Consider the following 59,481-nt stretch of genomic DNA (forward strand, 5'->3'; position numbering starts at 1 on the left):
ATGGTATGGTATGGTATGGTATGGTATGGTATGGTATGGTATGGTATAGTGTAGTATAGTATAGTGTAGTTTGTATAAAGCCTCAGTATCAAATGCTAGGTACTTCTCATCGTGGTAGGCATCATTAACTTCTTTGACCTTCCCTTCTCCCACCCTACCCATGCACTCAATAGAATAAATTACCCAATAACAATCTCTAATCTTTGGATTTATGCTGCAGATTATAGTCATCACTTGGACTTTCATTTAAGTTTTTAAAAGAAAAAAAATCATATAAAATCTTTAATATCCTTCTAGGAAGATTTTTTTGGGTTAGAAATGTTTTTAACCAAAATGAGTCAGTGTTCTCTGAGGTAACAATTATATTTACCTTTGGCACTTCCACCTCCCTCCTCTTGCCTATACACAGACATACACAGATGCACACACAGACACAGAAACACACAGAGATACAGACACACACAGACACAGAAACACACAGAGATACAGACACACACACAACATAAAGGCTCAGACACGCAGACACACACAGACACACACACACCAACTAATATTCTTGTCTTTTACTTTCCCTGGCTGTACCTGTCAGTTGGAAACCAAGTTGATGACTAATTCTTTTTAGAGTGGTAATGACTATAAGATTACCTCCTTCAGGGATACTTGTATTTTTTTTTTTTTACAACTGAAGAAAAGGCAAAAGATAACATGAATCCCTAAAGGCAGAATTCAGTCAGGACTCCCATCATTCTTTAATCTTTTTTCCAATCAGTTTCACTCTCTAGATTTGACTGTACCATCAGCCTGACCCATCATGAAAAATGCATCGCTAGGAGTTCATCATCATGAACACCATGCATAAGTTTTGGTACTCAAACTTCATCAGAAACCTCAGTAGCCTCAACCTCTTTAATTATAGGACTAGAGGGTGGAGCAAAAATCTCTCAAAGTCCCCATGGTAACAGAGCTCAGAAGTCCAGTGAAACAGCCACACTCTCTCAATTCTACTCCATCATCATCATCATCATGACTGAAGGACCTCTCTCCTCCTCTCTTAGCCTTTTTAGGTTCCTTTCAGCATGCTATCTTTCCCACTTAGAATGTAAATTTCTTAAGGGCATGCATTTTCTTTCCTTTTCTTAATTATATCTCAGCCCTTAGTATAGTACCTGGCATATAGTAGACACTTGTTCTTGAGAACAGACTACAATATGAAAAATAGTTTCAGAAAGAAATTTATTAGGTTACTTAGTAGAAAGAGAGTGAGCTGAAAAGCAAGTGTGGCTTTCTCTTATCTAGGCTCTGGAAGATTTACATTATATAGGATTTAGGCAAGGGTGCTAGCACAGAAACCACAACTGTAAATATTCAATAGAATTTGGGTGGAGCCAACAGATTGATCAAAAGTCCTAGTTGTGGTAACTAAAAACTAAGCATGCTTTGGGTGGATCCAAGACCTCGAGGAACCTAAATACCCCATAACCACCTCCAGTATTCCAGGAGAGTTACTTGCATCAGGTGATTTTCTAGGTATTGACTATTTTAATCACATAGGGTTGTATTTAAACAGAATAATATTTTTTCCGGAACAAAATAATATGTAATTTCCCCTACAAATTCCTCTTTTTGGACTTTCCCAAGCTCAACATTCTCATACTAGGGAAAGCATAATTACAGAAGCAAAAATCTGAGTTACACTATCAAAAGGAGTTCATTAAAACTATCTGAATCAATGGAATTGTTCTCCATATTATCCATCTTCTCTAAAGCTTGATAAAATTTATTTAAGGAGGGATAGGAATCATGACACAATGACACAATTCCTCCAACATCTCATAGCAAGAATGATCAATTTGAGTACATATCAGGGATTGTAAGTCAGGGAACTTAAATTTGCAACAGCAAATAAGTATGCTGTGGCCATGAATATCACAAAAATCATAATCTTATATTTCTTCATGTCATAAGAGTTGAATTTATTTAGTTAAAAAGAATCATAGTCATATATTCCTTAAGGAGACAAATCTTGTTAAGCACACTCTATAATTAAGTCAAGTTATAGATTAACTACATTTAGAGAGTTTAAAATGGACTGATTTAAGAGGGGAGATTTATACATCACCAAGGCAACTAAGAAAACTCAGCGTATGGGAAATTTTCCTGTAGTTAACTAGAGTAATAACTAAGTCATTTTGAACTTCAAACTTCCCTTTAGATTCTACCTGAGGAATGTCATTGTTGAAAACATAACATTATTAGTCTGTAAGTCAAGTTTTGGTAAAGTGAGGTTAATATAAACAAATAAATACACTTTTGGCTGACCAAAAGTTGTAGGAGGAATGGCCCTGATTATCAAACAATAAATAAAAGGATTTTAGACATACTTCTCTTCAGGAAAACCTAAATACCATGAAACAAATACAAAGCCTAAGTAACATAAAAATTTTCTTCAATATTAAATGTTATCAAATGTTCTTGTTCCTGGTAATCCATTCTCAAAGTCCATTGAATCAGCACATTTTGTCTTTAGACCCTGATATCCTGTCTAGTTGTCTGCTCCCTGGAAGCATCTTCCTTTGAAAATTCTGGAATAGACCTCATTCTCAGGGTGGCTTTGCAGGGACCTCCTCCTAACAGTCTGTTTCTCTGCTCCCACATCTCTCACTGAGATTCCCTATATAATGTTGCTAAAATCTGCCAATAGCAAGGCTCAGTACAATTTAATACAACCTCCTAATTTTGGTTTTCCAATAACTAGTTCATGTGGTAAAAACCAGCTCGGACATTATGGGTTTAATCCTAGTAATGACAGAGATACAAGAAGAGCAGCAAATGAGTAATCTATAATTCACCTCAAAGTTTAGAGACTTTCAGGTTTTACTTATCACTTGCTCTTTCTATTTTTACCTGAACCCTGCACTTGGCATAGATAATACCATCAATAGATTGAAAGTAGAATATTTAAAAAAAAATGGATGAGTGCCTTACTTGCAATATTACCCCTTCTGTCTCTTAAAATTATCAGAGACTTCAAAATAAGAAAAAAAAAGATGATTTTAATATTTATAATTATTTATGCAATTTTATATGTAAAATCTTTAATTCAGTTTTGAAAACATTACTAAAACATACTCAAAGTTTGTATTTCTCAGAAATATTTGGAAGTCCATCATATGTAGGTATATCTCTATATTTATATATACTGTTCAGTTGTTTCCAACTTTTCATGACCCCATTTGAGGTTTTCTTGGAAAAGATACTGAAGTAGTTTTCTGTTTCCTTCTCCAGCTCATTTTACAGATGAGGAACTGAGGCAAAGAGTGTTAAGTAACTTGCATATTTATATCTATATCTATAACTAGATATATAGATATATGTCCTACTTCTGGGTAAAAAGGCCAACGTTATCAACTATATCCCAGGCAATCACCAGGTGTATTAACTTTTGTCTTGTCATTGGACTTTGATGGCTCTATAGAAGAGAGTGAGGCTGACAATTTATTCATGTCTGCTTCAATTCCAATTCATGAACAAGTTAAGACATAACCTTGGTGATGTCATTGGTTCTCTTTGAGAACAAAGGACAGAGAAATAGTCTGATCTTGCTGTTTTCTCAAAGTTTACTACTTCATTAAAATTTAAAAATGTTTACATCTTTATCTTCTCTTTTGAGTATATATGTCATCCTCACATATTGAAAGAATGAAATACTTTAAGGGCCTAACTTTATGCACACTTACATAGATACACACATATAGATACATACATATATACACATATGAATACATATATGCATACATGCATACATACATATATTAGCAAGGGGTTAAGCATGTCTAAGAACTTATTTTACTTAGTTGATTAAGATTCATATTTATTCCAATTCATGTAACAAAGTAAGATCTTTCATACTATAGTAGTTTTTGTATTAATCTAAACAGAGATTTTTTTTATCAATCTAATAATAGATTTAATAATGCAACAACAAAATCTCCAATTCACATGCCCTAATTATAGAGATTTGCTATGAAAGGCAAAAGGAAGGCCATGATTATAATAATATGAAGACTGCCCATTCAAGGGTACAGATTAACCTGACACAAACTTTAACAGGGGAAAACAAACAAGCAAACATCAAAACCTCCCTTATCTCTGTTTCATTCCATGTAAGAGTCATAGTTAACAGACAATCATTCAGAAAAGTTCCATGTTATTCACAGGGTTTCATAGCGAGGATCAGAATTAAGCAGATAGAAAAATTTCTTGTTCAGAAAGGAAATAGCACAATGAGGAAGCTGGGTCAGGAGACTCTTATCTTTGCTTATACATGGTCATCTCATCAAGTTTTCTAGGTAGAGACATCTGTCCAGATGTCTGTAAGATTTTCTTATATAATCTCTAAGATTTCCTTACATGATACGAATTAACTGTTAAACTTTTACTTAAGTCATAGTCTCTTTCAAATTAGTGGACTTCACTCCTAGTTTACCTAAACAATTAAATTTTGTTGAATCATTTCAAACTAGCTTCAGTTGTTTTTTCCCTAGTTGATGAAATCATCTACTATTAGAACAGAATGCATCTATCACTCCTAGAAAGAGGAGGGAGGCATATGCTATTTGCACTTAATCTTAAGTCTAGCTAGCTACCAAAAACCCACTAAAATTTTTAGCAGTTACCAAAATCTTTAAATCATTATTTGGAAATTTAAAGATATCATATTTTCAGTTAACATTTTTAATTAGTTTATAATTCTATAAATTTCTACAAATGGGGAAAAAGGTGTCTTTCCTTTTCTTGTCTGTCTTTGTTTCTGCAATCTTCAACTGTCCAGAGTTATGAAAGCAGAGAGAAAAAATTAATCTTTCAGATTTCCCCATTCATCTTCCAGTAAAAGTCTAATTAAAAAAGTCAGTGAAAGTAAGTTCTTCTTTAATATTATAGATAGTAGGAGAGTTGTTTTGAGACTTCCCTAGTCTCTTCCACTTGTCTATAACCTCTCTTCCACAGCAATTTTTTTTTATGGATGATGAAGTGTTTCCCTCTAAAGTATACAAGATCTTGTGTGCACTAGAGAACTTCAAAAATGAAAGCCTCCATTAAGCACCACCTCACTGCCTAATACATCTTTCTTTTACTAACCAATTGTCATCCTACCTGAATTAATGTAGAATTAATGCCTATGTTCACCAGGATATCTGTGTGGGTACCAGCCAGTCACAGACCAGGTGTCTAGGGAGAGTTAAGGAGAAAGTAAGTGAAAGAAAAAGAGAAAGAGAAGCTCTACCAAAGTATTAGTGCTGGGTGAATAGTTCTTAAAATATTAAAACACCTAGGAATGAGTATTTCTTTCTTTGATGGAGATTATAATTCCATAATTCCTTTATGATTTAGAAGATTGTGTTCAAGAATTACTAGACCAAAAAAATTTCACCCCACAGTCAACCTAGTGACAAATTGCTTTCAATTTAACTAGGTTGGTCTTCAGATGACTGGAGTACTGCATGTCATCAGGCCAACACTTGAAGTTTTTTCTTTCTTGGATGAACACAGAATTATATAACTCTGCTAGAAAACTCTCTTTCCCCCTCCCTCCCCTTTCCCCCTCTCTCTGTCTTTCTCCTATGAAAAGTTCACATGTCCCAAATTAAAAGCCCCTGATAAAGACCAAAAAAGAAGTTCCCTTCTTACTCTCCCTTAAGAAAACCTCAGGAACCACCAATGGCTAATTGTAATGAAACAGATGATAATCCAATAAAGGAGATTCAAAAGGGGAGGTAAAAAGAAAAGAAAAGAAAGAGAATAGAGCACTGTAATGAATCACATTGAAGAGAGAGTATTCTGGGTTAAAGGTTGATAAGCAATTTCAAAAGCTGCAGAGAGTTCAAGAAGGATGAAGACTGAGAAGAAATTATTTGGTTTTGTCAGTTATAAGATTATTGGTGACTTTGGAAGCCAAATGGCTGACAGTTTGAAAGAGAGTGAAAAGAGAAGTATAGGCAATGAATGTAGATTACTGTGATTTTCTCATTACTCTTTTAACTTTCTTGAAAGTTGATTACTTCAGAATCCCCAAAATTACAGCATCCTTGGAATACAACTCTTTAATGGAACATTTCTTATTTGGATATATAAATTTTGACATTTGTTTGAAAGCCAATTATCTTTTTTTACATATCAATTTCATTAAAGTTCTATTACAGTAAGAAAAAACAAAGTTATTATAGAACTTACCTCAGTGTGTATTCATCCTGCTTAGAAGGAACTAGTATGAATGCATTGATAAATATTAATATACTATGTATACTTTTACTGGCTGTGTATACATATCATATTTTCTGTGATAAGAAATATCTGAACTGTTTAGAATTGTATAGAAGATGTTCCAGAAAAACATCTACTCCTGCTTCATTGGCTACACTAAAGGCTTTGAGTGCATCACAACAAAATGATACATCTTCAAAGAGATGGGAGTACCAAATCATCTTCCTTGTATCCTGAGAAACCAGTATGCAGGCCAAGCAGGAACAATTAGCAATGAATATGAAACCACTGATTGGTTTAAAATTGGAAAAGGAACACAACAAGGCTGTATATAGTCACCTTATTTATTTATTTAACTTACCTGCAAAGTACCTCATACAAAATGCCATGCTGGATGACTCAGAAGCCAGAATTAAAGTTTCTGAGAGAAATATCAACAATCTCAGGTGTGCAGATGATACCACTCTGATGGCAAAAAGTGAAGAGGAATTAAGAAGACTCTTGATGAAGGTGAAAAAGGAGAGTGTAATAAAAGCTGATATGAGACAACATCCAAAAAAAGTAAGATCTTGGCAACTGGTTCCATCACTTCCTGGTAAACAGAAGGAGAAGAAATGGAAGCAGTATCAGACTTTGTATTCTTAGGTTCAAAGATCACTGCAGACTGTGACAGTAGTCATGAAATTAAGCAGTGCTTGCTTCTTGGAAGGAAAGCTATGGCAAATCTGGAGAGCATTCAAAAATGCTGAGATAGTACCTTGCCAACAATAGTCTGCTTAGTCAAAGCAATGGTTTTTCCAGTAGCAATGTAAGGTTGTGAGAGTTGGACTATAAGGGATGCTGAGCACTGCAGAATCCATGCTTTCAAATTGTGGTGCTGGAGAAGACTTTTGAGAGTTACTCAGACACAAAGGAGATCAAATTCATCAATAATTCAGAACTTAACTCAGACTGTTCACTAGAAGGTCAAATAGCTGAAGTTGAAATACTTTGGCCATATAATGAGAAGACAGAACTTATTGGAAAAGACTTTGATGTTGGAAAACATTGAAAGCAAAGTAAAAAGGCATGACAGGATGAAATGGATAGATATTGACATCGAACCAACAAACATGAGCTTGGACAGACTCTGGGAGATGGTGGAGGATAACAGGGCCTGGCATGCTATGGTTAATGGGATTATGAAGAGTAGGATGTGATTGAACAACTCAACACAACCAAAATGTTTTGATATACCTTTTCCTTTTTTTAAGCTCAGATATAATAAAGTTTATAAGTGCTTTAAAAAAGGAAAATTGATTCCTTTAGGCTTTTAAAACAGTAATTTCCTATGAAGATCTTTTCTTTATATACTTGTTCTGGTCTTTCTATCAGTAAGTATTTATTAAGTACCTACATGTATTTCCTCATTTTACTTTCTTAAGTTCCTTTTTGATTTCTTCATTCACATAGATATTCATATACTACCAGGAATTAAGGTTTTGCCACCGTTTTACAATTTTTCCAGTCATGACCCCATTTGGAGTTTTCTTGACCAAGATATTGGAGTAAATTGCCATTTTCTTCTTCAGCTCATTTTACAGATGAGGAACTGAGGTAAATACAGTTAAGTGACTTAGGTCAAATAGCTAGCAAGTGTTTGAAGTCAGATTTGAATTCAGGAAGACGAGTCTTCCTCACTTCCAACCCAGCACTCTATCCATGCTGCCACTTAGCTGTCCCACAATGAAGGTACTAGAGTTCAAATTTGATGCTTCAGCTATTTGAGATGATCACAAGACTTTATTTGCAGAAATATTAGGAGATTTGTTCTATATTTAGTCTGCTATTTTTGCTTCTCAGTTTTATCTTGGGATGATCAGATTCAGATGGGTCTCCTACCATGATTTCTGTGGAATTTGTTTCACCTTTCACCACATTTTGCTATTTTTATGAAATAATGTTGCTTATGCTTTTACACTTGTTTTTCTCAGCAATGTTTCACAAATAAATTTGTGTCCTAAACTAGTGTCTCCATTGGCTACCATATTACTCTATGTGGTTAACAAGGGATATAGTCTTAACATATTTACTTAACTAACATATATTAAGCACCTACTATGAATCAGGTATTGTATTAGGTATTGGTGATGCATAGGAAAAAAAAAGAAATAATCTCTGCTTTCTAGTTATATGCATTCTACTGGAGAAAAACAATATACACACTAAGCTAAATACTACATAAAATATATACACACATACACACAAGCCTGAGTGTGCCCCCTCCACCCCCAAGTATATGCAGAATAGCTGCTGGGACTAAGATATTAATGTATAGAGGTGATGGCAACCAGGAGAGATTTCTTAATGGAGATGTTACTTCACATAATAATGAAATTAGGAGATGGTATAGAATTCAGTGGCCACCCAATCTAATGCAAATACAAAAAGAATTTCCACTATAAGCTGAAAAGCTATGTAACCTCTGCCTAAAAATGTCCAAGAAGAGGGAACACACCATCTCTCAAATTACCCCAGTCCAAATTTGTGTTGTTGAGATTATAAGGCTATTTCTTTCCTCGACATCAAGCCACAATATGTCTCTTGAACTGAGATTTAAAGGAAGATGGATATTCTGTAAGGTAGAGGTAGAGGTGTCATGCATTCTAGGCATGGGGAACAGACTTGCAGAGGCACAGAAACAGCTGGAGTCCATCTTAGTTTTAATGTAGAATGTGTCAAGGAAAATAAGGTAGCTACAAAGGCAGACTGGGATGACATTTTGAAAAGCTTTAAGAATATACATTAAATGGAGGAGTTTTTTTAGGAAGCTAGAGGAAACAATTGAAATTTCTTAAACAGGAGAGTTACGTGGTCAGACTCGTGCTTTAGGAGTTCACATTGGTGGTTATGTGGAGAATGAATTGGATATGGGAAAGTCTTGAAGCAGAAACTCTATTTCAATAGCCTAGGTGAAAGTTATGAGAGCCTGTAAAGCCAAGCACAAGCAGCTCTCCTGAGGACTGCTGCTATGAATAGCTTTAAGGTTCTGATCAAATAGTATAGTGAATTCTCTATTTATTCAGCAATAAACTGAAGCAAACATTCACAGAAACCAAAGTACAACATTCACAGCAATATGACATAACAACTTATTACCAAAGTGTCCCCATATTCTTAAACAAAACATATCATTCAATCTGAATCAATCAATATGAAGGACCCATTTAAATTCTTCTTTCATCTTGATTGGAAACTGGCTTCCAATCATCCTTAACTCAGTCATCCTTAAGAAGCAATGATCCTTAAGGAGTACAAAGTAAAAAGGCCTGCTACTACTAGGTCATAGTCTTAATCTTGTCAGTCAGCACTAAGTATCCAAGTAGAGGTCCTTTCATCTTGACTTGAGGCTCACTCTCAAACTCCATGGTTCCTCTTTTATGCTCCCAGCTCTTGCCTGAATTCACCCAATTGTCACCTGAATTCAAGGTAGACAGCTCCCAGATCCTGGTCCAGCTCCCAGTCCAGTTTCACATGTCAAGTTTAGTAGAGCAATACTCACACACATTACAGGCAGTGGCTTCAATTGACTTTCTGCCTGTGAAATCAACACAGATCAACATACAGGGACTCTGTCTGAGAAATTAACAGAAATCATCAGTAATATCCCAGAACCTCTGAAAACATCAGTAAAACCCTCCTTCAGGTCTTCTGTAAACAGATAGCAGGAAAGCTGTCTTTCAGGGCTTCTGAACCAGCAGTAAGGTCCCAGGGCTTCTGTAAAAACAGCAATGTCCTCTGCCAGCAGACAGGTCTGACAAAGTAACATCAACACAGAGAGATAATGTGCTGGCACCAGCCATCCTTCCTCACAGTGCTCCTTAGACCCAGCTGTGCTCGAATTTTTATATCATCAGCTTCTTCCTGTTCCACCCTCCTCTGATGTCCTTCCTGTTCCTGTCTTTGGCAAGTTCCTCCCACTGTGTGTTTAAAATTAAAGGGTTTTGTTTTTAACAAAGATTTGATATAATCACAGGTGAGGTTCAAAGGCACTCTAAGAGCTGAAACAAGGAGCTAAGTACTTAAACAAGGAGCTGATTGCTTGCCATTACAGACACTGACCTAGGATGGTACTTTTATGAGTCCAGAAAGGGGAATGGATGCAAGATATATTGTAGAATGGAACTTACAAGTCTTAGGAATCAATTGGATAGGCAGGGTGAGGAAGAGTGAGAAGTCTAGCATGATGTCAAAGTTAAGAATCTGGGTTATTAGAAAGATGATTGTATCTTCAACACGGGAGTTTAGAGTTAGAGATGGAAGGGACCATTGAGGTCATGTGATCCAACCCCTTCATTTCACAAATAAGAGAACTGAATTTTCAGGAGGTGAGGTGACTTGCCCAAGGTCACATAGGTAGAATTAGTCAGAATTTGAATCAAATTCCTCTGATGATCCTCTGATAAAGTGCTCTTATTACTATACCATCTTACTTCTGAAAGATATAGGGAGTTTAGTAAGTGGAGAGACTTTAGAGAAAAATGTAATGCGTTCTGGGGATAAAATGGGTTCCTATTTCCCAAAAAGCTTTTTATTCTATTGTGGTAAATAATATAAAAATGAACAAGATATATACATATACAGGGTAAATGCAATATGACTTAGGGGGCATGGCAGTAACTTGAGGGATAAGGAAAGATTGTAATCCTTAAGTTGAGGTTTGAAGAGACTTAGAGATTCTGGGAAGTAGCAGTGAGGGTGCAAAGAATTCCCTACATAGGGATCAGCCTATGCAAAGTCATATAACTGGGAGATAGAATATTAAATACTGGAAATAGCAAAGAGTCGGGTATGGCTAGACCATAACATGTTTAAAACAGAGTAATATGCTATCACCTTAAAAGGGAAGATTGAAGCCACCAATGAAGGGCTTTGCCAAAGAAAAAAAGTTTGTATTTGATTTTTGAGACAAAGTGGATCTGCTAAAGCTTTCTGAGTGGTTGGTGAAATGTTAAGGCAGAGCAAAACTGTGATGGTGATTAGTAGGTAGTATACTAGACTTCCTGGGAAAAAGGTGTTGTCCTCCAATAAACTAGGAATGTTTGAAAGAAAGGTAGGTTTGGAGGCAGAATTTGGAAAAAAAAATCACACACACACAGATACATACACATATAGACAGAGGCAGAACTGGAGAGAAATTTTATACACACATATGTACATATGTGCACATATGTGTACGTGTGTATAATTTGAATAATGAAAATAAATTTTCAAATGGAAGGAGCTGATGAGATCACTTAGAGCAGGGTTTCTTGACCTTTTTGTGTGTAATAGACTCCTTTTGGGAGTCTGGTGGAGCCCGTGATACTCTTCTCAAAAATATTTTTAAATGGGTGAAATCATATATATAATATCTAAAAGGGAACTGATTATGTTGAAATAAAAATGTATTTTTTCCCATTCAGGCTTATAAACCCTGTAATTCTATCTGTGTAGCCCTTGGGAGTTAATGGCCACCAGGTTAACAGATGTTGAATCCTTGAGAGGCTGTTAAAAGAGAATGAATCCAGGGCTGAAACTCGGGGCACATTCACATTTGTATTGGGAGGAACATAGATGATTATCTAGTAAAGGAAACTTAGAAGTAACATCAAGATAGGGAGGAAGAAAATGAAGAAGAATTGTAATGGAAATTCAGAGAGTAAAAAGTATCCTAAAGCAGAAGCTGCTAAATAGTATCATTAAAGGTCCATAGCATTTTTTCTCCTGCTTGAAGACTGTGACTTCTTCAAAGAAAGCAGTACACATGAAGTGGCTGCATAGAGGGCCATAGGGTAAAAAGGAAAAGACTCTAGTTTCATGGACCATGGCTGATAGCATAAGAATGATAGATTTTTTGAAGAGAATGCAGCACATCTTATGAAGGTTTGAAATAACATGTTTGGTAGTAGATTTGCCAACCTGATAAAGAGTACTTTAAGCCAAAATTGAGGGGTAAAGAACAAAATTACCAGTTATTGAATTAGTGCTAGGGAAGACAACATATATAACACAGAAATAAGAGCAGAACAAGTAATTTTTGCCACAAAAAAGTTGAGAACAGAACATGAGTAATAAACAAAATAAATTTTCAATCTTAATAGAAGTAGATAAAAATTATTTCATGGGTATTTTTATCTTTCTCCTAAATATTCAATCTCTCTCTATCTATTGGATGATTCCCTGTTATCTACAGTCATACCCAAATCTATACCATAATTAAAAACAATCACTAGACTCCATCTTCTTCTTAAGTTATTCTTCTGTATCTCTTCTCTTTTTATAAAAAACTACCAACTAATTAAAGTGTACTATCCACCTCTGGGGGGAGAGGAAAGTCTATATTCCTTGCCAAAATTCATCTTTTCTCAAGCCTCATTTTTTAAGCTTTCTGCAGCATTTGAAACTCGACCCCTCTTCCCCCTCTTCCTCCCTGGATACCATCTACTTTCTGGGTTTTTAAGACTCTTCTCTCTCTTGATTCTACTCTTTTTAAACAAACATACATAATATGTATAAAATTATCTAGCCCCTAGTCACTCCATGAATTCTAGTCCTGCAGCATTAAATCCTTATTAGACATGGACATCTCAAAGTAAACCTGAGCATGAAAGAATTCATTACTTTGCCCCCAAACCTACTCTTCCCCTGATTTTCCTTATTTTTGTCAAGGTTTGTATCATTCTTTCGGTAATCCAGCTTTATAACCTTGATGTTATCCATTGCCTTTCACTCTCATTCACTTCACACATCAGGATGTCAAATTGTGTTTTATCAGCCTCCACGACATCCCTTGTATTTGTCTCTTTCTCACTAGTAACACAGACACAGCATTAATTCAAGCCTTCATCACCTTTCTTCTAAACCATCTCAATGACTTCTTATCTGACTTCCAGGCATTAAGTCTCTCCTCACTCCTATTCTCCACACAGGGAAAATGTGTGCATACTTAAGGCAAGGAGACTGAGAGAGAGAGAGAGAGAGAGAGAGAGAGAGAGAGAGAGAGAGAGAGAGAGAGAGAGAGAGAGAGAGAGAGAGGATAATGAGAGTGTCTGCTAAAAAATCAGGGGGGATAGAATTAAAGGCATAGGTATAGGGGTCAGTCTTGTCAAGGACAAGTTGGTTACCCAGGTAGGGATGAAGGAGAAAATAATTGGGAAATACGAGCAATGACAAGGAAGAACCTCATTTTTTTTTCCTTTGAATTATGAGTCAAGTTCCTAAATTAAATGGGGTGGGGTGAGAAGTTGTTCTCTGGAAAGCTAGAGGAGGAATGAAAAGGTTTGGAACAGCTACTGTGATGAGTGAGAGATGGAAGGAATCCCTGTGACTGAGTTTAGCACCACTGTTACTACTGACTGACACTGTCCCAGTGGTGGGGGGAAGGGGTAGGATGGAGAGATGAGACCCATGGGAAGACACTTAACTATTCCTGATTCCCAAGAATCACAGCAGTGGAAAAAACAAACAAAAACAAAAATTCCTGCCTTCTGCCTCCTACCTCAATCTACTTCTCTCCTGCTGAGCTTATTTCACATTCCTGAAGTCTTTAAAAGGTTTGCTTTCTGTTTTTCTGAGACTTGATTTTGAGGAAGCCCGGTTCTTCAGGTTAATGGGTTTGCTCATTGCTTTTGTGACCTTGAGGGGATTAAAAGTGGTAGACTGCTAGGCTAATGGAAAGCAGAAGAATTTAAAGCTGCAGCATGCATTTTCACTGTTGTTGTTGCTGTGGTTATTTAATAGATCAGTCATGTCTGACTCTTATGACCCAGTGGTCCAATTGTCCATGGGGTTTTCTTGGAAAAGATACTGGAGTGGCTTGCCTTTTCCTTCTCCAGTGGATTTGTTGAAGTTTGGTGTTTAGGGGTGCTAAAGACCCCAAAATATCAACACGCCGGGTCCTGCTGAATGAATTAGACTCAAGCATTCTCTCAGCCAAAGTAAAACAAACTTTATTAAACATTTTCCATAATCGGTAGACTCTTAAGGAGCTTAAGTATGTATTGACAAGTGGGCCAGAACAATCTGACACAGACTGAGTCTGAGCTAGAGTGAATCTGAGCACCTTCATGGAGGCAATATGGATCTTATATACAGAAAGACTGTGGGAAAAAAATACTTGAGACAATAAATAAATTTGGCAAAGTTGCAGGATATAAAATAAACCCACATAAATCCTCAGCATTCCTATATATTTCCAATGAAATTCAACAGCAAGAGATAGAAAGAGAAATCCCATTTACAGTTACTGTAGACATTATAAAATATTTGGGAATCTACCTGCCAAAACAAACCCAGGACCTATATGAACACAACTACAAAACACTTTTCACACAAATAAAGTCAGATCTAACTAATTGGAAAAATATCAATTGCTCATGTCTGGGTCAAGCTAATTTAATAAAAATGACAATTTTACCTAAATTAAATTATATATTTAGTGCCATACCAACTAATTTACCAAAAAAACTACATTATAGAGCTAGAAAAAATAATAACAAAATTCATTTGGAAGAATAAATGGTGCAGGATATCAAGGGAATTAATGAAAAGAAATGCTAGGGAAGGTGGACTAGCTTTACCAGATTTCAATCTGTATTATAAAGCAGCAGTCATCAAAACTGCTTGGTATTGGCTGAGGAATAGAGGAATGGATCAATGGAATAGATTAGGCACATGAGATTCAGAAGTCAATGACTACAGTAATCTATTGTTTGATAAACCCCCAGACCCTAGTTTTTGGGATAAGAACTCACTATCTGACAAAAACTGCTAGGAAAACTGGAATATAGTATGGCAGAAACTGGGCATAGACCATATACCAAAATCAAGTCTAAATGGGTGCATGATCTAGGTATAAAGGTTGATACTGTAAGCAGTCTCAGAAAACAAGGAATAGTTTACCTGTCAGATTTGTGGAGAGGGAAAGACTTTATGACTAATCAAGAATTAGAGAACATTATAAAATGTAAAATGGATAATTTTGACTACATGAAATTGAAAAGCTTCTGTACAAACAAAGCCAATGTAACCAAGATTAAGAGGGAGGTGGGAAATTGGAAAAGGATCTTTACAACCTATGTCTCTGACAAAGGACTCATTTCTAAAATATACAGAGAATTGAGTCAAATTTATAAGAATACAAGTCATTCCCCAATTGATAAATGGTCAAAGGATATGAACAGGCAATTTTCAGAGAAAAATTAAAGATATCTATAAGCACATGAAGAAATGCTCTAAATCACTATTGATTAGAGAAATGCAAATCAAAACAACTCTGAGGTACCACATCTCACCAGTCAGATTGGCTAAGATGACAAAACAGGAAAATGACAAATGCTGGAGAGGATGTGGGCAAATTGGAAAACTAATGCATTGCTGGTGGAGTTGTGAAAGGAGTTGCTCTCCTTTCTGGAGAGCAAGCTGGAATTATGCCCAAAGGGCTATAAATACTTTCATATCCTTTGACCCAGCAATACCACTCCTAGGGTTATATCCCAAAGAGATCATAGAAGTGGGAGGAAGACCCATATGTACAAAAATGTTTATAGCAGCTCTTTTTGTGGTGGCAAAGAACTGGAAATTAAGGGGGTGCCCATCAATTGGGGAATGGCTGAACAAGTTGTGATATATGCATGTTATGGAAAACTATTGTGCTATAAGAAATGAGGAGCAGATGGACTTCATATTTACCTGGAGAGGCTTATATGAACTGATGCTGAGTGAGAAGAGTAGAACCAGGACAAATTTGTACACAATTACAGACACAACATATGTGTGATGACCAACTTTGATAGACTGGACTCTTCTCAGCAATGCAGGGATTTAAGTCAATCCCAAAAGACTCATGATGGAGAGAAATGTATGCATCCAGAGAAAGAACTAGAAAGAACTGAGTTTATATCCAGATGGAAGTAAAATACCTGATGTTTTTCCTTTTCTTGTTTGGTTTTATGTCCTCTTTACCATTTTTCATTCCATCTGATACAATCCGTCTTTATAACCTGACTAATGTATAATGTGAAAGTATTTACAGATCCTATATTTGACTATATGCCACCATGGGGGAGGGGAGAAGGAGGGGGATGAAATGTGAAACTCAAGGAATTGTGGAATTGAATCCTATAAACTAAAAGTAAACAAACAAATTAATAAAAAAAAAAAAGACTATGGGAGGGATCTAGGGGAGGTCCAGAGGAGGAGTTTGGGGAGGGTCTTGAAGAATAGGCTAAGGAGGATCTTGATGAGACTGAGGTCAGACTTCAGGAATGGGATTAAGGGTGGGAAATAGCAGTAGGCTACCTGGAAAGACAGGAAATGGAGGGCTAGGCTAGTTTAAGGGGAACAGATTTGGGTATAGATACTTTGATAGGATCAACAGTGTGAAGTAGTTGAACCATGGAGGGCTAGGCTAGGTTAAGAGTAACAGAGATTTGGGGTTAGTGATAATGAAAGGTTAATGGCCTCAGGCAAATGCTTCATCAACTGGGAAGATTCAAGGAGAGTTCAAGGAGGTTCCCAGAGCCTGTACCCCATAAGATTCAGTTGCCTGGGGTCACACAGCTAGGAAGTATCTGAGGATGGATTTGAACTCAGGTTTTCCAGACTCCAGGCTCAGTGGTCTATCCACTAAGCCACCAGCTGCCTCATATTTTCTTTTTGTCTTTTGTTTATTTTTAGTTTTCAACATTCATTTCCACAAGATTTTGAGTTACAAATTTTCTCCCCATCTTTCCCCGACTCCCACCCCAAAATAGCAGTCCTACTGAATACCCTTTCCCCCAATCTGCCCTCTTTTATATCTTCCCCCATTCTCCCTATGACCTTCCAGTAGGGCAAGATAGATTTCTATACCAGTTGTAAGTAAAAAACAATTTTTTTTAACACTTGTTTTTAAAAGTTTGATTTCCAGATTATTTCCCTTCTTCCCTCCTCACCCACACCTACTGGGAAGATAAGCAATTCAATATAGGTTGTACATAAATAGTTATGCAAAACGTTTCCATAGTAGATATATTGTCAAAGACTAACTATATTTCCCTCCATCCTATCCCATTCCCCACTTATTCCATTTTCTACTTTGACCCACTTTCCCCTGCAATCTGCCCTCCCTTCTATCATCCCCCCTCTTATCCCCTTTCCCCTACTTTCCTGTAGGGTAAGATACCCAATTGAGTGTGTATGTTATTCCCTCCTTAAACCAAATTCAATGAGAATAAGGTTGACCCATTCCCTTTAGCCTCCCTGTTCTTCCTCTCCATTGTAACAATTTTCTCTTGCCTCTTTTATATGAGATAATTTACCCAATTCTATCCCTTCCTATCTCCTCTCATTATATTCCTCTCTCCCCTCTTAATTTTATTTTTTAGATATCATTCCTTCCTATTCAACTGATCCTGTTCCCTCTGTATATGTATACATGTACACATATATACACACACTCATATAGGTATTTATACATACCTACACCCTCCTATATAAACATATATGTATGTTTATATGCATGCATATATATATATATGCAAATATATTTCCTTCAACTATCCTCATACTGAGAAAAGTCTCATGAGTTACAGTTATTGTTATTCCATGTAGGAATGTAAATAGTTCAATTTTAATAAGCTCCTTATGATTTCTTTTTCCTGTTTACTTTCTCATGCTTCTCTTGCTTCTTGTATTTGAATGTGAAATTTTCTGTTCAGCTCTAGTTTTTTCATCAAGAATGCTTGAAAATCCTCTATTTCATTGAATGATCATAGTTTCCCCTGAAACATTATATTCAGTTTTGCTGGGTAGGTGATTTTTGGTTTTAATACTAGCTCCTTTGACCTCCAGAATATCATATTCCAAGCCTTTTGGTCCCTTGATATAGGAGTTTCTAGATCTTGTGCTATCCTGATTGTGTTTCCACAACACTCAAATTGTTTCTTCCTGGCTTCTTATAATAGTTTCTCCTTAATCTGGGAACTCTGGAATTTGGTTACAATATTCCTACGAGTTTTCTTTTGGGGATCTTTTTAAAGAGGCAATAGGTGAATTCTTTCAATTTCTATTTTGCCTTCTGGTTCTAGTATATCAGGGCAATTTTCTTTGATAATTTCTTAAAGGATGATTTCCATGTTCTTTTTTTGATCATGGCTTTCAGGCAGTCCAATAGTTTTAAAATTATCTCTTCTGGATCTCTTTTCCAGATCAGTGTTTTTTTCCAATGAGACATTTCACATTGCCTTCTATTTTTTAATTTGTTTCGATCTGTTTTATAGTATCTCAATTTCTCATAAAGTAATTAGATAATTTTTAAGGAATTATTCTCTTCAGTGAGTTTTTGAATTTCCTTTTTCATCTGGCAAATTTGGCTTTTTAAGGCATTCTTCTCCTCATTGGCTTTTTGGGCCTCTTTTGCCATTTGTGTTAGTCTATTTTTTAAGGTATTAGTTTCTTCAGTCAGGTTGTTGACTCTCTTTTCATTATTTTCTTGCATCATTCTCATTTTTCTTCCCAATTTTCCCTCCAGTTCTTTTACTTCATTTTCAAAATCATTCTTGACCTCCTCCATGGCCTGTAAGCAGCTCATATTTTTCTTGGAAGCTTTTGATGCAGGAGTTCTGACTGGGAGTCTTCTTCCCATTCCATGCTTTGATTCTTTTTGTCCCCCAAAAAAGATTCTGTGGTCTGTTTGTGCTTCCTCTGCTCTCTTATCTTGCCAATTACTTGACTTTTGAGCTCTTTGCCACAATAGAACTCTGCTTCCAGAGTGGAGAGCTTTGTCCCAAATTCCTGGGGTTTTTGCAAATGTTGTCAGAGGTCTGAGAAGGGTGCCCTCTCTACAGACACCACACTGGTACACTGGTGTTTCTAACCCCAGGACCACTGCCAAAGACAGCAACCCAGATCCAAGCTGGTTAAAGCAGAGCTATTACCCTCTGAATGGTCACTTGGTCCCTCTATGATCTGCAGTCCCAGAGCTCCATAAGCAGCCATGCAGCAGTGGTAGCAGCTACAGCCACTGTCTGCACCTCCACCACCTCTCTCCCCAGGGGCAAGGACCAAACTGCCCTCTCCCATCACATAGTTCCCCAGTATTTACTTTCTCTTTGGCGTTTGTGGGTTGAAAAGTCTGGAAACTGCCACAGGTGCTGATGATTCACTCTCCTGAAATCTGCTCTGGCTGCAGCTGGTTGGGGCTTCCTTGGGGCCAGAGGCATATGGCTCCCCAGGACTGTGCTCAGCTCCCTGGGCACTGCATTAGATCCTTTCTGTCAGCCTTCCAGGTTCCTTCAGCAGGAGATTTGTTTCTCTCTGTCGCTTAGTGGTTTCTGTAATTCTAAAAATTGTTTAGAGTCCTATTTTATAGGTATTGGAGGTGGTTGTTGGGGGAGATCATGGAATTTCCTGCTTTCACTTGACTATCTTGGCTCTGTCCCCTTGCCTCATATTTTCACTAGAGAATTCTTTTTTTAATTTTTTGGATGGGGGCTCAAAATTAGCCAAAGAGATTTTATGTTATTTATTAGCATAGTTTTCTCAAAGAAAGGGAGGGCATAATGTAATCCAGATCAATGACCTAAGGCAAAGCTTGAGCCAGAAGTAAACTGTTTTAAGTGATGGGAGGAGATTTAATGTTATTGTTCAGTGGACCAATGATATCACCAGCTTGTATGTGAATTGGATTTAAGTGAGGAAGAGCTGCACAAAGTCATCAAGCTTATTTTCTCTTTCAGGGTCTTCTAAGTCCAGTGATATGTCAAAAGTCAAGATGACTAGAGATTTGAGAAGTAGATGGGGAAGGCTGGAGTTCTGAAAAAGTGGCCCTTAGGCAAATTTTCCTTCTAGTGACTCTCCACTAAACAAGAAATTAAAGGCCACTCCCTTTCCTTCAAGCCTTCCAGGAAAGAATCCTTTTACTATGGAGAAAGCCTAAGGAGACACTTAAAGGGACCAGTTGAGAAAGATTTTGCTGCAAACAGTGGAGGCAAAAGAGAGAGAGAATTCAGTTCTTCCTTTCAGCCAACTACCACCTAGCCCCCACAACTTATACGGGACTTATATAATTTATACAGGAGCATGTTAGTACCCTGAGAGCAGGGACTGTTTCTTTTTGTTTTTACGTTCCTGGTATCTAGTACCTAGCCCACCTTAACTGCTTAATAAATGTAGTTTGATTGAGTGATTGAGGAACTAAATCTTGGTGAAAGAGGCCCTTTGACCAGAACATGGCAATGGAAAGGATTGAAGAGTGGAAGAATAGTTGAGAACACTTACAACAGAATGACACAATTACTAAGGTGTATTCCAGACTGCCAGAACAGAATCACAATATAGAAAATATTTTCATAATATAATTCGTAAAAGTGAAGTAGTGAAAGAGATACCAGACTTTGACCAAATCCCACTGGGGACCCACTAAATTCTGACTGCTGTATATAGATCTAGAACAAGGAAATGTATATAGAATGATAGGCATAGTAAGAATTGAACTCAGTAGAAGCAAGACAGTAAGATTGAATGAAAGAAAAATCTAGAAAAAGGAGAAAACAAAGTTTTATAAAACTAACTACTTCATTAAACAGTTTCATTTTTGCCCTGAACCTGTCCTGAGCCAGTGCAAAGAAGGAAGGTGGAATCATGATCATATTAATTCTTTGATCATATTTATTAATTAAATTTGGTTATTATAATTACATAATATTCAAATTTAATTTCTTTTTTTTTGCCATTCTTTCCACTTATGTAGATAAGTTTCCTAGTTACTTCACTTTATCCATTCATATAAGTTTTCTTATGTGTCTTTGTATTCTTATAATCATTGTTTCTTTTTGAAGAGTAATATTTTCCTTTGCCACAATTTGTTTAGCCATTTCCCAAATGATGTATATCTAACTTTGTTTCCAGTACTTTGCTTCTACAAAAAGTGCTATTTGCAAGCCAGCCTCTTCTGAATTTACCATGCAGTCTTTCACTTTGTCTTGTTTGAGAGCTTCAGTTTATTTGTAAAGGATATGGGCCCTAGAAACCTGCTCCCCCTCCCCCTCCCAAGCACTTGCCCATATGGCTTTTGCTCATTTCAGTATGATCCTTTCAACTGTCCTTTCATTGTGGCTTCGAACCTGATCCATAATCTCCAATTCTCAGTTACCTCTAACCTAACCCAACTCTTTATTGTCTGTTCCACTTCTCACCCTTAATCCCATCTAGATCCCTTCACCCCAGCCTATTGGGCACTCCTAGATCCCATTCAAATCTTCCTACAAAATCTTTTTCCCTTATAAAAGAGGTCAGTCTCATTTACCAAATGCACTGGTTCTTAAAGGTCCTGCCTGTTTGTATTGTCTAAATAATATATATTGTCTCTGACTGAAAGAAGACAAGTCAAATTACTTCGATCCATATATTTTGCTTTGAATTTTGGGGTTCCTAGAACCCCTAGACCACAACAATTTGTATTATTTTCTTTGTGATATGGAACATTTGTAGAAAATTGCTGTTGAATCTTTCTTCCCTTTGGGATTCCATATAAGATTCACTCCATGATTAGTAAACATATCTCCTTCTTTAATCTTGTTTGATGTTAATGAGCAGTGGGTCATTCATTGGATAAATAGTAGAGGAAGAAAAAGCCTGGACAAGAAGGCTCAGAGCTATGATTTCATTAAAATAAGAAACTCATGGCGACAAATTCCCTTTACTAAGGTGGACCAGACTTCTGCAATTATTCTACAATTTATGGTCTTGCAGTATTACTTAGGGCACCAAGAGATTAAGTAACTTGTCTAGAATCGTACAGCCAGTGTGTCAAAGAAAATACTTGAATTCAGGTCATCTTAACCCTGAAGACAGCTTTGTCTACTACGGCATAATGGTTCTTTTATTTATTAGATGCTAAAAGGTAATGATTTAAGCAATTCTTGATTTGCTTTGAGTGCAACTTCATCCTTAAGATGTGGAGAAGCAATGAAGAGGTCCACTACTCAGGATGTAATTCTTATTACCAAGAAATAATACAGTTAGATGATGTGAAAATCTTGGGAAGCGTATGTGAGGGTGGGATCAAAACCAACCCATCCCATTTTTAGTTTGATTCTTCAACTAAAAAAAAAATCATATTATTTTGGAGTTGATAAGAACAAAGACAATGTGCCCTAGACTTTGAGAAACAGTTTTTAAAGCAAAACAAGACTCGGGAAGAACATTCTAAGAGATTTTTAAAACAAAATTCTAACTGAATGTTTTAATTTAGAAGGGGCTTAAAGGGAAATATTTAAAGAATTGAGAGACAACAGAATAGTGAATGCTAAACTGACCTTAGATCCAAATCCTTTCTCTAAAACGTACTGGCTATGTGACCTTGGGCCATAAGACCTTTAGTATGTCAGTTCCCAAAGCAACACTTTCAGACAAATTTCAATTCTCTGAAGCAATGCAGAACATCATAAATAAATAAATAAATAAATAAATAAACAAACAAACAAACAAACAAACAAACAAACAAACAAATAAATAAATAAATAAATAAATAAATGAATAAATAAATGAATGAATGAATGAATGAATGAATAAATAAATAAATAAATGAATGAATGAATGAATAAATAAACCAAGCATTTATTAAGCATTTACTTCATTCCAGAGAATGTGCTAAGCACTGTACAGACAAACAAAAAGACAACCCGTAACTTCAAGAATTTTATATTCTAGTACATAAAGTGGAGTTTAAAGAGGTGGGGAGTGGAGCAAGGATCAGGGATGGTATCCATACCTGTGTAAGGTATAGAGTTAGTCCCAGTTCAACTTTTTAAAGATTGCATGTACAAAAGCCTTGAGGAAACCTATTTTGCCAAGGATGAGAGCAAAAAATTGACAAAGACCTGGGGCCGTAGTGTGAAGAAAACTAAAATCATTAAAGTTAGGTTGAAATTGGCAAGTAAAATGTCTCAGGCATAAAATCTAAGGGCTATATTTACACTAAAATAAACAAACAATAATTCATCTGCTCAATTAAGGGATTGATGTGATCTGGCTTAAGAACAGTTCATGTGAAAAAGTTCCACAGCATTTATTTGAAAATCTCACCCAATATTTTGACGCAGCTGCTCAAAAATCTAGTGCCATTGTGTGCCATATTAAGAGAAGTATAGTGCCCAGGTGAAAGGAGGAATATTGTTTTTAATTTTAAGTGCCACATTTTAAATGAGACAGTAACAAATGCATATACTCTAGAGGGTAATGAAAATATGGAACAGTCTTAAAACCTTGTCCCATATACCATGAAGGCCCTAGGGAAGTTTAGCTTAAAGCAAAGACTTAGGAACAAACTAGTCATTTTCTTCAAATATTTGAAAGACTGGCATGTAGAAAAAGAATTAGATGTATCCTTCACATCTTCAGAGGTCAAAACTAAAATCTAATGGGAATAATTGACATGGAGGGAGATTGGGGCCTCATGTAAAAATGAAGATTCTAATAAATTAAACTATCCAAAAATAAAATGGATTGTTAAAGTAGGGAGCTTTCTATTCCTGAAATTTTTCATGTAGAACTTAGGGGGCCTGGGGCAGCCAGGTAGCACAGTGAGTAAGAGCACCAGCCCCTGTGTCGCCATGACCTGGGGATCGAATCCCAGCTCAGACACTTAGCATCCACCCAGAAACACCTAAGCAAGTTACTTAACCCCAATTGCTTAGGGGTGGCCAGGTGGCTCAGTGAGTAAGACCACTGGCCCCAGTGTTGGGATGACATGGGGATTGAATCTGGGCTCAAATACTTAGCACCACACCCAGAAATAACTGGCTTGTAACCTTGAGCAAGTTACTTAACCTCCCCCCCCCCAAAAAAAAAAGAACTTAGGGGGCCTTATATTGGGAAGACTACTGAATGTATGACTAGTAGTTATATTGGATCCCCTTTCTAAAGTTCTTAAGTTAATATTTATTTATTTCAAACATACCTTCATAAAGACTCTGTCCTAAATAAAATAGTTCAAGCTGAAAAAAAAAAATAAAAGTAAATGCATTTAAAATTAGTGCATCTCAAAGATGGTCATATTTATTGACCAGTTTTTAAAAATCAGGACCTTGAAGCCAATAGGTAAATAGCTTATAAGTAATAATTCCCATCAGGGCTATGAAATAATATATTACAGTGATTATCAGGCTCAAAATAATAAGTGGAGCTGATTTTCTTCCTATTTTATGGACAACAACCAATCTGCATGCACTATTGGAGGGTCATCTAGTATCCTGGGCTTCTCTGATGGAATTGCGAAGTATTTAAGTCAGGCATCTCAATGATGTTGGGACACATACACAGATAACATTGCTGTTAAGTATCATGAACTCATTGCAGATAGTCTACTTCAGAGGCTTTTTTTTGTCATAAATTATATCAGTTTCATTTATAACACTTGAACCAGCAAAAGATGATGAAATGGGTTACTGTATTGAAACATTTCAGGACAAAGTTTTCTCTTAAGGTATTCTGAGGAAATAATGCTACCTAGACTTACATATAAGTCCTTATTGGCAAATATATTTCATTTTGGGTCTATATTTCATTTAACTGTTTGGTCTAGGGGAAATTGAATCTTGGAAATATTGTGTATATTACAAAACCAATAGTATTGTGTTTTTGCCACTTCCCCCAGAACAGAAATTGGGCAACTCTGTTCTACTTCTCAGCATGTACTTCATAGAGGTAGAAATATCACTTTGAGGGTCATGCACATTTGCTGAATGAATCATAATGATAAAACTGTTATTCTATATGTTTCAAATACTGAGCAAAGGGGTACTATTCACCATAAAACCTCTTTTAAAAATAAATTTTATTTTGATTTCCTTTGACAAATGCAAGTATTCCAATATGAAGAAAGAACATAAGAAAAGGAAATAAGAAAAAAGAACACTCAAGGTAAAACAATGGAGAAATGGCAAGTATCTATACATTACTTGCACTTACCAATTACTAACTTTGCACTTTCTAAAGCTATGACTTTAAAATGGTAAAACTTCATCGGCTTCTTTTAAAGAAAGGAAAAAAGTGAGTGAATTGTGTATTTTCTTTTTGGGTACAGTTTAACATTGAACTGTTGATTAACTATTTTCATTTCCATTTTTTATTGTTAGATATATCTCGTATACTTAATGAAGTGGACAACCAATCAGACTGCTGAATATTATTGATATTCTCCCTGTGTATAATTAATGCAGTTTCTAACAGCTTAATTTGCCCTCAGGATCCAGTTAATGTACTGGGATAATCTGACTGTGATTAAAATAATACTTTCCTGGATATTTATGAAAGTGCATTATGGAGGAATGATCTTAAATAGGGTTGAATAAAATTCTGACCCTGTTCTTTAAACCCATTAGAATATTGGGTATTGGTAAAAGTGAGGGAGCAAGTACACATGATGTGGATCTAACATATGCCAGAAAAAGTTATTAAGCTTATTTCTGTCACTTGATGTAATGGAAATAAAGTCATCCTAGCAGGCCTCAGGAACACTATGTTTTGCATTGAAAATAAATATCTTGGCTTAGTCTGAATGTCTTTTTTTCCCCTCATAAATACCTTTGGTTTGCCTTGGCATTTATGCATCAGCAGAAGGCCATTATCCAGTGACACATTCTATCCCACTGACATTATCACTCAATGGTGGTCGATTTCATTTTCAGGAAGGTCCTAGAGAGCAGTAGACAAGTTACAATCAATCAGAGCCACAATCATGGAAAAAGTCACATTAATCTCAAAAAGAGAGAGAAAGAGAGAGAGAGAGAGAGACAGAGAGAGAGAGAGAGAGAGAGAGAGAGAGAGAGAGAGAGAGAGAGAGAGACAGAGAGAGAGAGAGACAGAGAGAGAGACACAGAGAGAGAGACAGAGAGAGAGACAGAGAGAGAGAGAATGAGAAATAGAACCATAACTGTCATGTGCATATTTAAATTTCACATTTAGCTTCTAAATTATTTCTGAAATTATAATATGTTTACAACATGAACTTATTGCTCAGATTTATTGTATGGTCATTTATCTTTTGAATGAGATTGAAGTGAAATTTTGTGTATACACACATCTATATATATGTGCATGTATATACACATACATAAATGCATATATGCATGCATATGTATGTACATGCATGTATAGCTGCACATATATGTATATATACAAATATTATATATATATATATGTGTATATATATATATTTACAAAGATATATTATCAGCCTAAGTGCACAGATATGCACTTAGAATCTGAATTGGAGAACCTAGCTGTTGCAGAGAGTCATTGCATGTGGATTGGTGATAACTTATTGTAAGGCAAAGCAGCAGTTAGTCAAGGTCAGGCTGTACACCCAGATCAGTTCAGACATCTGGCTTAGGAGTTAATCATGAATAGGCATGGCATAAACAAAGGTTGATGAGTATTACCAAAGCTGAAAATGAGAGGGTAAAGTTCTATATAGATGAGAGTAGTAGTTCGGGCAAGATGCAGGGAATCTGTTCATTTGGAATCAAAACAGCTTCACTGATAGCTGACCCTTTATACTAGTAAATTCTCTCAATGGGAGACTGTCTTGAAAGTATGCAAAAGTCAGATATTTTATCCATTTATAGGGAAATCAACTCCCACCTGGGCCAAGACATTTCATTTTGGGACACCATTAATTATTAGGAAATCATTCCTAATGTTAGTCAAAATCTGTTTTCTTCCAATTTCTGCCCATTAATCATGATTGTACCCTCTGGGGCAAAGCAGAAAAAAGTATAATTCATGTTTACTATGAGAGTCCTTCAAGTTTTTGAAGTAGTTATCCTGGTCCAATTATATCTTTCCTTCTTCAGACTAAAAATCCCCAGTCCCTTTAATTGCTCTCTATATAACATGATCTTGAGGCCCTTCACCACCCTGTTTGCCCTTCTCAGGTTACTCTCCAGCTTATTTATCAATGTGCTTCTTAAAATGTGGAATCCAGAACTGGATCCAACTTTCTAGATGTCATCAAACTAGAAAACAGCATGGGAAAAATCAACCCCTTTGCTTTGGCAATTGTATCCCTTTTTTCACAACTTAAGCTCATGTTAATTGTTTTTGGTTGTCATGTCACACTCCTTACTCATGAAAAGGTTTCAGCCTGCTGAAACCACCAGGATTTTTCTGTAAGGGAAGGGAAAGAGAAATGAGAAGGGAATAAATATTTATGTAATATATACTACCCACCAGGAATTATGCCAAGTACATTAAAAATATGATCTTGTGTGATCCTCAAAACAACTCTGCAAGTTAGGTGCTCTAATTACCCCCATTTCTCAGGTCAAGAAATTGAGATCAACAGAGGTTAAGTGACTTGCCCACAGTCATGCAGATTTAACCCGAAATTGGATTGAAACTCAGCTCTGTGTAACTTTAGGCTGAATGCTCTACTCACTGTCCTAACTGCCCCAATATATGACCATGGTAACCCACCCTGTATTACAAAGTTCCATTTTAATAGATTAGATTAGGTCTTTGGAGCTAGATTCTCAGAAACTGTTTGAAAACTGATTTAATCCCATAATGTTTTAATTATGTCGCACCAAGTTTTATGTCATTTGAGAATTTGCCACTTCAACATTTTAATTGATCTGTAATATCATTGATATAGATATTCCTACCAATTCTGCAGATCACAGCCTACTGTAAAGCCAAGCATCACTTAGTATAGTGAACTCTCTATTTAGCAGTAAATTAAAGCAAAACATTCACAGAAACCAAAGTACAGCATTCACAACATTATAACATAACAACTTATCACTAAAGTGGCCATATGGTTTTCACCAAAATGGCCACATAGTTTTAAGCAAAAGACATTACTCAGTAAGTATTTAACTCAATAATCCTTAAGGAGCTAGCCTCCTTAAGGGACACAAAGTACAAAGGTCAAAGTTCTCTACCCCTAGGTCATATTGTCTTAATCTCTCAGTCAAAAAGTCTTCTTTCTTCTTGATTGGAGAGTAGTTTCCAATAATCCTTAACTCAATCATCCTTAAGAGGAACAAGGTACAGAGTACCAAGATCAGTTCAGCTCCCACCCCTAGGCCACAGTAAATCGTGATCTACTCGGTCAGCACTAAGTACCCAAGGAGAGGTCTTTTTCATCTTGACTCCAGGATGGCTCCCATTCCATGATTCCTCTTCTATGGGTTCAGCTCTTGCCTGAATCTACCCAACTGTCACCTTGATTCAAAAGTAGGCAGTTCTCAGCTTCTTGTCCAGCTCCTCATCCAGTTCCTTGTCCAGTTCCAAATTGAAGTTCACAGTGTCTAGTCCACCTCAAGTCCTTTGTAGTTTCTGTTTCTGAGAAAACAAAGCCTAACAGAACCAAAACAACATTCATACACATTGCCAGCACCATCATTAATTCACTATCTGCCTGTGAAATCAACGGAGACCCCCAAACAAGGTCTGAGAACTCAACACAGACCCACAAAGTCTGAGAACTCAATACAAATGTTTAGTATAGTCCCAGGACCTCTGAAAGCCTCCTCCAGGACTTCTGTAAACAGACAACCAGAAAATCCTCTTTCAGAGCTTCATGTAAGGTCCCAGGGCTTCTGTACAAAGTGTTACAAACAAAAATCAGCACAGACAGAACCGAAAAATAGAGTGTTGCCACCACAAATCTTCCTTCTCAATTCTGCTCTCTCTCTCAGCTTGTGCTCAACTCTTTATCTGGTCATTAGCTCCTCCCTGTTCTGCCCACCTCTTACATCCTTCCTGTTCCTGCCTTTGGCAAGTTCCTCCCCCTGAGGGTTTCACAAGTTCTGTTTCTTAACAAAGACCTGATATAATCATGAGCAAGGCTCAAGTGAAAGAAGTCTCTAAGTACTTGTTTTCTTGCCAATAACAATGTTCATTCTGTGTAACACTTGTCTACATCTTCCCATAAGTATCTCACAAGAGAGGGCAACCTTTCTATACTAGAGGACTTTCTTAAGGTAATTTAACATTACTCATAGCTGTTTAGAAGGTTGACCATCTGTTATCCATTGATGCATACATTGATACATTGATGTACCTCCTTTTCTGTTCAGACATTTTTCAAATAATATATTTTGCATCATTCCTCATGTTCAATTTGTCATAAGTGTTCATGTGGCAGCCAGTCTATGCCTCTTTCTTTCTCTCCTTTGCCTTTTAAATGATTCAGAATTATGACTCCTGGAAGCTATTGTTCCAGAAATTACAGAAATTTGACATCATCAGAAAAAAATGTTACTAAATGATGAGTTTTTGTTTCATTAAGGTTAATATTTTTACAATTCATTTTTTGATATATAAATATGCCCATTGGTTACTGAATGAGAATCATCCACTTAGTCAGTCAGTCAGTCAATAAACATTTATTAAGAACCTTCTATATGCCAGTCACTTTGGTTAAAGCTGTCCCAGAAGTTAGTTGATTGTTTATAGATTGTCTAAAAGTTGTGTGATTGTCAACATTGCCTGCCTACTGTTCTGCCACCATCGATTTAGACAAAGCAAAATGCATAGGACTCTGGATAATTTTGCATCTTTCTTTGTTTCATGGGTTGTCATGACCAAAGAATTAATTAGCAAGTGACCAGTCTCCTAGTGATATATGTGCTTTTGTTCTTAGGTAGATTGGTATATGGGTAGCATTTGAAATCTTTTGCTAGGATGATGCTCAAAGTTGTTCTAGGATGGTAGAAATCTTTGAGATCTCATATTATGCTTTAATAGTTTTCAAAAATAAAATGTTACCTCTTCACTGGAATGAGAAATTAGAGAAGGCCTTAGGTGGACAGCAAACTTCATAAGTATACTATTTATCCTCTTATCCATGCCATTGATTTAAAAAAAAAAACCCAAAATAACAACACAACAACCCAGCAACAATGCATAGCACAGGGTCAAGTAGAAACACTGAAGAATAATGGTAGAGACCTCCCTCTGCAGTGATATTCCCCTTGTAAGGAGTTTCTTTGAGTCCAATCATGCAACCACTCCTGAATTCACCCATGCATATTATCATATAATCTACATTTCTCCCTTTTCCCACAAAGATAGATTGAAAGGCTTTATCAGATATTTTGCTGAAATCTGTCTCAAGTGAAGTTTGGGCCTAGGTCTTCCTGACTTCAAATCCAGTATTTGATGCTACATAAGTAATATAAATGGACTGTGATATATCAAGTCAATTACTTTGGTTAGCTAATAATGAAATTGGATCTCAGCAAAGGTGCTTTGATTGTTTGCCACAAAATCAATTGTGAAGACAGTTCAAAATACCACTCAGGGGCCTGTTTGGTTGTATTGTATTGATGCAGTTTTAGTCAGGCATAGAATCATGTGAACTCTTTAAGGCAACTGGGGTACAGTTGATTGTAGCAATTCACTAAATAGTACCCTAGAGCCTGGGAACTCAGAATCATTTCAAAAATAACTAAGTCCCTTCCAGGATATTTAGCTTCAATATGATTCAGGCCATGAGCTACTGTTCCATATGTGACAATTTAAACATTCCAGACTGCCATTAAGAACGTGAATCTATATGGAGGAATTTGAACAAAACCAGAGGAGGTTAACCTTATTTTTTCAAGCTTTTACATATTAATTGAACAAGCAGTTGTATTTTTAATTATTTATTAATATTTTTGTTTTTAACATTAGTGTCATTTGTGAATGTATTTCTTATCTCCTTTGCTTAGTCAACCAGCCTCTGTAAATGTAGAATTAAAAAGAAAAGAAATAAAAGAAAAAAAGTCATTCAGGAAAAATAACCAACACATCAATCAATTAAATCTGGTAATACAGTCAATCTTTCAAACCAATATTCTCCCACTTTTGCTAGGGAAGAAGATAGGCATTTTGATTTCTTTGGGATGAGGTTTGGTCATTATATTTATATGGTATTGACTTTTGCCCCTTATCATTCTTTCCATTTTCATCATTTAAAAAAATATGTTTTATTCTCTCCTTTTTGATCATCTTTTAATGTTTCATTCCACTGAGATAATCTTGAGTTCTTGAAGACAATATCCCAGAGTATAAATGTTTGCAGGGTTTTACAAATTAAAAAGTTTTACTTATAGGTCTATACAATAGACCATGTCTTTAATCTGAAGAGTAGACAGGATAAATTCTAAAAAGCTTATCAACACACTGGGTCCAAAATAACGCATACCTTCTCCCCCCATCTGCTTGTCAAGTAATTCATGAAGTCAGTTCTGCTAAAGCAAAATTTTATTATTTGTGCTAATGGAAGAACCCATATAAATAAGATCATGAATCTTTGAAATATAAAGCATTATGAGTGTCTATTCTATTCTCCTAAATTCACATGACTCTTTTTTTCATTGATCAGATCAGTTACAGATAGGACTAAACAATATCTGTGAATCTATATCTCCGTAATTCTCAGCACTGGCCTGAGCACAGGTTGAGCACTATAAGAATTCAGGTAATGGTCAAGTAATTACTTTAACAAATTTGGTGTTTTGTATTGAATTTCAACAATAAATCACAGCATATCTTGTATTTATATGTATGTATCTTGAATATATACATATATATATCTATTTATGTACATTTTGTCTTCTCTATTAGAATGTAGGCTCTTTGGGACAGCTAGGTGGCACAGTGAATAGAGCACTGGCCCTGGAGTCAGGAGGACCTGAATTCAAATCTGGCCTCAGACACTTAACACAAAAACTAGCTGTGTGACCTTGGGCAAGTCACTTAAACCCAATTGCCCTCCAAAAAGCAAAAAATAGGCTCTTTGATGCCAAGATCTATATTTATTTATTTATTTATTTTTTGTTTCTCTACTAAGCATTTTATTTATTTTATTTGTTGATTGATAATGATAACTAGAGTTATTATGTATGGTTCTTGGACATGAGAACAAGAATAAAATAGATCCTGCTCTCAAGAACCTTAAATTCACATATAACCAAACTTTTGATTGTATCTAATTATACCACAATTGGTAGTTCTACTATGCAAAGAATATGTGTGAATTTGAATGTAACTCAATAGACTGTAAGTTCCTTAAGGATAAAAATCATTTTGATTTTTTCCTTCTATCTTGCACTCTTAGTCATATCCTATGCAAAGTACAGGCATCTAAACATGTTTGTTGATTTAATTTCCATTGAATTAAAAAAAATGAATGTATATAATCTGCTTGTTGCATTTATCCCTCCATTGATCAAATGCTCAGTGTCTATCCTATAATGAATTAATTTGATTTTCTGACCGAGAGTTAACAAGAAACTCCATTTTCTTTCAATATTTTTCATTGCAAACCTTTAATTAATATGGATTACTTTCCTAAGTAATGGCATTACCTCAAAGATTGTGATTTTTGTCAGTGTGGATCCACCTTTCACTAATGCACTTTCTAGTATCTTTGAAATGATCATGGGGAGTTATTATAGCTAACATACAAACAAAACAAAACAAACAATAGCAACAACAGCAAACACTCTGGCCATGTTGGTGATTAGACCCTCTAGACTAGTTAGGTTGATCCTCAGATGAGAGACATACAGTCTATCAAGAGATCAGAGGTCAGCACAACAAACTTCAAGTCCTTTGTGTTGGAAACTCATAGACTCTGTACTCTGTTAAACAAATCCTTCAAAAAAAATCCCACTGTCCTCTGTGTTAGTATGAGTTATTGTATTGCAAATAAATGATCAATAGTTAATGAATTACAAAATAGTGACTAAAGAATTCTTTCTTTGTGTTATGCTTATTTTATACTGGATCTAGAGAGCTCATATTATGTTACTTGTGTGGATTTGATTCTTGATTTGTCTGATCAGTTTTCTTTATCATCTTTTCAAACCAATATTCTCCCACTTTTGCTAGGGAAGAAGATAGGCATTTTGATTTCTTTGGGATGAGGTTTGGTCATTATATTTATATGGTATTGACTGTTTCTGATTAGTGGAGTGTTCCAGTTAGCTGAAATTTGGAAAATCAAAGTTTTATTTTGCATGTTAGCATATTTACCAAATGCTTCCATAATCCTTGATTCCTATTTTATGAGATTGTAAAACTCTACAATCTAGGTCTTAATGCCCCTGTAAAGTGTGGTCGGCTGATAAAGGATGATAAAGCAAACTGAGCCAAGTAGCTAGGTATGAGATCCCTAATGATGCAGTTATGATTTAATGTTGAGAGACAGGGAAATTAGGGGTAGGAAGTTTTGATATCAATGTAGATTGTGATTTCCTGAAAAAGGGGAGCTTTACTGAGGGCTTGTATAGAGCATGGTCTTGATAGGGTGTAGCAGCAAGCATCCCAGCATCCCCAGCGTGGCTGCCAACACAAGTTCTTAGATCTGCTTTTCTAAAGGAAAGCAACTCAAAATGGGTTAACAATCTTGCCTTAATCAATCAAATATATCATTTATCTTGTTCAGGGGAAAAAGTCAGCGCCCCTAACTTCAGAGTATACAGACAGAAGTTACAAGGCAGAGAAACAGATCAAGCAGACAGGCTTCCAAACTGTCTGACCATTACATACATCCATACCTAATCAGTTACCAGAGAGGGAAGCATCAACATCTGGGTTTTCAAAGCTGGGGGGCTTGACAATGGCTGCCCAGAGTCTCATCTGGTGAAGTCACACAACACTTCTCAAAGTGAGCCCCAAAACAAAGTCTCACATCAGGGAATATATAGCCTTCTCCTGGGTCAGAGAATGTAACAACCCTCTTGACCCACTGCCTGATCACAAAGCACCAAGTTGTGGGCGTTCCTGAAAAACAAGCCTCCCACCACAAGCTCCAGGGGCACTTAATGTAGCGGCAGGGAAGATCTTAAAAATTTACATTCCCATAATATAGGGTACAGGCTCTGGGGAACCCCTTGAACTCTGATTGAATCTTCCCATTTGATGAGACATTTGCTTGAGACCATAATTGTTTCATTGCAGCTAGACCCAAATCTTTCTTACCCTTAACCTTGCCTAGTCTTCTAATGTGCTGCTACTTCTCACCCTTGATCCTATCAAAATATCTATGCCCAAATCTGTTACCCTTAAATTAGCCTAGCCCTCCATCATCTGTCATCATGGGAGCCTTCAGCTATTTCCCACCCTTACTCCCATTCCTAAAGTCTTCTCTCAGTTCCATCAAGATCTTCCTTAGATTCCTCCTCAAGACCCTCCCCAAACTCCTCCTCTAGACCACCCCTAAATTCTCCCACAATCTTTCTCCATATATGATCTATCTTGCTTCCATGAAGGGACTGCAAATTCAATCTAGCTCAGACTCACTCTGTGTCAGATTACTCTGGTCCGCTTGTCCAATACAAGTGTCACTGATACTTAGGATCCTTAAGAGTCTACCTATTATAGAAAATCTTTAATAGACTTTGCTTTACTTTGGCTGAGAGAAGACTTGAGTCTAATTCATTTGGCAGGACCTGGTGTGTCGGTATTCTGGGGTCTTGTGCAACCCTAAACCTCAGTTTTTGCTAAAACATTTAAGGTTAATAGGTTCTTGTCAATGAGAAGGGAACTTACTTAATCAGATCACAATTTTGTTCATTAAGGGATGTCTAAATGATACTTAGCTGGCAAAAGGAATCTCTTCACACTCTTGAAGATAAAAGTTTTTGGGTTTTCTTTCTCTAGAAGTTGGTAAGAACAGGATAGTTTTCCACAAAATAATTTATATATAGTAGAAGGCAATTTTTTGAGTGCACTTTTTGGCCCAGAGTGATATAAAGGAAGAAAGGAACAATAACCCATGATAGCAGGGATAGATATTTTTAGGCAATAGATATAATTGCAATAGCCTTTGAAAACTCTGACTAGTATCAGAGGATCAAAGATTAAAACTGAAAAGGTCAGTAGACATTGTCCAGTCAACCCTCTCCTTTTACAGATGAGGGAAATAAAGATCAGTAACCCAGTAAGGTAAGTAACCTAGGTCCTTTGACTTCAAATCCAGTGCTTCATGCACTTGTATCAACAATGCAATATTCACAAAGCCTATGGTAACCACAAATATGTTAATATGGTTATTAAACACAAAAATATACCAGGCTCTCTACATGGGGAAGAAAGCTAGAACATTTATTCAAATACCAGAAAACTGAGTCCCAAAACCAGAAAGTCAAAGCTATCACAGTAGTTATGAAGTTGGCACTCATAGTTAATATAGTAAATAACCACATTCTCAAGCCTTCAAAACTGAACAGGCTACCTCAGGCAAAGATCCTTCTCTCCCCACTCATGGCAATTGCTCAGTGTCCACAAAGCTTGCTCCCAGCAGTTCTGGCCCCCTGCAGTTCCTGTCTCTGGCAGTCCTCAGCAGGAGTCCCTAGCAGAAATTCTGGCTGGCTCAAAAACAGGAGTTTGCACCACAGCTGTTACTGCTGCTGCTGCCACCTTGTTTCCAATCACCACACACACTCTAGCTTGGCTTCAGTTTCCTCACGCCCCACCCTTCCTGCTATGTCAGCAAGTTTCAAGGGGTATGGAAAATCTTTAAATCCCATAACTCTTACAGCACTACACAACACTGGTTAAGAGTTTGTTACAATGGAAATCTCCTTGTTTTGGTAAAGGGGTATGTGGGTTTTTTTGTTTGTCCTTCATTTTCAATGTTTAACAAACATCTCATGGCAAAGGGAAGGGAAGGCAAGGGAAGGGGAGGGAATAATGTATGAATAATATATTTTAAAATTTAAATTGTATTCTTAACATGCTTTTTAAGTCTAGAAATCCACAAAATAAATCAGTCCCTAATCTGCCTTTGTGGCATTCTGAGGCATAAATACCATGCCATTCTGAGGCATAAATACTCACACTGAAAACTTCACAATCTGCTCTCCCTTCAAGTAGCCCTAGCACACCTATAAAGTCAATCACTAGCAGCTCTCCTTAAGACTGCTGCTGTGAATAATTTTAAGGGTCTCATCACACAGTATAATGAACTCTCTATTCAGAAGTAAACTAAAGTATAGAGTATATTATCTATATCTATATCTATGTGTGTGTGTGTATAAAGTATAACATTCAAGAAATTAAAGCATAACATTCACAACAACATAACATAACAACTTATTACTAAGGTGGCCACATAGTATTAAACAAAACATATCATTTAGTATATCTTATAGTCATCTTTAAGGGGTAGCAGAAAACACAAACACCCCTAGTCACAGTAAGTTACAATCTCCTCAGTCAATACAGAGTATCCAAGTAAAATCTTCTTTCATCTTGACTAGAGGCTGACTTCCAATCATCTTTAAGCCAATTATCCTTAAGGGGTAGCAGAAAGTACAAACATGATCCACCCCTAAGTCACAGTAAGTTACAAATCTCATCAATCAATACAGAGTATAAAAAGTAACATTCCCTTTCATCTTGACTTGAGGCTGGCTTTCACACCTCATAGCTCCTTTTCCATAGACCGACTACTCCCAACTCTTGCATGGATTCACATGTAGGCAGCTCTCTGTTCTTGTGCCATATCTCAGCTCATGGGGACTGTGCCACTCCAAGCTCTTCACAGTTTCTGTTTCTAGGAACACAAAGCTTACCAGGGCTACAACAATATTTACACACATTACCAGCACTATCATCTCAATTCTCTTTCTGTCTGAGAAATCAACAGAGAACAACAGACAGGGCTTCTGTCTGAGGAATTAATGCAGATCAACACACAGGGCTTCAACATCACAAACATTCTCTCTCTCAGTTCTACCCACTTCCAGCTCTGCTCATGCTTTTCTCTTCTCTGCTCATGCTTTTCTCTTCTCTGCTCCTTCTTACCTTCTCCTTCTCTACCTTTTCAGCAAGCTCCTGCCACCATGGGCTCCCATATAATTTCATTTGACCTACTAAGGGCATGAGAGATCTTGAAATTCCCTTAGACCTTTTAAAGGCAATACAATGTATACAGTTTCCAATCAAAGACTCTTGATACAATCAAAAATAAGGGTCAAAGGCACTTGATTAGTTAAAAGTCAATCCAGAAAAACAGCAAAAAAATCTTATTTTGCTTGCCTTTACAAAACCCTAGTTGCCACAGTAAAGGTAAAGACACTTGATCTGCTCTCTGAAGATAGTCCAATACTGATACATGCACACATATACACACACATAACATACATACATAAATACATATATGTATATACACACATATATGCACACACATAAAAATAAAAATTTATAATATAATTTGTATGTAATAATGTTATATATTTATGTGTTTATATGCACATACTTATATGTATATATGTATAAATGTATGTACATATGTATATAAATATATGTTTTTTATAATAAACACACGAAGATTTAAGTATAGATTCATGGGCAGGATGACCTTTGTTTCTTTAATACATAAGATTCCATGACTTCTTGAGGAAATTATGCTCAACACTTTATCAAATTGTGCATATACTTTGATCCAGCAATGCCATTACTAGTTTTATACCCCTAAGACATCAAAGAAGAAGGTAAAGGCCCTATGTACATAGAAGAATTCACAGCAGTTCTTCTTTTTATGGTAGTAAAGAATTAGAAATTGAAATGATGTCTGTCAATTGAGGAATGGCTAAACAAGTTGTGGTATATGATTTTGATAGAACACAATTATTTTAAGAAATGGTGTACTGTTTTCACAAAAACTTTAGGAGACTTATATGATCTGATTCAAATGTAGAGAACAGATGTAGAGGAGAACATTGTATATAGTAATAGCAATATTGTTAACAATAATCAACATTAAAGACAATACAATGATTTCCAATGATCCCTAAAACTTCATTATGAAAAATGCTATCCACCTCCAGAGAGAGAACTGATGAACTCATCAGATGAGTATATATTGAAGCATATATTTTTTTTTACTTTTTTTTTTGGCAACATGGTTAATACAGTAACACATTTTGCATGATGTCACATGTATAATAGGTATCATGTTGCTTGTCTTCTAATGGGTGGGGGAGATGTTAGAAGGAAGGAGAGAATTTGGAATAAAAAAAAAGAATGTTAAAAAAAACAATATTCCATGACTCCACAGAAATTTAGAAAAGAGAGAACAGAAGTCATAAACACAACTTTAAAAGGTATCATTTTTGTTATTTTCAGTATCTTTTAAATAGATAAAAATTCAATCATGGATTTTTTATAGCTGAACTAGCATAGAATAATAAAGATATATGATATTATTGCTGTGATTTGCCATCTGATTTCAGGCATTATTAAATTGATTTGAAGGCATGATTTCCAGTGATAATGTTATAACTAATTTTATAAGAATAAAAACATTTTCTAATCATTATTCAGGGGTTTTGAGATGCTATGAGTGTTGCAGAAAGGTATTTTTTTTCCACAAGAAGGAATAAAGATTAACTCAGAACTTGTTTTTAAATGCTTTTCATTAAACCATAACTGAATTTCATTGGGTTAAATTGGCTAATTTTCCAATTTGAATATGTTTTAAGCTGGTGCCAAGACTAATTCAATTGCTTCATTTCTAGATTCATATGTTTCATAAAAAGTTCATTTTATGTTTGCTTAGGGCTTTTCTGAGTACTGGGAATTATGGCAATGTGAGATGGGGGTGCCAAGATTTATTAAAAGCAAAAAAATAATAATAATTCATGAATTTAACAACAGGAACAAATATATCTGGAGAGCACAATAATGGCTCTTAAGAGACAACACAGTTCCTACATGTTTATGCTAATCAGCCAATTTGCTATTGCTTTCCTTCATGCTGAAAGGTGGCTTTGATGCAGAATTCTGCTCTATGAGTGATAGACCAAACATTAAGACTTCACTTAAATCAGTCCTTTCATTGGAATTGCAAGTGTTCCTTCTGCCCAAATGTTGTCACCTTACAGGAGGCAAGAAACTGATCATAGTATTTATTTACTGTAGGGTAGCTTTCAGGGGACAGTCCTAAGGAACTGTTGATTCTGTGTCTTTCCTAATTCATCTTATTGTTTGCAATGAAGGCTGACTGTATTGTCATTACCATTCTAGTCACATCAGAGGAAAGGCTCAGCATTTTAATAACTATCCCATTCAGTGAATTATAGTCATTTGATGTAGCCATTTGACAGTATCGTGATTAGCTGGCCAGTGGCTCTCATGTCCCGTTGGTGTTCTAATAGAGCTATTTCATATAGGGCTGTAGGCAGCTTGGAAAGTGTACAAGGAGGTAAATGACATGATGAAGTGCTGTAAAATATTTATAGCCTCAATTTGCTGAACTAGCTTCCGTGTGTCTCTATGTGTGTGTATGCATGTGTGTCTTAGTTGGTTTTGAGGCAATAAAGAAATAAGGTAACTATGAATGAATTCCATTTGTACCCTCTGGATATGGGGCTCAGTCCACTGCATCCTTTAATTTAAAAGGTAGTTTTACTTTTCTGATGAAAACACTCATACTTGATCTTTGGTTTGAGCCAGCTTCAGCAGTCAATGATGCCTGGTGACTTAAAAGTCTTTCAATTCCCTGGTACTTATTCTCATTATGCTATTTCATTAAATGTTTGTATGTTAGGCTAATAATAAAACTAATAACAAATGCACAAAAAGAAAAAAGACTTAAGAAAGGGGGAAAGGGATTGAAATATTAAACAGCATCCTATTTATTATTTTTTACTCAAGATGAATTACCATAGTAGGGTTAGGGAAAATTCTCTAATATATTACAATTCACTTTTGTTAATACTATAATAATAAAAATAATTGCTATCATCATCATCATCATAATTTTATATAGCACAAAACATTTTACAAATATATCATTCTATCCTCAAAACAACCCTGGGAAGTTGGTGCTATTGTTATTCTTGTTTTACATGTGAAGAAAGTGAGTAGAGGTTAAGGGACTTACCAAGGATTATACAATTAAAATCTTAGTCTAAATTTGACCTCAGATCATTCTGATGGCAGACACAACACTCTTTCCACTGAGCTATGTAGCTGGTACCACAAAGTATTTGAGTGTTTATTCTCTGCCAGGCACTGTGTTAAGCATTTGGGATAAAAAGAAAATGCAACAATAATTCCTGTCTTCAAGTAAATCATGTTATGATGGAGACAACATGCATAAACCACAACATCCAGATAAATATAAAATAGAAGAAAGTTGACCTTTGAGGGAATGACACTAGGAGAAGGGGGCACCACCTTCCTAGAGGAGAGGGCACCCAAGCTGAATCTTAAAGGAAGACAGGGATACTAAGAGTCAATGTTTGAGAGGGAGAGCATTTCAGAAGAAGGAAAAGTCAATACAAAGGCACTGAGCCCAAAGATGCAGTGTTGTATATGAGGGGTAACTAGCAAGTAGGCCAGCATGACTAGATTGCAGAGTGCATGAAAGAAAGAATGTAAGGAAACTGGAAACGTAGTGAAACTCCCCTTTGTATTGAGAGACAAAGGCGATTAGCTTCAATATACACTCATACTTAAGTCTCATTCTGTGTGAATTTAAGTATTAAACTTGAGCATTATACTCCTATAATTTTACAGGTACTCTATGTGTAAAAACATATGTCTATATAATATTAAAATATACTATATAAATATAATATATAGTACATATATGCACACATATACATATTGTATATATATATGATAAGAATCCCTCTTTCATGCTTTGACATTTTCAATGACAATATTAAAGGGCAAATGACTGGTTTTCACAGATGATTTCCAGGAATGGATAACATTTTCACAATCACACAACTGAGAGGTGTAGATAATATGAAATCCTGTTATGCATATTGATTACAGAAAAAAACATTATTTGTTAGAGCAAAATGCAGTCTTAAAAAATAACTTCTACAAGGTATCTCTCATGTATATGTTAAGATAATTGAGACTCCATGACAGATGCAACTACAGAGATAATTTTGTTTTATGATCTTTTGAACCTTCTTGCTAAATTAGAAATAAATTTGGAAAAAATGTCACCCAAATTATTTTATAATGTCATGGAGGATGCCTTGTGTAGAATACAAATAGCAGAGGAATTCCCTATAAATGGTGACATTCTCCAGATACTTCTGTTTGGTGATAAAGTAGTGATGGCACTCTGAGCTCCTCAATTAGGTCCAAGGACACTCAAAAGGAATACATGGAGGAAAACATAAAGGAAAAGGAAGTGTATAAATAATTTATATTATCACAATTAAGATATCCATTTGCATGAGCATATTGGGTTATAAGTATATAACAACATCATGCACCAAATGTTACAATCAATGACTTAAAGGAAAAAAAAAGTCACCTGAAACATAAAAGACCCAAGATGTGTAATTAAATATAGATGTTAAAAATCTAATCTCAGAAAAAAAAATTGATTAATCCATAATTAATCCACCAAACTGTTGGGTGGAAAGGGAACTTGGTTACTATAGATACAGAAGATGTTTAGAAAACAATTACTTTTTGGGATATACAAATTATTCTTAAGAACTTAGAATGAAAACACTGTGATTTGATGAAATAAAAATAGTACTAAACAAGAAAGAAACAAAGTTAAGAAAGAAATTTCCAATAATATCACTAATATTTATCAATGCAAAAATGCTAAATAAAAACTAGCATAAAGGCTATAATAATATATTCAGAAATTTTTTCACTAGGACCAAGTTGGATCAATTACAGGAATATATTAAAAATAATTAATGAAATCAATAATATAAAAACACATTACAAAAATTATGTTAATATATGAAAAGTATGAAAAATATAATTCTGATTTATATTTAATTAAAAACACTTAAATTGGGCACACATTTTCCATATTTCAATTTAGTATAGAGATTGAAAGTTCAAAGCTAGTATCCTTTTTATTGGAGAACACTAGGAGTTTTGTAAATAATTACAGGGGGAAAACAGAGTCAGTTAGATGTTTCCATGGATAGATTGCTGGGCCTAGAGTCAGGAATATCTGAATTCAAATCTGGCCTCAGACACTTAATAGTTGTATGACCCTTGGTAAGTTAATTAACTAATATTTGCATTAATCTACTAGAGAAGGAAATGGCAAACCCTTGAATATCTTTGCCAAAGAAACCCCATGGGCAACATGGCCCCCACTGTCAAGAAAAGTCAGACAAACTGAATGGCTGAATATCAACAACAACAAATAGAGTTAAGCAAAGATGTTTTCATACCTACTTTTATTTGGCACAGTTAAAAAAATATTTAATTATTTTTAGTTTTCAAGATTCACTTTTATAAGATTTTGAGTTTAAAATTTTCTCCACCTTATTCTACTCTCCTCTTCCTAAGATGGCATGCAATCTAACACAGGCTATACATGTACAACTATATTAAATATATTTCCACATTAGTCATGTTGTAAAGAGGAATTAAAATCATGACAGAAAAAAAGAGAATATAGCATGTATGCATTCAGACTCCATAGTTCTTCTTCTGGATGTGGATACCTTTTTCCATCATAAGTCTTTTGGAATTGTCATTGCACAATGTGACTGTTACAACTTTTTCCTGATTCTTGTCATTTCACTTAGCATCAATTCATACAAGTCATTCCAGGTTTTTCTGAAGTCTTCCTGCTCATCATTTCTTATAGAACAAAAGTATTCCATTATATTTATATACCACAATTTTTTCAGCCATTCCCCAATTGATGAACTTTTGTTCAATATCTAATTCTTTGCAATCACCAAAAGAGTTGCTATAAATCTGCTTGAACATGTGGGCACTTTTCCCATGTTTATGATCTTTTTTGGATATAGACCTATAAGTGATATTGCTGAATAAAAAAGTATACACAGTTTTGTACCCCTTTGGGTATAGTTTCAAATTACTCTCTAGAATGGGTGGATCAGTTCACAATTCCACCAACAATGCATTAGTGTTACAATTTTCCCACATCTTCTTCAACATTTGTCATTTATTTTTTTTTGTCATATAAGCCAATCTAATAGGTGTGAGGTGGTACCTCAGTGTTTTTTTTTAATTTGCATTTCTCTAATCAGAAATGATTTAGAGCACTTCTACATGTGCCTATAGATAGCTTTGATTTATGAATCTGAAAACTGCCTGTTTATGTCCTTTGACCATTTATCATTTGGGGAATGGTTTGTATTCTTATACATTCAGCTTAGTTCTTTATATATTTTAGAAATGAGGCCTTATCAGAGCCACAGGCTATAAAAATTGTTTCCCAGGTTTCTGCTTTCCTTCTAATCTTGGTTGCTTTGGCTTAATTTGTGTGAAAAGTTTTTAATTTAATGTAATCATAATTATCCATTTTGCATTTCATAATGTACTCTCTCCCCTACTTGGTCATAAATTCTTCCTTTCTCCATAGATCTGACAGTTAAAATATCCCTTGCTCTCTTAATCTTTTTTTATAGTATAACCCTTTATGTCTAAATTGTGCACCCATTTTGACTTTTTCTTCATATATGGTATAAGATGTTGGTCTATGCCTAGTTTCTGCCACATGATTTTCCAGTTTTCCCAGCAGTTTTTGTAAAATGGTGAGTTCTTATCCCACAAGCTGCATCCTTGTGTTTATCAAACAGTGGATTACTATAGTATTTGACTATTGTGTCTTGTATACCTAACCTATTCCACTGATCTACCACTGTATTTCTTAGCTAGTACCAAACATTTTTGATGATTGCTGCTTTATAATACAACTTGAGATCTGTTATGGCTGGGCTACCTTCTCTTGCATTTCTTTTCATTAATCCCCTTTATATATTGGACATTTTGTTCTCCCAGATGAATTTTGTTATGGTTTTTTCTAGCTCTACAAAATAATTTTTTGTAGTTTGATTGGTTTGGGACTGAATAAGTAAATTAATTTAGGTAGAATAGTATTTGACACAGTTTTGAAAGAGCTAGCAATAGTAATAAAATAAAATTAAGAAATTCAATTGGTATTTGCAATTTAAAGTCATAACTATTCCTTTTGTAGGGAGCATAATGGCTTGCTTAGAAAACACCATGACTCAGCAAAGAAATTAAATATGATAATTAATAAATTTCATAATGTAACAAGATACAAAACAAACTATCATATATTGTAAACATTTCTGTGTAGTTATAACAACAACAAAAAGAAAAAATTATATAAAGAAAGATCCCAATAAGATAAATTAAAAAATGCCTTAAATTTCTCAGAATCAAAATGTACATAAATTCTCTATGTTTGGAATAGTAAAGGTGAATAAAAATTTCATTTATGAAAAAATTACTATGTACTAGTGCTAAGCACTAGGAATACAAATACAAAAGCAAAGAAAGTCTCTGCCCTCAAACAACTGATAGTATAATATATGAACAAACAAATGGAAGTGGTGGCCAGGGATGTTGTGGAGTTTAAAATGTTCAGTAAAAGATATTGAGGCAGAACTCTGAGCCAATGGCACTTTATTAAAGTATCCATGGTCCCCTGTAATGAAATGAACCTAAAGTTTTCCTCACAATCTGAGATGTCCCCTTCCTCTAGAGCCTTATTTTATAAGGTTTCATACCTAAGCTCTTTAAAGGGGCTGCACAAAATGTTGGAATTCATTGACTGATAGATTGCTTTGAAGGCCAAAAAATTATGTGTTAGCCAGGACTTTTGAGAGTTGCCACCCAGAGCTACCAAGGACTGAGGAGACATGGCTGTTATGCTGGTATTTTGTTTTGATGTTGTTTTGCCAGATTTATCCACTGGTGATGGCCAGTGCTGTTGTTGCAGAGGTTCTGGAACCTGGCTGTTGGTTCAGAAGCCCTGAAGAAGCATTTTCTTGTTGTATGTTTATAGAAATCCTGGAAGAGCATTTTGCTATTGTTTTCAGGGGTCCTAGGACTGTTCTGCAGACAGAGAATGAATTAATGAGGACACTGGCAATGTATCTCATGGCCTTGCTAAGCTTTGTCTCACTAGGAACAAAGATTGCTGAGAACTTGCCTCAGGTCAAGATGAAGGAAAAAACCTCTCTTTGAGTATTAAACGTTGTGCTTAAGCTTGTTGTAACTCTGGGGTAGATGGCCTTTTCAGTTGTGATCCAAGGGTGGGAAACTTTTGACTCTTTTGTGCTCTGTGACTGACCAAATGAATGTACTTTGTTTATGATTGGAAACTAATCTCCATTTGAGAAGAGGGGCTTTGTAATTGACTAAATGAATATAATGTCCAGGGGTGAAGTAATACTTGGATATTACTGATTTATACTTGGTAAATGCTGTATTTTGAATTACTCTATATTTTGATTTTCTCTGTTCTTAATTTGTCATTGAATAAAATGGAGAGTAGCTATGCTGGTATTTTGAACCTTGGGAAGTTACCTTTGCTTGGCATTACAAATGCATACAGCAATGAAAGATAAAATGAACAGATCAGTGAACTGGGCATGTGACAAAAATAAAAACACCTTAGAAAAATAAAAAATAAAATATAAAAAATCATACGTTAAACACCCAAATGGAAGTTTAAATTCAAAGAAGAGATAAATAAAGCTGAAAGTTGAAAAAATTGAACTAATAAATGAGTCTAGGATTTAGTTTTACAGAAAAAAATATTAAAACGATAAACCAATGGTTATTCTGATAAAAAAAAAAGAAGAAAATTAAATTACCAGTATTACAAATGAAAAGGAAGAATGCATTATCAATGAAGATGAAATTAAAGCAATTATTTGGAATTATTGTGCTCAATTATATGCCAGAAAACTGACAATGTTAGTGAAATGGATGAATATTTACAAAAATATAGATATCACAGAATCACAGAAGAAATAAAATAATTAGATAACCCTATCTTAGTGAAAGAGATTGAACAAGCCAGAATCAGATGAATTACTAATTAATTCTACCAAACATTTTAGGAACAATTAATCTCAATACTATATGAACTATTTGAAAACAAATAGGTAAAGGAGTCCTACCATAGTCTTTTTATGACATAAATATGGTTTTGGTACCTAAACGAAGGAGAGTTAAAAGAGAGAAAAAACAAATGAACTAGAGACCAATTTTAAAAATGGACATCAATGAAAATATGTTAAATAAAATGCTGGCAAGGAGATTTCAGTACAATTTCATAAATGCCTTACACTATGCTCAGGTGGGACTTTTACCAGGAATTCAGGGTATTTCAAAATTAAGAAAATTATGTTTAAATGACCATCTCAATATAAAAAACAAGAAAATCATAATTATAATAGATACAGCAGCTGACAAAATATATTACCCATTCCTATTTAAAACAACAACAACAAGAACAGCAGCAGCAACAACAATAGCAAACTAGAAAGTATGGCAATTAATAAAGCTTTTATTTAAATATTAAGCATTGTCTATCTAAAACCAAGAGCAGCCATTATATGTAATGGAAATAACTTTAATCCTTCCCAATCAGATTATGGTTGAAGAAAGGGTGACCACTATCATTATTATTATTCAATATTGTATTAAAATGCTAACTGTAGCATTAGAAAAGACAAAGAAATTGGAAGAATAAGAATAGGTAATGAGAAAATGAAACTGTCACCCTTTGCAGATGTTATGATTGTATGTTTAGAGAATCAGCTAAAAATAGTTGAAACAATTAACAGTTTTTAAAAAGTTATAGGATATAAAATAAACCCATATGAATCATCAGTCTTTCATTATTCTACCAACAAAAACCAGCAAGACAAGATAGGATGAAAAATTCCCTTAAAAATAACTGCAGTCAGGGGCAGCCAGGTGGCTCAGCGAGTAAGAGCACTGGACCCAGTGTCGGGATAACCTGGGGATCGAATCTGGGCTCAGATACTTAGCACCCCACCCAGAAATAACTGGCCGTGTAACCTTGAGCAAGTTACTTAACCCCAATTGCTTTAAAAAAAAAACTGAAGTCAATATAAAATACTTAGAAGTTTACTTGCCAAGACAAATTCAGGTACTAAATGAACATAATTATAAAACACTCTTAACAGAAATAAAGACAGATCTAAACAACTTGAGAAAGGTTAATTTTTCTTGAATAGGCTGAATCAATATAATAAAAATGACAATTCTACCTAAGCTAAATTATTGATTTAATGTCATACCAAATAAGAAAATAACTATTTTTAAAAAGTTATAAATAGTAATAAAATTAATCTGGAAAAAGATGCAAGAGGTCAAGAATATCAAGAGCGTCAACAAAAAATGTGAAGGAAGGTGGCCTAATCATACTAGATCTCATACTATATTACAAAGTAATCATCAAAATAATCTGGCACTGGCAAAGAAATAGAGGAATGGATCAGTGGAATAGATTAGGTAAATAATACACAGTAGTAAATTATCATAGTAATCTATTTGAGAAACCCAAAGATCCATGTTTGGGAGGTAAGAACTCAAATTTTACAAAATGTATTGGGAAAACTAGAGATTTGTTTGGAAGAAACTAGGCATAGATCAACTAGGTGGATTAGAAGGTAGAGTGATAATTGTTAGAGTTATGAAAATTTATTTTCCTGGGTTCAAATTTGACCTCAGACACCAACTGTGTGACCTTAGCAAGTCACTTAACTCTGTTTGCTTCATTTCCTCATCTGTAAAATGAAGTGGAGAAGGAAATGGCAAATCACTCCATTGTCTTTGCCAACAAAATTCCAAAGGAGTTTAAGAAGAATCAGATTCGATTGAGCAACAACAAGAACAATTAGGTAAGGGAAGAATTTCCAAATAAACAAGAGATGGAGAAGATCATTGGGAGTAAGAGAAAGAATTTTGATTACATGAAATTCATAAATTTTTGCACAAATAAAACTAATACAGATAAAATTTGAAGGAAAACTGGAAGCTAGGAAAATGTTTTTACAATAAGTTTCTCTGATACAGGCCTCATTTTTAAATACATATAAAACTGAGCCAAATTTAGGAAAATATGAGCCATTTGCAAGTTGATAAATGATCAAAAATGTGATCGACATTTTTCAGATGAAGAAATCAAAGCTGTCAATAGTTGCATAAAATGCTTTAAATCACTGTTGATTAGAGAAATGCAGATTAAAACATCTCTTAGATACTTCCTTGTACCTATAACATTGGCTGACAGGACAAAAGGAAAATGACAAATACTGGAAGCTATACAGAAAACATCGCGTACTATGCATTATTGCTCTAGTTGTGAACTGGTCCAAACATTCTAGAGAACAATTTGGAACTATGCCTAAAGGGCTATAAAACTGTGCATACCCTTTGATGCAGTGGTCTAGTATCTATTAGGTCTGTATTCCAAAGAGATCAAAGAAAAGAGAAAACGAACTAATTGTACAAAAATATTTATAGCAGTTCTTTTTCATTGTGGCAAAGAATTGAAAATTAAAGGTATGCTTGTTAGTTGAGAAATGACTGAAAAAGTTATGGTACATGATTGTGATGGAATAATAATGTACTACAAAAAGTGAGCAGGATAGTTTTCAAAAGAATGTAGGATTGGGGCAGACAGGTGGCTCAGCGAGTAAGAGCACTGACTTCAGTGTCGGGATGACCTGGGGATCAAATCCGGGCTCAGATACTCAGCACCACACCCAGAAATAACTGGCTGTGTAACCTTGAGCAAGTTACTTAACCCCAATTGCTTTAAAAAAAAAAGAATGTAGGATGTCTTATAGGAACTGATGCAAAGTGAAATGAGTAGGACCAGGAGAACATTTTGCACAGTGAGAGAGCAATGTTGTGACAAAATGATCAACTTTGAAAGACTTAGCTATTCAGATCAATGCAATGATCCAAATATCTATTAACTGAGAGATCCCAGTTTAAGTATCTACTCCAAGCAGTGGAAGGACAGAAATCTTCCATATCAAAATATAAATAGCAAAGCCTCTATAGTAGCAAGGAAATTGAAATATCGATTGTATCTGAAAAAATGTAGTACATGAATCAAATATTATTGCACCGTAAGAAATGATCAATATGAAGAATTCAGAGAAATATAGAAAGATGCATGAACTGATGCAGTTATATAAGTATAATGAAGGAAACAATATACATTAATGTTCCAAAGAAATAACATATAAAATAAAATTAAACTGGATGATGTATAATTACTCTAATCAAACTTATATTTAAGGTAGTGAATATACTCCTCTCTCTCTCTCTCTCTCTCTCTCTAGACAAGTACTAGGTGTGGAATGCTGAAGAACCCATCATAGATGGCCAATGTTTGGGTTAACTTTATTGAACTTTTTCTTTTTTAAATCTTGATTATAAAGGAAGTATTGCTGCAACTGGGCTAGCATGGGATAGGTATATATTCAGAAATTAATATAGTATAAAAAATAAAAGACAAGAAAATAGACTACTCATAAAAAAGAAAAGTTGATATAGATGGATAATTGATTCCAGAATTTAATATAGGAAAATATCGCTTCATAAATTAGCATATTATTTTCTTTTTAAAAATTGGTGCTTTATTTTTATATTTTCTATTTCCAAGTACAACATATACCAAATTCCCCCCTCCTAGAAAGTCATCCCTGACAACAAGAAATAAACAAAGAAAAAACACAGTTTAACAACAAAAAAAAGACAATACATCAACCAACTCCAACATCATATTCAATATTCCATACCTGTTATCTCACACCTCTGGAAAGGAGTAAGGGAGGTATCATCTCATATCTCTTATTTAGGAACCAAACCTAATCATAATTTGACAGTATTCAGTTGTGGTTGTTTTTGTTTTCCACTGACATTGTTGTAGATATGGTGAAAATTGCTTTCTTGGTTCTGCTTACTTTACTTTGCATCTTTTAATATGTTTCTTCCCCTACTTCTCTGTATTCCTCATGTTCATCAGTTTCTTATAGTGTTATCATATTACACTATGCTTATGTACTACAATTTGTTTAGTCAGCTTCCAATCCATGGGCCACTATTTTGTTTCTAGTTCTTTGCTTCTAAAAATGCTTATGCAGCTTCTGATTATGCACACACAAACACACACACATGAATATGCATATAAATATATATAGTATATCTATCAATTAATGAACATGTATTAAGTACTTATGTACATGTGTATGTATTCACATACATACATATGCATATATACACACAAACATGCACATATATAGTGCTTTCCCTCTTTTAAAAAAACATTTTTTATGGTATATTCCTAGTAGATGTAACAATGAATCAAAAGGTATTCACAATTTAATGAGCTTTTGGCCATACTTCCAAATACTTTTCCAGAAGGTTGGAATAATTTACAAGTCCCCCCAAATTGAATTACTGTGATTTTTTTTTTCTGATAGACTCTTTAAAATTGCATTTTTTCCTTTTTTGTTTTCTTTGAGCATCTGATATTGATAAGAATTGCAGAGAATTACAAAGCAGGAATAGTTTGCTACAGTGAGGAAGGATCTTCACTGATAAGATCACAGATCCATTCAAGTGCCAAAACCTCTGCTGAGCCTATTTGAACTCAATGTTCCATTGCAGGAAGGCACTGATTGTTATGGTGTTAAGTCAATCCCTGCTGTGTGTGTAACTGGAATTTTCTTAGCAGTAGCACAGGAATGCTCATTTTTATCTCTAGAGGGGCTCCCTTAAATTTTTTTGAATGGTTTGAACTCTTTTGGGAGCTTTGTATCAGACCTATTCCTATGAAAAATTACTGGGTTTTTCTATCTTAACTAAGTTTCTAAAGGAAACCTGTGTAATCTTCCATCATGACCATGAGCAGGACCATATTTCATGGATTCATTCTGAAATGATACCAAAGAGGATTCCAGGAACCCCAAAGATAACTTGATTTTTGTGTTTCAGAGCAGGGGTCCTCAATTTCTGTAGAGCACTACTTTTACCCACTTGCACTTATGAAGTTTACTCTTAAATCCAGGATAACTGGGTCAATCTACATAAAAGTTAGTTTTGACTAGGTGGAATGGACTGATATCTAATTTTAACCATTTATTATTTTTATTTTATCTTAGGATGCAAACTGCATATACTTGGCTTATTTATAAAACAATATTTTTTCTTTATATCTATAGCTTCACCTTTGTTTATATAATAATTGAAATGTAATTGATATCATTTGCTATACACTGTAGGAATATGACATTGAACATCATAGAAAAAATATTTCATAGACTTTTGAAAAGGACAGGTTTCTAGCTTTTAGCAAAATGTTGAAATCAATGTAGAGATCCTGAATTTATTAAAGAAATTCTACTAAGGTAAAAACTGGGAAAAATAAAGCTTTGTAGCTACTGCTCAGATAGATTCTGTAGTATCTGAAGTCTTATGAAAAGAGGGGTAATCTTTAGGGTTCACTGTAATGGTTCTTATATCTGGTCATAAGAGTGACCCTTTTCCCAATTTGCTTAGATGTCTGAAATCAATGCTTATTTTATGTTCTTAGTTGTCAACACATAGAGGGATGACCAGGTCAGCAATTTTTTCCTATACCTTTGATATCATCTTCTTCAGATGCCTTGTAAATCAATCAATGCCTTCACAATTTTGTCACCTCCAGCATGAATCTTGCCTATGTAGACTTTATCCAATTCAGCTTCTTTTACTGTCTATTTTCTATATGAATATTTTTATTTCTTTTGTTAGTATTTGAGGGACTATCATGTTAAAATACAAGTGTGGTGGTTCTATCACCCTTGAGGCACAAAATAACTTGATATAGTTTTTTTTTGCAAATCTTTTCCATTTTTCTTTTACTTGTAGTATTCTTTCCACTTTCATCCTTGAATGCCTTTGAGATGACCTTGCATAGGTGACTATCTTGACAAGGAATTTTTAGACTGGTTTTCCCCTGCACTCCTTTCCTCTGCTTTATGACATGACTGTTAATAATCATCCTTCATTCTTCTCTTTAATATTTAACACATTAGTTCCCATTCTAACCCAGTGTTGCCCTTGGCAGCCATATCTCTCCATTTGGTATATGTCATATGTTTACTGAATAAAACACTCTTGGGTCTTTTGGTATCCTTGTTACAGAAATTTTTTTTTTCTAAAAAATTAAGGAAACTCAACCTTGTTTGACTGCATTTTGCTCCTGTAGTGAGGGTGGCAGAGCAGTAAGAGAGGAAACAGCAGAAAATAAGAATTATAAATGATTTTCACTATAGGATGTCAAAATGCGACAAAAGGAGAAAAACTGGTTAATTTTCTGAATGATGATATTTTGTGGCACAGACAGATACCCTCTTCAAATGACTTTTATGAAGAGTTCTAGATTTGGGAAAAATTCCTAATAAGTAGATCTCACATTTTATGGTGATCACATATACTTTTTCACCTTCTGCCTATTTTATTATTTTGATTATCTTCAGTTATTTAAAGTGGAGAAATAAATTTTCTTTTTCATCACTAAATAAAAGTCTATCATGAACAAGGAGCTGTGTGTAAAAGCTGTATTAAAAAAGATTCATTAGTGCTATTGTATAAGGGAAATTATTGTGAAAGGGAGGACAGCATCCACATATGGTGGTACACATCACCTTGAAAATTTATTTAACTGAGAAATATAATAAAATCTATGTTGAGAATTAGCAAAATTCCTCAGAGCCAACCAAAATCCCTGAGGAATAATTAACAGTTGAAAGGATATCACAGTCTCTGTAGAACACAAACTCAATAACGCCTGCTTTTTAATAGTTAAAAGGAAGGAGTAGATGAAAAGAGAAAAACAATGTACAAAGAACAAGCAGTTTACAAGCTAGATATAAAAAAAAAACTCTCTAGGCATAGGTAATACACATTTCTGAGGGTCATCCAAACATCATTTTGAGCCAGGTCTCAAGGCTGACAAATAATCAGTGGCATCAGAGTTCTACAACAGAAATGAAGCTAGCCCACCTGGTTTCTCTGAACCCCAAACCTCTGAAGCAACCACAAATGACACTGCTCCCCTTTTCTTTTTCACTACAAATGTCAAAGGCTATTTTCTGTTTTCTTTTTTTTTTCCTTGAGTTTCTGGTTCCTTCAGGCATTTTCTTTTCTTTTTGTCTGCCTCAGATCTCATTCACCAGTTTTTGTGCTAATCCATTTTACCTCCTATCTCTGGAATTGTACTATAATCTTAAACTTTTGTTTTTCTAACAGCCAGTTCTTAACCTGGAAACCACAGATCTGTGAATTCATATGGGGAACAAAATTCTCTCTTTCTTTTCATTCACCTCCAACCTCAATTATTAATATAAGCAACAAACATCATTGTGTTAAGTGTTCTATAGGTTTTCTAGACTGCCAAAGCTGGCTAGGACCCAGATAAAATAAGAACCACTAGTATATTCCAGGTCCTATCTTAATTTCTCCCATGACACCTTTCTTATCACTTCTTTCTCTTCCAAGCTTCCTTTCATCTGTATTATTATTCTTGAACTTCTTATAGCTTCTTTCTAGTAATTATCATGGTTATAATTTTCTTCCAACAATTAAATTCTGGTTCTCCTCCCCTGCTGTCAATGTCTCCCCTCTTCCAACCTGTTCCTTCCCACCCTTAAAACTTTGATCAATAACAAGAATACAAATGCATGATCATTTCATTACATAGATACAGAGATACACCCAGTTCTGAGTGATCAAGTTAACTATAAGTGATATTCAATTATCGCTGTGCAGCAAACTGGCTTCAACACCATGGAGGGGAGGAAAAAGCACACAGAACCTAGAGGCCAGTGGTTTAAATCCTGCCTCCATTACTTAACTCCCATGTCATGTAGGTCAAGACTCAAATCTATCTAGGCTTCTGTTTCATTGCCTGAAAAATTATGAATTGAACAAAATGACCCCTGAGGTCCTTTTGAGCTCTAAATGCATCATTCATGATGATCCACCATGATTCCTCCCATTAGCAGCTGAGTAACACAATTTTGCCCTAAAAACCACATTAAAACAATATAAGAACAAGAGAGTTTTCAGGTACCACATACCTTAGTCATAACTCTAGAAGAAACCAAATAGACATAGAAATGTATATGTTCATGTATATATATGTACACATATGTACATATACATGTGTGTATATACACATATCTATATGCACATACTTTCCCTCTGACCCACAATTTAATTGCTCTGAGAAGCTCCTATCAAGGAAATTCCTTCTTTATTTAAGATCAGCAACTATTCTATAACCTATAGTTTCAGAGTGGCCTTCAGAAATATGTATATATATTATCAGTATTTATGATACAGGATCTTTTATGCTTTTATACTTAGTTGGTATAACCTTATCACATTATATAAAAAGGTTTATGTTTCTTCAGAAAACTTTCCAATTAAATTCCATACTGCTGCATAAATTTATTATAATATATTATATATTTACAAATAATATTATACCAGATGTCATTTCATTGTATCATGTAATTCAAAGGCATCTAAGGGGATGCCATTCCCTCATTTTGCAGGTGAGATAAAGAAAACTAAGTGACTTACCCAAGCTCACAGAGCTAATCAGGCAAGGACAGAATCAGGCCTAGATCTGAGATCTTCAAATTTTCTGTTCAGTGCTCTTTCTACTCCACACTTAGAGACTGCAAATAATAAATACTCATACAGACTGGAAAATGAAACAACTTCAGTGATGTTAAACTATGTAGGGTAATGTGTGCATATTGTTTATTTGGAACTACTTATGTCTACTGCCGTAACAGATATAGATAGGAATCAGTTAGAGAACAATTCCCTAGATTATTTATTGATCCCTATTTTGGCATCAGTCAATTCTCCTTTCTCCTTTCTCTGTATATAGGTGCTGGTGGTTTCTAAATGCTTCCATACTTGCTATCTTTCAGTTCTTCTGGATTTCTAAGGCATCCATCTACATACTCAGACAGTGATGTAAGCTGGAAAAATTGAGAGATAACATGTCTCTTTCTTTTTTTCTGTGTAGGGGATGATTTACTTGCACAAACACATGTTGCCATGACTAGTTCATGTTTTAATTGCAGGAATTGGAGGGAGAATTTCTGCTCTCCTGTGGTAGAACAGTTTTGACATGGCATTTGGTCTTTAACATTTCCAGAGTTCTATTTCACGGCTCCTCTATAGCTGAAACTGATGTTTAGCACAGTGATTCTTAAACTGTGTCATGACCCTTTTTACAGTATGGTGGAGCCTATGGACCTAATCTCGGACAGTCAATAAACAAGAATTTATTAAGTACTGACTGTGTGACATTCATTGTGCTAAGCACTGTGGATGCAAAGAAAAGAAAAATAGTGCTCTCAAGGAACTCTCAGTCTATTCAGAGAGACAACATGCAATCAATTGTACGAAAACAAGATACATATAGTAAATTGGTAGTGGTGTCAGGAGAAGGTACTCAGATAAGGATTGGTGAATATTTCTTGTAGAAGGTGATACTTTAGCTAAGGCTTGAAGAAAGCAAAGGAAGCTAGAAGGTAGAGATGAGGAAGGAGAGAGTAGCCTCTTTGTTCTTCCTCCCACAAGACACTCCATTTCCCACTTTAATCCCCCATAAGTGAAACTCTCTGGAAATGCAGGATGGGGCCAACTTATGAAGGGCTTTAAAAGATAAGCAGTAGATTTTGTAAATGATCCTTGAGGCAATAGGGAGCCACTGGAGTATATGAAATGAAGATAGAGGATGATGTGATCAAACCTGTCCTTCATGAAGATCAATTTGACAGCTAAATAATATTTTTTTCAAATGCATATAATAAAATGCATACGATTATAAGGGAAGCTAACTGTATTGAAGTAGTTATCCAAACACTCCAAATAGTTATCCAAATAAAAAAAAATTAAGTTTGTAGACCCTAGGCTAAGAGCTCCTTCCTAGAAGCTGGGTGGTCACTAGAGAAGTTGGTTATCAGGGATGGATATCTTGCTATATGGACTCAATGACTGTCATGAAATTTGAGATGTATCAAGGCACTATATGTTCAAAGAATATCAGCCACCTTTCTATTCTAATGCTTAAATTGCTATTCTTGGTGATTCTTCAGGCTTAAACCACTGACTTCAGAAGGCCACTGAGCTCTTCTACTATTGAGAGCAAAAGAAATTGTTAGGCCAGCCAGCACCTCAGCGTGAACAAAATAATTATTGCTAGGTATGATTGCTTTCCTGTTACCTTGGAAAAGAGAATATTAAGGGATGGGACACATGATAGGGCAATATTGATGAACAATGAGGAAGGTATGAAGCATGGAAATAAACTAAGAAAGGCAAACTTGGGCTCAAAAGTGGTATGTGGGCAAACTTTGCTTTAGGGGTAGATCCCCAATTCTATCTTTCAGTCACTAGAGATTTAACTTATGTGGCATAAGACAGAAGTTATCTTTATGTTTCCAGCAGGCTATGGCCCCTTCTCTGAAAAATGAAAATTCAATCAAGAACAGCAACAATAATGATGGAAATAATAGCTAGCAATTATATAGAACTTTCAGGTTTGCAAGGTACTTTTACATATTGCCTCACTTAATCCTTCTTAATCTCAACTTTGATTTAGGCAATTGCCTTCTAGAGTCAGTGCTTTAGGGCAGTAGAATGGCCATCATTGGGAATTCCCTATACCAGAGTAGGACGTGAAAGGATATTTTGGATAGGCAGAGCCTTGGGACATTCTTTAGATCTCTATTGAGATTCAATCTATGATGGAGATGAAACCTGATGGGCAGCTTGTCTAGTAAACTGTTTAGCCACAAGGGTAATAATAATCTTACTTTTTATAGATTAGAAATTTAAAAAAAATCAAGAGCTAAGGGATCCATTTTCAGCTATGGTTGAAATACTTTGGCACAAAACATGGATTTGTATGTCTCATAGAAATATTAACAAGGCCCACAAACTGTTGAGGAAATCTGTACAATAAAAATGAACTGTTTTCATCAATTTGAAGGGAACTCTACTAGATTGAATCATATCAGGTAGCATACAAGGAATTTAACTAAAAAAACAATTAGTGAACCAACATTGCTTTCTGCTTATATAACGCTATACATATCATGAAATAGAATAAGCATTGGACCTAGAATCAGAAGATGTGAGTTCAGATTACATTACATTCCAGAATCTTAACTAGATAGGGAACTTTTGGTAAAACCTTGACCCTTTCTGAGTTTCAGACTCTTTACTTGTGAAATAGGAATAAATTTTATAGAATCCAGCCCATGGGAATGTTGCTTTGTAAATATTAAAACACTCTCCAGTACTGTCCATGAAAAACTGAGAAGGCCTGGATCCAAATGTTGGATCTCTCAGTTACTACAGGGGTATCTTTGGATCAATGACAACCTCTTTTGGCCTCAGTTTCCTTTCTGTAAAATGAGTTAATCTGTATTAACTTTGAGGTCCTCTCCAGTTCTAAATCCCATGTAAGTATATATATATATATATATATATATACATATATATATACATATATATATACATATGTCTCATGTAAGTATAAATTCTTCTTATTTTTTTAAATTTAATTATGTGTTTAGGAAGTATGCTCTCAATGAAAAAAATTGGCTTAAATTCATTGAAAATTTCCCAACTGCTATAGTAATACTTCATCAGAGTGCTTCTAGTGTCTTTGCTATTGTGTGTGTGTTATAAATAGATATCTGCAGATTAAGATCATAGGTCTAGGGCTGGAAATAACCCCAGAATCTATCTAACCTTAATTTAACAGTTGAGGAAACTGAGGTGCAGGTAAGCCAAGAGACTTGCCCAAGGCCAGGTTAACAAGCCTCAGAGGCAGGCTGTGAACTCTGGTCTTGTGACTTCAGAGCAATGCTCTTTGTTTCAGTTGCCTAGGAAAATTCAGTAGAAATCATGTCCAAGTGCCCTTTAGAAAAAAGATAATGTAACTGTAAGGCAGTGGGACAGTTTGCCTGATTATCATTTGCCAGGTACATTTTGACCTTATCACAGAAGATTGGATCTAAAAAAAAAAACAAATCAAAACCCAAACAACAACAACAATAAATGGCACATGAAGCAGAAAAAAAAAGGACTGCGGTCCTTATGCTGATGAAGGGTATATACTTAAAAGGCTGAAGCCTCTGCCCTTTCAGTCCCAAAGATCCTCACACATAGAAAGGGGAAAATAAAGCACTGTAGCCTTTTGGATCTTCTCATCTGATTCCCAATCTCAGAAGCTGTATTTTTCCTCCTGACTAAACTTAAAATTATATTGGTCCTCTCTGCATAAAAAACATTAATTTCCCATTTTCCTAGTTTGGTTCTTTTTAATTTTTTTAACTAAAATATTTATTATTTTAAATTTGGTTTGGATTATCTTTTGACAAAGCATTGAATTATTGAATTGTAGTCAAAGGAAATCTCCTCTCTTTATTTAGAAGGTAACAATCTCAAGGCAGCTAAGTGGCACAGTGGATAAAGTACCAGTCTGGAAGATTAATCTTCCTGAGTTCAAATCTGGCCTCAGACACTTACTAGTCATGTGATCCTGGACAAGTTATTTAACCCTGTTTGCTTCAGTTCCTTCATCTGCAAAATGTGTGGGAGAAGTAAATGGCGAACCACACCAGTATCTTTGACAAGAGAACTCCAAATGGAGCTATAAAGAGTAGGTCACAACTGAACAATAACAACAAAACAATCTTAACAATTTCTTCCAGCTGAAGACCTGGTGATCATAGCACCACAATCATACAGCATCCTCTGGTCAGTCAGTGCACTTTTGAAATTCTGGAAATAATTAAAGACCTTTAACCAGCTGGGTGGTATAGTGCTTTATCCACTACAAAGATATCCACTCTGAAGTCAGAGAGAATTGTATTCATACATAGTCTGAGACATTTATAAGGTATTTGGCTCTGGGCAAATCATTTAAATTTATTTGCCTCCGTTTCTTCATCTATGAAACGGAAGTAATAGTAATACTTTCCATTGCTGTGAGGATCAAATGAAAAATAATTGCAAAGTGTTTGACACATAATAAGTTCTACATAAATGTTAGTTACTATTATTATCATAATAAATGGAAAGAAAATACTGCATTAAATCTTGGGCACCGAGAATAACAGTAGAGTGCAGGGTTCTGAATCTTTTTGTGTGTTCTGGACCCCTTTGGCACTTTGGTGAAATCTATGGAACCCTTCTCAGAATGATGTTTTAAATGCACAAAACAAAATACATAGGATTATATGATATAAAATATGTAGAAAGGAAACCAATTTTACTGAAATTCATTTATCCATCCATCTATCTATCTATCTATCTATCTATCTATCTATCTATCTATCTATC

The 59,481-nt window shown here is 35.2% G+C and overlaps 1 long non-coding RNA gene across 1 annotated transcript; it reads right to left on the minus strand.

The window, feature by feature from the left end:
* Positions 1–24,223: 24,223 nt before the first annotated feature.
* LOC138170072 (uncharacterized) lies at positions 24,224–54,853 on the minus strand. Its single transcript, XR_011170532.1, has 3 exons — positions 54,688–54,853; positions 25,849–25,959; positions 24,224–24,260 (listed from the first exon to the last, which is right to left on the minus strand). It is a non-coding gene; the product is annotated as an uncharacterized lncRNA (long non-coding RNA).
* Between the last annotated feature and the right edge of the window lie 4,628 nt (positions 54,854–59,481).

This window comes from Petaurus breviceps, unplaced genomic scaffold (genome assembly GCF_028583685.1).
Source record: "Petaurus breviceps papuanus isolate PSGF00001 unplaced genomic scaffold, PetGlider_PUasm1.0 38, whole genome shotgun sequence".
NCBI classification, from domain to species: Eukaryota; Metazoa; Chordata; class Mammalia; order Diprotodontia; family Petauridae; genus Petaurus; species Petaurus breviceps.